Source organism: Numenius arquata, chromosome 8, assembly GCF_964106895.1.
Source record: "Numenius arquata chromosome 8, bNumArq3.hap1.1, whole genome shotgun sequence".
Taxonomy (NCBI): Eukaryota; Metazoa; Chordata; class Aves; order Charadriiformes; family Scolopacidae; genus Numenius; species Numenius arquata.
Window position 1 is genome coordinate 4,810,820 of NC_133583.1, and position 70,592 is coordinate 4,881,411.

General features: G+C 46.9%; 2 protein-coding genes across 3 annotated transcripts; one reads left to right on the forward strand and one right to left on the reverse strand.

Moving 5' to 3' along the window:
* Positions 1-1,437: 1,437 nt before the first annotated feature.
* Positions 1,438-2,806, reverse strand: GPR27 (G protein-coupled receptor 27). The gene is given in 4 exon segments (XM_074152541.1): positions 1,438-2,583; positions 2,585-2,656; positions 2,658-2,752; positions 2,755-2,806. Coding segments are annotated over 4 exon segments (1,365 nt in total).
* Positions 2,807-17,752: 14,946 nt separating this feature from the next.
* Positions 17,753-36,720, forward strand: EIF4E3 (eukaryotic translation initiation factor 4E family member 3). 2 transcript variants are annotated; one of them, XM_074152765.1, is made up of 8 exons: positions 17,780-17,868; positions 24,788-24,860; positions 25,203-25,398; positions 26,173-26,267; positions 28,226-28,286; positions 31,331-31,397; positions 34,108-34,263; positions 34,787-36,499. In XM_074152765.1, exons 4-8 carry the CDS (start codon positions 26,242-26,244, stop codon positions 34,831-34,833), a joined length of 357 nt encoding a protein of 118 aa, XP_074008866.1. In that variant the 5' UTR covers positions 17,780-17,868; positions 24,788-24,860; positions 25,203-25,398; positions 26,173-26,241; the 3' UTR covers positions 34,834-36,499. The 2 variants fall into 2 exon arrangements, with proteins under 2 accessions (XP_074008865.1, XP_074008866.1); XM_074152764.1 differs by lacking the exon at positions 25,203-25,398 and having other exon boundaries at positions 17,753-17,868; positions 34,787-36,720.
* The last annotated feature ends 33,872 nt before the right edge of the window (positions 36,721-70,592 follow it).

Here is a 70,592-nt window from a genome sequence, read left to right on the forward strand (position 1 = left end):
AGAGCACATCAGGGACAGCTTCCTCTGAGATGGCTGAAAAGTTGCGTCAGGATCCTGCCATCAGGCTCCCAGTTAAAATACTTTCAGAAAAGTTTTGGTTTTTTTTTTTTTTGTAGAACAATAAAGCAGGTTAGAATGCCATGCTTAATAAATATAAACTGCCCATTAAGAATATAGTTTACAAATGAATTCAGTATTAACCGAGATACCATGTTAAAAAAAACTGCTTTGCCAACTAAAATTAGCGATCCACAATTACGCGCCCTCTTCTATCATTAACAGCAGAGAAATTAGCTAAAACAGAAATTTGCTTTTGGTAGACACAAAGAATTGTACTATTTAAACCTGTTGCCCATCATGAACTTAAGCCTTCTTAAAAATAGCTTTAGTCACTTTTATTGGTATAAACACCTAAATTGAGATCTGACAGCAAATAAGGATTGTGCTTGTCCATAATAACCTCAGCTGTGAAATCTACTCAGACACAAGACATACAACCTTCCACATACACAAGTTATTTGTCAGCAAAGCAGAATGCTGCCATTCTGAAACAATTACATACAGTAAAGGTTTTCAATATTTTATTAAAGAAAACAGTCAAAATGTACAAGTATTACCCAGGTTTGTAGATAACTTCCTATAAAGGCAGTAAAATATGAATTTCAATCTAGGTTTTAAAAACTGCTATAGTTGATTATTTTTAAAGTTGGTATTTTAAAATCACGTGTCACAAATAGTTCTGAAATATTACCAAATGAATAGTGCAACAAGAAAATTGAAATTAGTTCTACACTGTTTGCATGTCAAGCAAAAGTTATAAGTAACTGCTTCAAATACTCAAACCATTTGAGAATGAATGAACCCAACAGCTCCCACCAAAAACTGACTTCTGACCACATTAGGTACATCCTCTTCTTGTTCTTCACTTAAAATCAAATAATAATAAATCAACACCTCTTGAGGTCATCAAAAATAACTTTAGTATAAAATTGTCTTGGCCCTTATCAAATATTACATGAGTAAAATTGTTAAGCCTTTATCAAAACAGACAGGAATAGGGAAAGAAAAAAAAATGTCATGGCCTTAATCCGTATCTGTTGGAATCATGTCTAGAAACGTTAGAAGCAAGACCAGAAACTCGGAGCCCTGTTTTGTTTTTAAAAACCACACAATCACAAAGAAAAACAGCTTCTTACTGCCTAAGGTTTGGGGGTGTTCTGCTCAAGTACCTGTTCCCATAGACAGCAACCTTTTATGTTCTGAGGAGAGCATAAGCAAAATATAGAAAAATAAATAAAATAGCTTCTTACAGCCTAAGGTTTGGGTGCTGGGTGGTGGTTTAGTATGTCCCCCACAGGTCACACTCTCTTGAGATCATATGCAGAAACATGGAAAAGGATATCCATCTTTCTTTTTCAGAAAGAGAAAGGCTTCCCCCTACATCCCAAAGCTCTTGAGATCGCAAAGGATGGTGCCCTGGGTGCTCTGGATGCTTTGGCAGCATGGGAAGTGGGCTCGGAGACAGACCCTGAGCTCCTTGTTGAAGATGAAGCAGAGGATGGGGTTGACCCCTGCCTGGGCAAACGTCATCCAGACGGAGGTGGTCAGGTAGACCTGGGGGATGGAGCTGGCCTTAATGAAGACCCGCAAGTAGCAGGCTACAATGTAGGGGGACCAAAGGAGCAGGAAGAGCAAGGTGATCATGTAGAACATCTTGCAGAGCCTTTTCTCCATCTTAAACTCCTCCAGCACCAGCAGCCTCTTGATCTGGCTGTGGGTGGCCTGCCTTATGCCCACGAGGGTGGGCGGCGTGGGCCCCCTGCCAAAGCCAGCCGTCCAGTTTGCAGCTGCTTGGCCAGTGGCTCCCGGCCCGTGGAAGGTCCAATTCTGGCTGATGGCCGGTACCAGCTGAGCCGGCTTCATCTTGCGGTGGCCGTGGATGAAGAAGAGCAGCTTGATGTAGACCAGGTGGGTGGCGGCGATGACGGCCGCCAGCATGAGCATGAAGCCCAGCGTGTCGTTGGCCTTGACGTAGCGGTGCTCGAAGATGCACTGCTCCTCCTCCCGGATGAACTTGTAGGTGCCCACGTCGAAGACGGGGGGGAAGGCCATGGCCATGGAGAGGGTCCACACCATGCACACCACAGCCAGGCAGGTCCAGCCCGTCATGCGCTTGGCGTAGAAGCGGTGGTGGGCGATGGCCATGTAGCGCGTGACCCCCACGCAGAAGAGCAGGAAGGCGGCGTGGAAGCAGAAGAGCACGGCCAGGAAGGCCAGCACCTTGCAGCTGAGGGGCCCGTGGGGCCAGGCGGCCCCGCTGCGCACCGACAGCATGACGAAGGGGAAGCAGGCCAGCGAGCGGAGCCCGTCGGCCAGGCAGAGGTCCAGCAGCAGGTAGTAGGGGGCGCGGTGCAGGTGCCGGTCCTTGAGGATGAGCCAGGCGAAGAGCACGTTGCCCGCCAGGCTCACGCAGAGGATCAAGCCCAGGGTGGCCAGCTTCAGCCCGGAGGCGCTCAGCAGGCCGCCGGCGCTGGGCAGGTGCGGGCTGCTGCTGCTCCCCAGCTCGCTGCTGTTCGCCATCGGGTCCTTCCTCCTCCTCCTCCTCCACCACCACCACCACCTCCTCCTCCTCCTCCTCCTCGGCGGCGCCGCGCAGGCGAGGGCCGGGGTCTCAGCGCCGCGGCAGCGCGCCGGGGCCGAGGGCCGCGCCGCCCGCCGCCCCCATGCCCGCCGCCGTCCTCCTCCTCCTCCTCCCGCCGCCGCCCCGGCGCCGCGGGGCGCTGCCGCCGCGCTCCCCGCGGGCCATGCGGCTCCCCCTGCTCCGCGGCCGCGCTAGGGCCGCGCCCGGCGCCGCCGCCGCCCCATCGGGGATGGGGGATGCGCTGCGAGGGGAGGGGAGGGGAGGGGGGGCCGAGGCACGGAGCGGCGCGGAGCCGCCCCCCTCCTCCTCCGCCGCCTCCTCCCCTTACCGCCGCCGAGCTACCGCCGCTCCTCCGCGCCGGGCGAGGGGCCGGCCGAGCCTGCGCACAGCGGCGGCGGCTCTGCCCAGCTCCCGCCGAGGACAATGGGGTAAATCCCCCTTCTTCCCTTCCCTTCCCTCCTCCTCCTCCTTCCCTCCGCCCTGCCTCCGCCCCCCGCGCAGCCCGGCCCCTGCGGAGCGCGGGGCTGAGTCAGGCGCGCAGCGGCGCGGAGCGGCGCGGAGGTCCCGCTGCCGCAGCGGGGCGCGGAGCGGAGCGGGGGGGATGTAGAGGCGGGGGGGGGGTAGGATGGGGGGATGCCGAGGTGGGGCTCGGAGGCATCCGGGGTGAGGGCGGGCATCCCTTGCGGCGGTGGGGTGGGATGGGGCGGGATGAGATGGGGTAGGGTAGAATGGGGTGCAGTGGGGTGGAATGGGCTGCGATGGGGTGGAATGGGGTGCGATGTCCAGGCACCTCTGCCATCCCGCTGCGGTGTGGCCTCGGAGAGCCCCCATGTCGTCTTCTGGAGGTGGAGGGGTGAAGCCGTTTTTAGCTTATGGAGCTGATGTATGTGTGTGCGTGACACAGGTGTGTACATGCCTATATACACACGTATCGATAGCTACCGCATATATGTATCGATCCAGTACATTAGCAATATACTTGTGTCACATTCATCGATGTGCTTTTGCTAGACTGAGCCATAAATAGCCATTTAACTCTCTCTGCACGCAGGGGAGGCAAGTCCGGTAGTGCCTGTTGCAGTGGAGTGTCCAGGCATGTGGTCCCTTGCTGGGCAGGGAGGTTTGCAGAGGAAGGAGGTTTCCAGCAAGCTCGTGTGGCAAATGTTTCGGTGTGAGCATTGAGGAAAAGCTGCCTCTGGAAGTCGGGAGTCTGACATTTGGGATCTGACTGGGGTTCCTAAGAAGGCAGAATCCAGAGATGGCAAAGTGTGCCTATCGCGCATGGATGCTTTCGGTGGGTCTGCGTTGTGCAGGGGGTTTACCCGCTCCCAGGCTCTGTCACACAGGGCTCACAGAGGGCTGGGGCAGGTTTTTGTGAGCTGGGTAAAAACCTTTGGCCTGACTAGCACAGAGCTGCTGCTGGTGCACCCGTACTGTTGGCACGGGTTTATAACGGGCAGTTTAATTAATGTAGGCCCCTGAGACGCAGATCCTTGTCCTCTCTCTCCCACTTTGCCATCCTTGTGTATGTAGGGCAGGGCCTCGCTGTGTGCCTTGTACGGCACGCACCACCGCGTGGCCCTGGGCTCGCTGGAGATGCTAATGCAATTAGCGTACTATTACTGAGTTTCCTTCATGGCCTCTTGTGAAGGACACGTCGTCTGAAATCCTTTTTTTGAGCATTCTATTAAAAGCCCTCAGTAAATTCAGCGTTATTCCAGAAGCGATAGCAATTAAATTGTCTGCATCAGCCCCAAAAGCAGATGTCGGCGGAGCAGCTTCTGGCTGGTTTCAGAAAGTCTCACTGCGTGCGGTGGGGGCCAGGCACCGACCTCGACCGTGTCACCAGGCTTCCAGAGCAGCTCTGCTGAGCTTCTGGCATTTAAACAGTGGTGGAACCCAAACGAGACTTTGGCCCAAAGATATGTTGAGGGCAATCTGTATCACACGCAGGACTTAATTTGCCCATGGATCTGGTTTGTATCTGTTAATTTATTGCTAGTGTTAGGAGAGCAAAGAAATCCTGAGAGGGGAAAAAAAAGAAAAAAGAAGTAGCAGATAATTGAGGCTGCTTTTTTGCTTCCTACCAGTACATCTGAGCTGTTTTCAGTTCTTAGGTTTCTCATTTGCACCGAAGTTCTACTGTGACAGAGAATTGCCCACGGGTTGTTCAGTGCTTTGTGCAATTTTCAAGGCGTTTCTCACTTTCGTGCAGCGACTCCAGCGCCGGGTGCGCGGTGTCCCCTCGGCAGCCCCGGCAGCGACGTCAGGAGCGGTGTCTTTCTGGAGGAGCCGGGGACACCGTGTACCTCCGCTCGCCGCCGGTACGACACGGGACCGCGTTAACAGACTCTCCCAGGTGGGGTGCCAGCAGCCAAAGCGCTTTGCCAAGCACGAGTACGAGCATCGGTTGTCCTTGGGGGCGCGTGGCTTTTTCGGAGGAGACCTTAGGGCCCGTGTTAGCTCTGTGATCTCTGCCATCAAGCGAGCGAAAGGGAACGACACACCTGCTTCCCTCCTCCGTGCCTGCGGGTAGGGTTTCTCCTCTCCCTGAACGCTCGCCAGCACAGCTGAGCTGGCTCGGGAGCTGCCGTAATTCACTGCTATCTTGCCAGGCCAGCAGCAAATTGCTAGCTCATCTTTCTCCCACCTGTAGCTGGGGGGAGGGGGGAGAGCCAGCAGGGAACAGTGTTTCATCCATCTTCCCAGGCCTGCTCCCCTCATGGGGCTGCTATAAGTGGTGTGAGCCAGGAATTTGGGGCCGGTTTCCTTGTGGGGCTGGCTGAGAGGTGCGATGCTAAAGGACCAGCCAAAAGGAAGGGGGAAAATAAGGGGCAGGCAGGGGGGTAGCAGTCTGCATACAAGCAGGCTCCCCACCTCCCAAAGGGACTGGCGTGGGGTTAGACCTGCCAGGATAACTCTGCCTGTTAGTTACACCCCAGCCCTTGTTCTGATCTCCCTGCCAGGGGAAGAGCTCCCCACCCCAGCCGGGTGCCCTATTAGTCAGGGCAATGCGTACACCTCAGGGTGCTTCACCTCTTCTTTGCATCAGGCCCAGCAGGTTGAACCAAGTTCCTCTGCCAGGCTCAGTCTCAGTTTGGACATTAGGACAGTGCCACATTTAACACTATTTGACTAAAAAATGAGAAATTGGGTATTTTTTAACCCCTCTGCTGTTGCAGGGCTGCACGAGGAGCTCTTCCAGCCCACAGGGACTGTGGTGCCTGGGGAGGTGTCCACCGTTAAGACATACCGGGTATATGTTGATTTGGGCATAGCCGGACAAAAGCCAGATCCATCGCAGCCGTCGTGGGGAACAGGTAATTTGCAGAGATTGTAATGAGTGTGTTAAGCTATTTCCCTTTCTCACTTCAGTCACTTTCACGAAATGAGTCTAATGAAGAGCTATTCTGTGCTTACAAAATGGTGCTGCACAAGCTAGATGGATTCCTCTGACCTTTCAATGTGCTTTACTTGAATTGGCTGCCTCTTCATGTTCCCCGCTCACTGCCTCGAACGGGAAAGACAGCTGAAATACCGACTCTTACAGAAAATACTGTGGCATATTGCCTTCTTTCCACCAGTCACTGGTGTTCTTCCCGAAGCCTTAGCTATTTATTATCAGCGGTGTTATTTGTGTTCTTGTGTTTGGGAGCTCTGCATAACATTTCTGGAAAGAGAAGCATCCTGTAGCCTTGGTACTACTCTAGTAGAAATCAGTGTTATCTCTGGTGTGACCTAAGAGAAGAAGTAGGAAATGCCTGGACATGCCTGAAGGACAAACCCAGAGCCCCTCCATGGCTGAGATGTCACAGGGAAGCGGGACGGGTGAGACGACTCAGCCAAAACAATTTTGCTGTCAGAGAAAATTCAGGCGAGGAGGGGTTTTCAGGCTTAGTAATCAAGGAGATGGAAAGGTCAGTCTGGAGCAGGAAGGGATATCAGAGGCTTGGGTCGGATGCTAGCACAAGAAAGATTCGGATCCTCCTTCCCAGTTTCCTGCAATTCCCAGACAGCTCTCCGGATGACAGTCATTATTTGTGTTGTCTTTGCACCTAACGGAGTGAGTCAGGGACCAGGGTGCTACGTAAGCAAAACAAAAAGCCATCCCTTTGCCAAGGGAACCTAAAACCCAACTGTGAGAAGGGAGCCGGAGCCGGTATGAACCCTAGAGAAGGGGGAGGATGAACGAAGAGTGAGGCTGCAGCCTTGGGAATGGCATCGGCGTAACCGCAGCCATCACTCATCCCTGCAAAGGGAGGAGAGAGTGCAAGGAGATAATGAGGGAGGTTTGTGGGTGTTTACAATGATCATGATAATTGTGACAGTGGCAGAACAGAAGATGACACATGAAGGTAACGTTTGTGCACCGGCTAACATGAAGACAGTGTGAGAAGTTTTAAGTCTGCAAAATTTACAGTTCTACCCAAAATAACTGCTTTGCACAGGAGTCGTGCTTGCCCTCTGTAACCGGGGTGCAGCCATGGTATGTGCCAGTGAAATGAAGACGGATTTAAACCAAGGCTGGAAAACCTCACCCTACCTCTCGCTCGCAGGGGGTCCTGGTGTCAGGTCGGGGATGGGGCACTGGGGACTGCTATCAGGCTGGGAAGAGCACGGGCAAGCAGAGGCCGGATCTGCGGGCAGCAAAACACTAATGAAGCATTTTTGGATGTGGTTTTGTTCACAGAAGTATTAGCACGGTCGTGGAAAAGGTGCAAATGAGACCGAAGTGGATGAGAGTGTTAATGTCAGCGTTGAATCCCGGTTTCCTGGATGGCAGCAGAGGATCTGCAGGCGAACAGTCACATAGCTGCAGCTATCTGGCAGAGAGGTATCTGACAGCTAGCTATCACATTTTTCAAGGGCTTGTTCCTAGCTGTTTAATACTTCATATGCTCTCTTGGGGAGGGAGGAGAGAAGAACGGAGGAGTATATTTGGCACAGCAGGGAAGTGGACTCGGGTCTTTTCCATCCCTTAGTGCTGTGCTGTTGCAGAGGGAGAGAAAGCCTCCTTCCACAGCAGTACTAATCCTCCTCCACAGCGAGCTGAACGTTTTGAACTTGAACAACTCCTCTCATTTTTCCCCCATGTGATTGTGAGTCAGGCTGAGCTTCTCTATTCTTCTCCATAATTGAGTAGGAGATTATTTTGACTGGAAATAACCAGACGCAGGTATCATGGCTGTGAATGCCTCCATGCATGCCACTTGCTAAAAGTTCTGTAGCCTTCTGCAAAGGGAGCTGGTCTTTAAAGACTTTGCTCAATGGAGAGGGAAGAAAAGCAGAGGGGAAGAATAGCTCCTTCCTGCTCACTTCTATCACCAGCTCTGCTAAACGTAACCCGCTGAATTGTTGGTGACACGCTGTTCTTCAGAAGCAGCTCTTTTGTGGAAGAGCTCCCCTGTGAGAAGGGGAATAGCCGCAGTGAGACGGGAAATATCCCTGACGTGATGGCTTTCTACAGGAGCTACAGCGATTCCAGTCCCATGCTGAGAAAGTTAGGAAAGGCCATTCCTCTAAAGTCTCCAGGGGAACCTCCCCAGGCACAGATTTCCCTGTTTCTTCCCTCCCTCTCACCACGGCTCTCTCCCATGGGATACAGGCCAGGGAGGGAGCAGGGAGGGAGCGGAGGAGCGCAGGGCAAGGGAGAAATGGATGCCATGCAAGGCTGTGTCAGGGAGCGTGGCTTCCTCTGCCACCGTGGCCAGATGCTGTGCCTTGCTGGTCCTGGCTCTCGATGGGTACCAGGGAGGAGGATGCAGCCCCTCCTCAGGGCTGAGTTCTAGCTACACGCTTATCCTGCTAGCAAAGCTGGACACTAAGGAGCATTTCACAAGATCAGCCTTTCTCCAGTTTATTCGTAAGTGGGATTTCTTCAGGCTATTAAACCAGCGTGCTGCAGACTAGCCAGCCCCAGAAGTTTTATCTGTGCTGTAGCAACCTCAAGCCACTGCTGTTCTGCTTGTGCATCTCGTGTCTCAGCTGCTTACCGAGGAGCTAATGAGCTTTTGGAGATCCATGGGTGCTATAAACTCCTTAGGCCGGAGATAAGTAGCTTATTGCCTTTCAGAGCCCTGCCAGCCCTTGGCTCTGCCGCTGTGGTGCTGCTCAGGCCCCAAGTTCTTCGTTAGCAGGAAGGGTTATAACGTCTTGCAGTAAATAAGTGTCGTCCTGATTACAGGTGTACACGCGTGTGCTGCAGCCATCTCCATGGGCTGAGGGCAAACAGGCAACAACAGGCTTTACACACTGTGCTGTCACTTCTCCCTGCACGACTGATTCCAGCCCTCACAAACTGCCTTCCCCGCACGGGGGCCGTGCCAGGAGGAACCCACCACCCTCCTCACGGCCAAATGGCCTTTGGCACCCAACAGCAAATTCACCGCGGGCAGCTTCAGAACAAATGGTGGCCATTTGGATTATGAAACAACTTGTGTCCACTGCTGGAGTCCTTTCTCTGCTTTCAGATAGACCTACACCTGCCTAGAAAATTCACTAGGTAAAAGGGGAAAAAGAAAAAGTAATGCACAACCAAAAGTTCATTTTCAAAGTCACTGTGAAAGCTGGTTTTTACTTCCTTAGTATGAATTCAGCCCTTGCTGTTCTCCATCAAGACACAGCCCTTAGCCCTTGCGGTGTCTGCCATCAAAAGCAATCCTGCTGTAACTGGTCAACAGGCTGCAGTTGCTACTCTTAACTAAATGCTAAAGAGAGCCTTCAAATAAAATCTGCATCAAAGCATCTTCATCTTTATTGTGTATTTTAATTTCCTCCCCTCTTTTACATATTACCCAGGAATAATTTGGCCAGCAGCACTCTTTCAAGGTTTAAGTAGGAACATAACTTGGTATACGACTCTCAAATTTTTGTTTAGTTGCTCTCTTTGGAACAGTTTTGGAATTAATCTAATCATCAAGGAGAGTTATTTGAGGTGCCAGAAGTACCTTCTGGTACCATCTTTTGAGTAAATAAAATCTGAAAACTGGTTTCTTTGCTGATCTATTGTCCTTATATGTTACCTTTCCTGTAGGTTTGTACCTGTGCACAGCTTAGACTGAAGCCAGAACGACTCTCTTCTTTTGGCGCTCTGCAAATGGATATCCCCTCCTTGCCTACGAGCCCACAGCTGGTTGAAATGAAAGGATGAGCAAAGCAAAAACCTTCAACGTGCCTAAAACTGTGGGATTTAACAACATCAGAGAGCCCGTGAATATCAGTTGTATGCTAAATTCTTAGTCAAATGGGTGTTGGAGCTGGATGATAACCCAGCAGCGTATCCCCGTGACCGAGAGCAATGGTTTGGAGGTCACTCAAGGCTCTCCAGCACCGCTGCCGAAGCAGTTCAGCCCCACGTCTGGAATTCAAATCAAGCCATCACCAGATTCGTGTTTAAGGGCTGAAAGCCACTAACTAACCCGTCTGTATTTAAATTACTTCTTCAACAAAGGCATTCTCTCTGCATTTAATTTTGAACTATAGAAATAGCACCTAAAAAGGTTTTGCAGTTTAGAAGTGTCTGTGGGTCTCAACCAACTTTGTAGGCTAAGTAAAGCGTGAGAAACATTTTTTTTACTGTACTATCCTATCAACTGAGCTTTTAAGGCAGGCTGATGAAAAGGAATCTATTATTTTAATAGCACTTTCTCTCTGGTAAAAGGTCTTACTAACTTACTCAAGCAGAGCTTGAAATAACAGATAAAAACTGTCAGAAAAGCTGTGGTGTAGTTTGGAGTTAAGTGAAAATTGTGACCAAAATCTGAGCCTACCCAAACCCCGAGTTAAATGCCAAAATGCCCCAGGATTCCTCTGATCGTCGTGCAAGCTGTTAAGGATAACAAATAGCTTATTTGTTTGGGGTTGGGTTGGGTTTTGTCTTGGTTGTTCCTCTTGTGTGAAGGGTTTTTCTTTGGGTCAAATGGGTTGTTTAATTTTTTATTTATTTGGCCTTTTGCTCTTGCATGTTATCTCATAGAGTTCACTTCAATGATGCAGATCTGGTGAGGGAAAACCTCCCTGACCTGTGTTAAACCTGAAGTCTTCACACCTGAGAGGAGGAGGGTATGGTCTTTGGGGAAGATCCAAGAGGATTTCACTTTTTTTTTTTTTTATGGTCTTGAAGAACATTGTTGGGGTTAAATAGAAACAAAGCTTAGGGGGAAAAAAAGAAATTGGTTATGTGCATAGTACAAAAGCCTTGTAGAAAGCCTCTCTGTATCATTTAAATTACCTTTTCAATAAGGACATGATGACTGGGAGGACTGTGGAGAGGTGTATGAATTTCATCCATGCAATGCGTGAGCCCAGCCTGGGAAACAAACCTCATCTGCCAAGTTCTGTAAGGCCATTTCCAGCTTTTCATCTCAAAGGAGGGACCCAGCTCTGCTACCAATAAATAAAGTGGGAATTCTGACGTTGATTTCAAAGGGAGCTAAACTGAGCTCCACGAGAAGGGAGCAATGCTGTTTTTCTTTTTTTTTCATATTAATGTGACTAATTAAATGTTTGTATTTTTTAAGCACTAACTGGGTTTTGATGGTCGTTTAGAGACTTTGAGAAAGTCAATAATTTTGATGAAATAAGACTGTAGACTCCAGAACAAAGTCCACATGGAATCCGTGATGTTGCTAGGATACAGCTATTAGTATTTTCAGTGGCTGGGGTATTTTTTTTGGTGTGTTTTTTTTTTAATAGAGTCGGCCTAACCTCTCTTACAAACCGTAGAAGAATACGTGACTGCCTGATCCCATTTACATGACGCTCCCTCAATTTACGGTAACGAAGCCAAACTTGACCCATTAGTTTCAGCCACTTTGATTTATGAAGAAGAAACACAAAGAGTAATTTTGACCTGAGCTATAGGGAGTATATTTTATCTGAATCTTGATTTCATTAAATGATGTGCAGGATTTTCCTCCCTGTGGGTGATACGTTGCTGAAGTCAGTCTCCCTCTAGTGGTTTATTTCCAGAGGGGCCCTTGGCTTTGCTGGCTTGGACGGGTACCAAATTTGATAGTGTGATGCAGAAAGTTGAATGACCCCTATGAGCTGAACTGCAGAGCAGCATTGAGCTCATAATTTTTAAGAGATGTGCATAAAACCTATAAAAGTATTATTTTCTATGTTTTTTTATATTTTAGAATTTATTTCTTTCTTTTTTACGACATCAGTAATAGATAAGGCTTTCCATCCCAGGCTTTCTCTGCCATACAGGGTAACATGGTTTGCTCAGAGGGTAGGATGTGGCTCTTGCACATTGTTTCCAGGCTGTAAAAAAAAAAAAAAAAAAAAAAAAAATCAGTATTTAAGCTCATGTTCCACATCAAAGCCAATGCCAGATGTGGTGCCAATAACATTCTTTTTGATTTAATGTAACACAGAATAGCATTGTGGATGATGCTATTTTGGGATGCCCACGTTCAGGGAAGCAATATCTAAGTGAAGCACTCTGCAGATATTTTACTGGGCTATAAGGAAAAGAAAGCTGTTTGGAGTTTGTTCCTGACATATAACTGAAATTTGAGGTCTGTCAGGTTCCTTGCATTTATACCCCTGACCTCACCTTTGCTGGGCACCTCTTTCTTTAGCACCTAAGATAATTCCAGGCATGGGGAATAGGAATAGGGGGATGAAAGCAGAAGTCCAGTATCCAAAGCCAAGTAAGAAATTCAAGTCTTTTAATACCTGATGCATGGATTGGATGCCGAGTCAAGCCAGTTCAGCTCTCTGAAAATGGTTAGGTAAAGAGGAAAGGTCTAATCTAAAGCATATTGAAGTCAATACATGCCTTTACTTAACTGTAAAAGACTCTGGATGAGGTTTCGCAAGCGATGGTAACCAGAGAGAGCTGTGATTCTGCAGTGCATCAAGGAGCCTGGAAAGACTGATGTCTTTCCAGCGAGCACACTGATCTGAGGTGGGTAGAGGGCTGGTACTGCCTTCTTTATCTCCACATCTGGGAGAAGTCTGTTCTGTGGTATCCCAGAGGAGCTATTTGGCCTTGGTTTTTCCTTTATAAACTGTAATAGGGAGAAAGCTTGGAGAAATTTAGGATTCCCTGCCCCAGAAGCGAGCAAGCCCCCATTCCGTTTTCACAGACACCTGACAGAGGCTGTGGGATGCCGTCGCCTTCCCGTGACACATTTTACGGTGTCTTCAGTTATGGAACAACTTTAAGGGTAAGGTTTTACTTTTGTTTGACTTAATGCTCAGCTTCTATTGGGCAATCAGGAATCACGATCCCTCGGGAGACTGCTTAAAACACTTCCCTTCGGATGCTGCTCCATAAAAGCTGCACAGCGGTTCCAGTGAAAGCGATTTTGGAGCCAATTTTGTCTTTCATTTTTGTTTTCACTTTTCAGGCTGAAGTTTCCACACAGTGTCCTGGCCAAAGGTGATTTGATTTAGGTTGATAACTTGAGCAAGAACTATTTCATTAGTTTTGCTTATATAAAGAATATGTATTTACTCCTAGAATGTGGAACAAAAAAAGAATATGTATTTATTCCTAGAATGTGGAACAAAATTCTTGTACTTTTTAACAGCTCCAAAGCTAAAAGAGCAGAGGTATAAATTCAGTATGCACTTTGTCCTCTCTGAGATTTATTCTAGCATCACTTAGAGATGGTAAATTAATCAGAGTCCTATGTTTACAAGGAGGTCATGGACACTCAGGAGGTGCCCATGGACGGATGTAATTGTATAGATTTTTTGTTCAGACTTGCACAATGCATATGTAGGAACCTTTTTAGTAAAGAAGGAAGGGATCTAGTTGAACTGCACTCCTTTGTTGGACCACTGAGTGGTTATGTCAATTGTACAAGTTAAGGAAAGGTTCCTCTGCTTTGAGAAGCTCCAAAGACTGACCCAAAAATGGCTCATCACCAGCAGATACCTCACGGTCTCCTCCCAGAGCACGCTATTCCAGCTAACCAAGTGGGTCCCACCGGAGTAAACTTCTACCTCCTGGCTCTCCCTGGCCTTGCATACCTTGGTTGACTTTGATAGGTTCATGCATTTGAAGGAAGACCTCAATGAACGGGAGCCTGCAGCAACCAGCAGTGCTCAGACCTGTGCATGAAACTTTGCATCCCAGACGGGACTGGACACCAGCCTGTGAGAAAAATAGGGGCAGCGAGCCAGTTTGTTTTTAACAAAACAGAGTTATGCAATATCATTTAGTCCTGACATGTTCCCAGTGTGCAGCAAATGAAGAACTCACTAAATACAGTATATCTCTGGCCATATCATTTGAATATAACTTGTTGCCATGACAACCTCTGCTTAACAGCTTGGCTGATATGAAATCATTCCTAGATGAGGGAGCTTTTGCCAAAAGCATTGGGATTCAACACTTCAATATCATGTTTTAGATTTTTAAAAAGCATTTATTTAAGCCTCTGGAAGCAAATATCAAATAAAATCCCTTCATCCTCACCTCTGCTTTGGCTCTCGCTTGATCAGTTTATCTTCCTGGGAACCTCTTCAGGGGCAGCTCTTGTGTTACTTAATATGCTTCTGAAGTCCCAGGCAGTGTTTCAAGAGCAAGTGATCGTGACACCAGCGTTTGGTAGAGAAATTACATTTCATGGCTGTTGGCTCAGCCTGCGAGGCAGCAGGGCAGCGGCAGCAGCTGGGCACAGCAGCCAAGGCTTGTGCTCCAGCCATCCCTCACGTCCCTGAAGATTTAGGCTCCAACCGTCTCCGCCTCAGAGTGAAAAAGAGGAGCTTTGGCTAGAGAGAGGTCTAGCCCAACGTTTCACACAGTTCATTTTGTATCAGGAACACCGAACAAATGAAAACAGGTTATCTATTAGATGTTTCCTAAGGTGTCGTACCTGTCGCCTCAGAAATAGCTGTGGAACGCTTCCAGGGTGGAAACGCAATAGGACTGCGCATATGGTGTTTGTTCCCTTCCTCCCTTCCAGCTGCTACGTGGCATTAGGATACAGCTAAAACAAGCCTGATGTTTTCCTAATATTTCCTAATTTGCAGTTGCCACAGTGATGGTACACAAGTGTCGGTGGGAGAAAGGATGGTCCTGACGGTTTTAAGAGGCAGTCTGCCCCTGCGAACCACCACAGCTTTATATCACGGGGATTCCCCGTGGGGGCTGTGGGAAAAGCCACTGGAACAGGCAAATAACATTTCAAGCACATGTAACATACCCATTGCTGCCAAGATTTTGGGGATCAGCGAGGATTATAAGAGCAGGGATTTAAATCTCAAGTAAAGCCACGGAAAGAGTTATGAAGTATTCGTTGTTTCTTCTGGCTATCATGTGCCTTCTTCAGCTCTAATTAGCCCCAGCGTGGAGCGACTTGGGCCTTTGCTATGGCAAAGAGGTTCAGGTGCCTGAAACTGGGTGCAGGCAAGCAGTGCTAGGAGCACACAGAATGGGGCAGAACAGTAGTTTCCACTCCACTTTGGTTTTTTTTTTTTACCTCTCTCCCAGTTGATACCTGGGAAAACTTCAGCTGTTACCCATCTGAAATCACCTCAGCCAATCTACCGGCTGACTCCTGCTCTTGGCCTGCTTTATAAGGCCTTAGCTGAAAATTATGTGTTTTCCTGGAGAACTCTGCACGTGAAAGGAGGATGTGGCTGGGAGAAGGCGTGAGGAACGGAGCCAGAAGCCCCTTTGCGGTGGTGAGCTTTATGCAACTCATCTCACCTTCGCACCATCTTGTAGCACAGGGCTGTGCCGTAACACAGTTTGTTTATGGTAAATCTGCTTGAGAAGGCACAAAAGCACGGGAGAAGACATCACCAGGGTTTCTTTAAAAAGAGACCTTCCAGATACATGGAAAATATATGTTCTTAATTAAAGAACAAATTCAATATGTTCTTAATTAAAGCCCTACAAATATCTCTCTAAAAGTGGAATTTTTTTGACCTCTGAACTGAGTTTATTCAAGGTGTGCTGGCAGCGCGAGGTAGCTGAGCAGAATCAGGATGCTGTTCTCACCATCATTTTTCCTTGTGAGATCCATCTCGGGAGACTTGTTTTTGCTTCTGTGTCACGACTTCTTAGAAATCTCTGTAGGCAAAGGATGCGCTAATTCAATGCATCCTGTGATTGCCCTTCCTCCACAACCGGATTAATTTACTGTTAGTTGAGATTCCCGCAACGTACCTTGTGCCACTGTGAAGCCTGGTATTTACTGATGTAAACAAGAAATAAACGGAGGCTTTACACGTCTCATTTGGAATAATGATACAGGCTCTGCTGTCTGGTACTCGCTCTGCACCTCAGAGGTGTGGGGGTTGTGCTTCTGTATGGTTCCTTACAGCTCAGATTGTTTGTAACAGAATAATTTGTTTTCAACCTGAGCTATAATGTTTTAAGTGATGAGCAGCTCTCTGATAATGGAATCTGGAGGTTTTCGCTGAAGCGTGTGGTTCCCGTCAGAGGCAGGTGCTGGATTCAAAGTTAGTTAGTTTTGGTAATACACTCTAGTGGGTTTAGCCTTATTTCCAGAGTGCTGCTGCTGCATGTCCAAAAATTAATACTGTGTTGGCAGCCTCAGCAGAGGACACCAGAAATGTGTTAGGCACGGAGGCTGTCAACAGCAGCCACAGAGGCAAGTTGTGGCCCTTCAGGGCTGTAAGAAATTAGCACTCTCCTCCTCTCCTCCTGTCTTCTCCAGCTCTTCTGAGGAAATCTGTGCCTAGATACAGCCATTTATTGTGGTGGGGTTTTTTTTCAGGATTAACATTTTTGGTGGGCTCACCATTAAAATAGAGAGAGAATGCTCGGAGTGGGCATACCAATGAATTTTTAGATTCCAAGCTCTCCCAAATGGTCATTATCTTGCCTTCTATTTAAAGAGGAGTAAATTAAATTGCAAGAGATGGTGCAACTCGTTTTCCAGATCTTATTTAATTTGGCTTAGCAGTTAGCATTTTCCATCTGCACAACATAATCATTAACTTTTTTTGTTTCTTCATTGTCACTGTACAGATTGCTTTTTATGGGTGATCTCTGCCCTTTCCTACTGTTAGATTTTTATTTCTTTAAAGCAATGTGTCTTTTTATTGATTTTTCTTTTAGGATGAAGTATATATAAAATTATTCATCCTACTAAATGTGCTTGCAAGGAAACCTCTGTGATTCATGGTCTTTGATCCTGCTATCACTTATGTGGGTGTTTAACTTTACTACTGTGCACAGTCCCACTGGGGAGAATCTTAATTTAAAAAATACTATTATATAAATAACGTGAGGGTTTTAGCACATGTCCATGCCGGATTATAAGGAACATCTCCCTGTAAAACCAAGCATGCAAATTAAATAGGCTGTAGAGAAGATGACAGATAAATTATCTGCCCCCAAGACGGGAAAGGTTCTTTGTTGCATTATTGTCTCCATCCATGGTCAGTTCGCATGGTACTCATCCCTCCAAGTTTGTGAATGTGCAAGGATTTTGTGTCCTAAAACTTGGATTTTAAGAGAGATTTTGTTTTCTGGTCAGCATTACCAAGCCAAACTGAGCACCAAGGTTATTTTCTTCAGCAAGGCAGCCCTGGAGACTCATCAGTGTGACCTGCATGTGTGCAGAGAAGCGGTTGCCAGCAGCACGCTCGCTGCAGGACAGTGGCATCAGGTACCACCAGGTACCCTGTCCACCCAAAGGCCTTATGGCCGTGGATCCTCATAAAGGTCTAACGAAGCAGATCCAATGCTTCCTCCCAACGCAGAGATGCAGATGGAAGTGAATGCATGTGCTGGGCCTGGGTCGAGGCCCCTTTCTGGAGTGACCCATGCCCATCGCTGTCACCATCAGTGTGGCTACTTCCTACCCCTCCCTTTGTCTGTCCCCCTTGTCTGTCCCCCTTGTCTGTCCCCCTTGTCTGTCCCCCTTGTCTGTCCCCCTTGTCTGTCCCCCTTGTCTGTCTCCCCCACCACCTTCTTGTCCCAGTGGTTCCCTTGTCCCTGAGCATGCATCTGTCCCTCCCCTGTCCCTTGTCCCCTTGCCCGAGTCTCGCTCGCCCCGCTCCATCGCTCTCCGGCGTCCCTCCCTTCGCCCGGCTCCCCGTCCTCCCCCGCCCCCTGCAGCGTCCCCTGTCCCCTCCCCGCCTCCCGGCCCGCCCCTCGCCCCCCCCGCCCCGGCCAGGGAGATGGCGCTGAGCCCCCCCGAGCGCCGCGGTGGCGAGCGGCGGGGCGGGCGGGCGGTCGAGCCGGCGGGGCTACCGCTTCACTCGCCATGGACCTTCTGGCTGGACAAGTGAGTGGGGGCCGGGGGCGGGGGCGGGCAACAACCCCTGCGGGACCCACAGAGCCGGGCGGGGGGGGGGGTGGGGGGTGGGACGGGACACAAAAATCCGTCTGTGGAAAGCATCTCTGCTCTTTATCTCTTTTTGCCCGTGGAACAGATTGGAGAAGGGGAGATTTACCTCGGGAAAAGGGGCGATGCGAGGGAGCGGGGGACGCAGAGCCGGCCGGTGGCCCTCCCCTTCGGGGGCCGGTGGCGTTTGCTGGGAGTTAGTTCGTGAAACGGGTTTGGGAAACGCTTTCGGTTTTGTAATTCGGGCATCGCCGGTGGCGTTTTAAACTCTAAATTTAGCCCTGGCGCTGGGCACCCCCGGGAGGGGAAGGCGAAAGGTTGGGTTTTGCTGCTGCGGGGGCTCGGACGTCGCGGGGATGTCCCCAAACCGACCCGTTCCCACCCTGACCTGTCGGATTGTATAACTCGTGTTAATAGCCAGGTTTGTCTCCGGTGGATAATTAGTTCTTCAAATCCGAGGTGATTTATTTTGAAGGATGAGCTCAGATTTATTAACCGACTGCAGCGTTCATCTAGTGTTGCGCTCCGTGGGCTTGAAGTTGTGGTCTCTCGGGGTCGTGGAGAGCTGCTGGGAAGGGAGGTCACCCGGTGGTGCAGACAGCTGGGGACAGGGGAAAGCACCAGAGTCAAAACTGAGACAGAAAGTTTAAAACCAAAGTTTGATGCTGGGTTTCTAGTGCGTCTTCTCTGGCATCTTGTTTTTAATCTTCTGCATCTGCCTTTTCCCGATTTTCTGTTGTGTTTCTCCTCTCCCCCGGCTCCAGAAGGAAAGTTATTTCCTTTATAAGCCTTTCTACTGCTGAACATGCTGCCTTTTTCAACTCGTGACAGAGAAATAGCAAAAAGCTGTTGGAAGCACACAAATATCCTCAGGTCCTGCAAATCAAACCTTATAAATAAACCCACAAACTATTTCTGGTTAATCCTTTTGAACTCAGGATGGTAGTTATGGTCGGGTTCAGGATCCGAGTTTTGTTTTCTGTTTGTTTATAAAAAGCAGCATTTGGACTGCTCTTGAAGCAAGCTACTGTTCAGATCTGTTTGTTTACACAGACCATGTGGAGATAAGCATGGCTGTCGTTTATAATCAACATCGGAAGTTAAAATCCATTTCAAGTTCCTGAGTTGCATCACGGTTATTTTTTTTCCCCTGTGTCTTGGTTCCACTGTAATTTAGACTCTTAAAATTTGGTTAGTCTATTTTTTTTTTCTTCTTTCTGATCGCATCTAAGTGCATTTAGTTAGATAGCATTGTTGTTCCTTAACTTACAAAACCAAGAGCGTATGTATAAGAAAAAAAAAAAAAGTGGGACGTTATATACACAAAACTGTTTTGTTTACCAGCAACAGTGATAGAATAATGGCAGGGAACAGGAATGACAGCAGCCAAGACATGCTTCATACGCTTAAAAACTATTTAAGGCATTAAAAAGCACCCAAGAGGTGCACCCATGAACTTCATTTACTGCAGGGTGTGGAGGTTCCTGTTGCTCTACAGAGTCCCACAGAAGTGGCTGTGACATTTAGTGGTGCACCCATGCGGATTTGATGGGGGGGATCATTTCTTGGGCTTGTACAGAGTGGACTTTCCATACAAGATAACTGTGGGTGCTTTTTTAACTGACTTTAGCAACGCCTGGTGTGGAGCAGTGGTGTTTCCTCATGAGATGGTATTGATTTTTGACTGCCGCTAAATTTTACCCTGTGCTTGGACTGAAAAGCAACAAGTGATGCTTAAGGATAAGCAGATGTTGAGATGGATACGTAGTTATCTTTTTCTGTTAAATTACTGTGAGAGGGGTCCATGACATACATTTTTAACGTCTCCAAAATCTATCTCTTCGTTGTCACACTGTTAAAATAAATATCCATCAGCGAAGCTGTACTTTATACAGCAGCTGGTGATACGCTACCAACTGATTCCCTTGGGGTTCACGACCTTGCTTTTATCATAGCAGAACTCGCTACATCATCTGCTTTAGCAGTAAATGCCTTTGTTTTATCTACATCAGCACTTGTTTCTGTGAATGCCTTGGCACAGGCTTCACATCTGGAGGCTGGGATCCTGTGACCAGGTTCTGGTCCATTGCCATGATCTCTCACGTGTCACAGGGGCATCTGCATTTCCCGTAAGCGCTAAGCCTTTCTTGGTATGTGTGTCTAAAATAGTAACCATCTGATATCGCTCTCTTGTATCTCACCCCGTATATGCTTTAGGAAAGTGAGCATGATGAAAGCATTCGGGAGAGTATTATTCATCAGTTTGACAAATAAGATCCCATCTATGATCTTCAAATGCTCGCAGGTCAGCAGTTTTGGAGGAGCTGTCAGGTCTTTTTCTTTTAAGAGGAAGGAGATTTCCTTTTTAACTGTTAAAATGTTTTAAGGTCATGCGCTGAAAGTTTTGAAACCAGGGCTTTAGACCTGCTGTTTGTTATGGTTTGAAGAACCCACAGTAACTTATTGTCATTTAGACAATTATTTCATCACCCAATGGCCCCTCCCCACCCAGGAAGGTGAATGGGGGAAAAACAAGAAAACACGAGGGTTGAAATGCAAACATATTTAATAGAATAAGACTAAATAATTAACAGTAACACTAGAGAACTAGTACTGATCCTAATACCAATATAAAATAGACAAGGACTATACTCAGCCCATTCCACCAGCAGGGAGCTGTGCACTCCCATCAGGGACAGCAAATGTGAGACACTGCGAGCGCTGCGGCTTCAGGAGGAAGGGAAGGACTCAGGGCTCCAGCACCGGAGCAAGAAGTTCTCAGGATAGTAGCCATCATAGAAGGGAGAGAGAAAACTCCTCAGCAAACTTTCTAATTTGTTGAATGTGACGTTCATGGTATGAAATAATCCAGTTGGCAGCTTGGGTCAAGTGCCTGGGTCTCACTTCTCCTCATCCCTGCACCTGGAGAGCTTGAAAACACCGAGACCTTGAATCCCATGTAGCACAGCTGGCTATAAAGTAAATATTTTCACAAATTTGGACACTAGAGTCTTCTAAAAGTGCATTTTTCCCAAGCATTAGAAGAGACCCTACGGAGAAGTAAAATTACCAAAAGATAAATTAATCTTGTGTCGCTCAAACCAGGGCGTTGTTTTATCTGTCCATTCTACAGGTTTCCAAGCTTATACCTACATTTCTCATTCATAGGACTTTTGCAAGCAGTGACGGTATGGCCCATGGGGAATTTCAGCGAGTCTTTTGGTGAAATTTGCCTTTGGTGTCACCTCGGGAAGCAGATCCATGCTGGTGGCTCGGCACATTTGTGCTTGTCTCAGTAAGACTCTGGATTGGTGCCGGGTCCTGCTTATAATGGTCTCTGGCTTTGAAATGAAAGGGTGCCTTTCTGGTTTTTGCTACACTGTGCAGTCTTTCATGTTTGGGGTTGGTTTTTGTTGTTTTTTGGTTTTTTTTTTTACAACAAAGTGTCAATATGCATCACTGAAAATAGCAAATTAAAACCAAAGATTGCCCATCTGGTCACTGTATTCATGTTGTATAGTGCATTCAAGATGGGGGATTGTACAAAAGGAGAAGTCAAGTGAAATGACCCTCGAAAGCTGGGGTGTCCTGGGTGGGAGCTTGGAACCGTCCCTTTATGGGATTTGGGGTTGTGGATCTGGGCGTGATCTTTGTGTAAATACAAAGCTGGGAAGCCGATTGTGCTTTTTTTTTTGGAAGTACATGTGGACATGGTACAAATATCCCACTGTGCAAACCTTGCAAATCATGACTGTCGTTTTGCCTGGGTGCTGTATGCCTCGTGTTTAATGCTACGCCAAGTAAGCCTTTCCCTACCAAAAGAACAGAGAGAACATACTAGTAGTGGTCTGATTTTTCAGCCTCGCGATGAGAAGCCTGAGGTTCTGCCAGCGGTAACAATTTTCAGTCCAATGTGTGCGTGCACACGCAATAATGAAGATGTTGCACGTCCTTGCAGAAATACCTCTTTTGAAGACCTAACAGCATCTGAGCTGCCGGCGTTGCTGACAGTCCACTTTCAGTCAGCAGCGAGGAAAATCCCAATGCCCTTCTATGCAAATCTGTGCTATCAGAAACTGAGCACAGATCACACAAAAGCCTGGCGCAGAAGTCTCATTTCTAGATAAACTTCGTCAAAGACGTGCTTGCTTCCATGGAAGTCTGAGTGGGCAGCGTTGTAGGATCGCGGTCTGCCCGTCTGGTCTTCTTGCTTGACTTCTAACTGTGCTTTTTAAGTAATTCTGTTTCTATTGCAAGAATATTTTAACTCTTCTGTATCTTTTTGAGGGGAAGAATCTGCTTATAAACATTATCAAATATAATGCAATGTTACCAGTCTGTTCCAGGGAAGTGAAAATATTCTTGCAAGAACTTATTATTCTTATGTGCTGATTTTTCTTTCTCCATTTTATAATATCACAGAATGGTTTGGGTTGGAAGGGACCTTAAAGATCATCGAGTTCCAACCCCCCTGCCCTGGGCAGGGACACCTCCCACCAGACCAGGTTGCTCAAAGCCCCGTCCAACCTGGCCTTGAACCCCTCCAGGGATGGGGCAGCCACAGCTTCTCTGGGCAACCTGTTCCAGTGTCTCACCACCCTCACAGCAAAGAATTTCTTTCTAGTATCTAATCTAAATTTTCCTTCTTTTAATTTAAAACCTATCGTCCTATCACCGCACTCCCTGATAAAGAGTCCCTATGTTATGCTGATGAGTTCTATATAAATAAAGTTTGGTTTATATGGAACAATTTTAATAATATTGTGAATCTTCATAAATGAGCACATCAGATATCTGAAACTAAGCTTAATGATTTCTCTTCTTCCCCTGTAGCAAAATCTTATTTATCTAGAATCATCTATTTCGTCTATTAAAGCTTGTGAGTAGGTGGCTTACAATGAAAAATGATGGTTAATATTTTAAGAACGTTCAACCCGGTAAATGCATTTTGACAGGCTTTGATGGCTTGAAATCAGTGTTTGTATTCAGAATGGATTACCAGATTTATTTAGTTGCCACAGCATGTTTTTCAGTTTATGCTTTGTAAGTAAATATTTTGCTTATTTATACCAGAAGCAGTTGTGGCTAAGTACTTACAGGGGTGTCTTCAAAAGTGCTCGGCAGCTTTTAAAGCTCCCGCTAAAGCTGCGATTAGATTCCCTCTGGGAGACACAGGCCAGCGTGAGCACATATGAAAAAAACTTCTATCCTTAATTCTTTGCAGGGAAACAGAAGAGCTACAGTTCAGCATCAGGCATTAACATAAGCACAACCACCTGGAGGTTTATTCATGGATAAAACAATGGGATTTATCTTTGTATCCTTTGTTCTTTATTTGTGCTGGAATAAAGAAGGAGCAGTGAAGCAAGCTGGCGTTAGGATTCAGTTCACGTAGGTCATTCCTGTTTCTGTGTCCCACATTTAACTGATGCCCATGTGGTTTGCCATGAGATGCTGTGCGGTGGGTCTGGCCTGATTAGGTGACTCAATTATTCCTCATACTGGGCTAAAATTTTTCCCTTAAAGATTCTGAAGCTGCAGAAAAGTGGCATCACGGGGCACAAAACAGGCAGAGCAGGAGAACTGTTGGGTATTTTATGCACAGACTCTCCATGGGGAACCCAGATGTGGGTCTGCAGGTGGTGTGGCACTGGACCAACTCTCTTCATCCTCACAAGAGCTGTTGGTGCCTGGCTTGTGGTGGGACCCAGCTGGGAGGACCTATCCCCTCCTGTAGGGACTTGTGGAGCCTGTTGAGTGACTTGGAAATTAATTGCTCACCGTGGCAATAATTGACAGCTCAGTATGGCACATCGGATTAATTTTATTGTTGATGGCAGCAAAATTATCCAAAAGGGAGGAATCCTGTAATAGCTTCATTTCAAGGGCCGGTATTTGCAGGATTCCTGGTTCGTGGTAGTGTAGGTACACTAGTGTAGTGTTGTACTACATAAGGTAGTACAACTCGCTTACAGTGAAAACACCGAGACCTTGAACCCCACGTAGCATAGCTGGCTATAAAGTAAATATTTTCACGAATTCAGACACTTCTAAAAGCACAGCTTTCCCAAGCATTAGAAGAGAAATTAGTCCTGTGTCACTCAAAGCAGGACGGGTGCCTGAAGGGAGCAGCCCTGGATGGGAGTTGGGAACAGTCAGGATGGAGCTGGAGAAGCTAAACGCTGCCTGGTGAACATCAGTGTAACCCTGAGGTCTGGCCATGAAACCAACCCAAGGACCTGCTGGCTTTATGGGAGGTGCTGGTAGTAGATATGGCTTGAAGAAACAAGTGCTGGTGACGGAGGAGCCGGCTGAAATCTTGGAGGTTTCGTTGGGTGATGTGGCTCACTGCCCGCCGGCGGCTGTGTGCCCCTGCCACCTAGCGGTGTGTCCTCTGCAAATAGTCCTTAATTCATTCTATAAACTACGTGGATGACTTCTTTTAAAAAGTTTGGAATGCTGAGAGTACGTTAAAACACTCAAAGGGCGTTCGAGGTTGTGTTAAATGCAATTAACTGGTGGTCCCTCGCTGATAGCCTTCGTGTTGGAACTGCAGAGCTTTTTTCTGGTGCCAAACACAAGAAGGGCGTGGGGTGGTCAATAGAAGGAATGCTGTTACTGGTTTAAAACTCCTAATTCAATTAAAAATATTGTATGAAATACCTGGTGAATCTTAATTTTTTCAAAAGTGTAAAAGCGCTTGACTCTTTAAACGATTCATGGTAGTCGGAGTTTATTATGCAACTTTGATGTGAATATTTCAGCTTCACACTCAGATGATTCACTTTCCCCATCCGTCTCCCTTCTGCCCCCTTGATAAAATAAATATTTTTTTATTAATCTCCACTTCGTTTTCAAGGTCACTTCCTGGGACGACAGCAGCTGAATGTGCATCGAATTTGAAGAAGATTTATACGGTACAAACAGTACAGGTAAGGTGTGCAGCTTTGCTGTGGGAGTTACCACACGTTATTAATGTAACTTCACGCCTTAAGTTTCACTTTTTCCTCATAGGGGTGAGTCACGCTTGTGGCTTTGCTTACCTGTGGCATGAAACCTGGGTGTTATTGGCTGTGTGTGGTGTTTCTTAGTCATTGTTTGAATTTCGTTTGGCTTTCTAGACCAGGAAAGGAGGAAGCATATCGGATTGATCAGGCAAGCCCGCTCCTCTTAAACTTTCCTCAATTGCCACTTTTGCCTCCATTGAATTGTTATACTTGATGTATTTTAAATGTTTTTCCTGCCTTTTCTCAGGTTTGTTTTTTTTATTACAGCAAATTGTTACACGAAGACTAAAAATTACAGCTTGTGGGGTTTTGTTCTTCTTTCTCTTCTTGAGCGTGCATTTCAAGAAAGAATTTCCAGCAAATTGATTTGAATTAAAGTACTTTTAAATCATGCGGTGTTTGCAGCAATGGGAAATTCTGCGTGTCTGTGTCATCTGCCAGTGCTAAGTAGTGGCCACCTCTTGCAAGTAAAATTACATTTCTGTTTTAACACCAGTTAGAATGAAGTGTAGCAAATCGGTATGTCTCAGCTTAATTCTAAGCTGACTCTAGTGCCTTTTATCCACCCCAGACATGTAGGACAGCTTCTGCTCTTACCAGCAGCGATGCTGGGAAGTAATGTGATGGTTTCCGGTAACTTGGGTCTTCTAATTTCTCCCCCGTTCCCGTATTAATATGTTCATCCCAAATTCTTTGCACCTGGTTGATACTTTTCACTGTGATGCAGGCAAAGCAGGTGGATTGCTAGTTAGGCATTTAGTTCAACAGAATTACTGTTTGTGGTGGTTTTGTGACTCAAGATAATCATAATGAAGTTTTAGACTAGGCTTAAGTGAAGCAAGGTGGAGAGTTGATATAAGCATTCATTTTCGATATGCTAAGGAAGTTTTATGTACTGGTTTGTTCTGACATACTTAGCAAAACTCTGATTTTGATGATTTTTTTTTTTTTTTTTTTCTCTATTCCTATGGACTGGACTTTGATTCTAAAGTAACCCACAGTTGAACTACTTCCCTTCCTTCTACCTCCAGCTTATGCAAAAATGACATCTAAAAAAAAAAAAAAAAAAGTAGTGAAATTGCAACGAGTTCTTTTCAGAGTATTTTATTATAATGTAGAAGGTGCCGGTTCTCTAGGAGCAGGATATGTAATCGTTTTGAAGAAAATGAAGAAAGAAGTAATTCTGTATTAAACTGAGTCTCTTCTGTTAATGCAACTAGTATTTTTTCTTTTTAAGGATTTCTGGAGTGTCTACAACAACATTCCTCCTGTGACAAATTTGCCTCTGAGATGTAGTTACCATTTAATGCGGGGAGAAAGACGGCCGCTTTGGTACGTACGTTGTCATCAGGCATTTCTGGGAACGGGCGGTGACAAAACCCAAAGTGGTGACAGGAGACAGGCGCGGGACAGGGGTGTCTTGTTTCTATTGCCTGCAAACGCCTGAACTCAAGAGACCCACAAAAGAAATATCCTAAGGATCTTGTTAAGCTTAGAAGTGACTTGTACTAAAGAGTCTTTATTAAAAGCACAGACTGTAATTTAATTGTCCACCTCTGAACGTAAATGTAAGAAAGAAATTAAATTATGAAATAGAAGTTAAGAAATTAAAATATTATTCTGAATTTCAATTCAAGAATACACAGAATACGTGGATTTGTATTTGAATTATTTTTATCTTGCATATTTTTTGCTTTCCACTGAAGGTAGTGTAATAGAGATGCAAATGGCTGACGGTCCTTAACTGTTCTTCATCACCTGTGCAAAAGTGTACTTCATACACATATATACCTTGGATTAAAACTAACTTGAAGGCGTTATGAAGGGATCCATTGCAGCAAATTTCTACTTGATTGTACAGTAATGGAATAAAGTATAAATCATTGAGGTTTCCCTTTCAGAAACTGATTTTTGCGTACATTCTTCCCGGTGCAGCTCTGTCACAAAGGGCCTAAGCACTTTCTGAAGAGTTTTTGAGCTTTTGGGCATCGTTTGTATAGATTGTGACTGGATTAGAGTTCTTTAACTTGATTGTAGTACGTCTGACTGGGTGGTGACTTACTGCAGGAGATCTCTGTCCTAATCGACTGAACGAGTAAATATTTTTCTCAGGTGAGATGTGTCTGAAGGTCTACATTACTTTTCTGAAAATACTGTGGCTGGTCAGGTTGGCTAAACTGGGTTTGAAAAAATGTTGGTGTCCGTATAAGTCAACTGGGCCATTGTGTGCAGGTCTTCATATCTTTGTAAGGATGAGCGAGAACATTTTAGGGTTTGTTTTTGTTTGTTTTTTCTATTTTTAGTTTTGATTTGGTAACTGACTATAAAAAATGATACCTCTATTTTCAGACTGTCAAAGGAATTTTGTATTTTAGGAAAGGGATTGCAAGAGATCGATCTCATCAGTAACCCGCTCACTTTTCAGTAATTACTGCCAAGATGCTTCTCTCCAGATTACAGTTACTGGCTAATTGCAGCATTGCTTTTTAGGTAGAAAAACAAATTCTGAAGTAAGAATTGAGAACTGCAGATTTTTAAAGATGTTCTCCCCAAGCTTCTTCAGTGCTTGTCTGCATTGGTGGGAGACCATTGATCCTGGGGAATCTCTATAGATCTCATACTGGGTTTACATATTCCAAAGATTAGGTTATTCCTTAAACTTTGCTATTACAGAGTTTTAACAGGAAGCTAGAGCCCTAATTTAAAATCTTATAAAAAGAATTGTGATAGAATAAACTTGAAGCTCACAGGTTTGTGCATTGTGTCTTTGTCATTATGAGGCAGTTTAATGGTTATGTCTGTGCCCTGACCCTGGGCAGCTTCAGCCTTTCTTTTAATAAGGGCAATTAATTTCTAGCTGTCACAAAACTGAAATGAAGTGCTCTCGTGTTCTTTTATTAAACAGGATAAACTTGAGAGTAATAAGCTGGTTCTGTGAAAATATGCCAGAGTTTTTCCAAAATAAAAGGTTACCATAGTAAAACATAAAATTGCTTTGTGGCTTATTCCCATATAATGTGCAGCCACTTCTAAGATGGTCTGTAGTCAGGAAAAATGTAAGTATTTTCCAACACACAAAACTTAGGAAAGGGATTAGGTGTTGAGAGATATGCTTCATCTGAACAATGAAAGAATTATCTCTGATGTCAGAAGTCATAGCTTGAGTCATGCTACCTGCAGTTAGTAATTGCATTTCAAATGGATTTTTCTGGGAAAATTAAACCCCAAACATAAGTTTATCTAGATGTGGATATGAGTGCTTATCTTACTGATCTATTTTCCATAACCAGGGAAGAGGAAAGCAATGCCAAAGGAGGTATATGGAAAATGAAGGTCCCTAAAGAGAGTACGGTATGTAATACTGACTTTTTACTTAGCCATTGTTTAGTAAGGGGGGTTCTTTAAACTCCATCTGATAAAGCTGTTAGAAAGCTTTTTAGTTCTGACATCACCCAACATAACAACCAAACACTATTTTAACAGCTATAACCTTTTATTTTAAGACAATGAGGAAAAGTTTCTTTTCAGGTAATTCCATCTCTCTTGCTTTTGATCACACTTGTGGGTGTATTATCAAGCAAATGAAAGCTGCAGTGTTACACTCCATTTCCATTTGGAAACACAGTATTTTATGATCACCTTCGTTCTCAAGAATGTTTGCTTACAGGCATGCAAAAAGCAAATATAAAAATCTTTTCCTGATAATACTATAGGCTAAATTATAGCCAGAACCACAGCAATGCTCTTCAAAAGTCGACACACACGATCCAGCACAACTTCCAGAGTTTCACTGAAGTGCCAAATGCTCCTAAAGTCTCTGTCGGACTCAGCAGGACTATTTCTGCTCGACATTGCGTGTCTGCACCTGTGTGTGGCTGTGAGTAGCGCTGTGACTTTCTGTCCCCAAGCATGGACCAAGGCATTGTTTCCTCCGATAGCTAATCCCATGGCTTGCTCTGGAAAGGGGAAGCTCTTGTTCATTCTCTCCTGATCCCTCTTGCACTGGTGCTCACTGTTTTGTGAGCCAGCTTAATGCACTCTGATGTCAGGAAAAAGTTCTCCTATTTATTTTATTTTTAATTTGAGTGTACAGCCAGGAGAGTTTTTTTGATGGGCGTAGGGTATAAAGGAGAGAAGGCAAGTAGGATCCATCCCCTTTGGCGACAGTGAGTTGTCACATCACCTTGTGTGCATCTTATGAAACTGTAGTGTTACTCAGGGTTTTTTGCCTTTTTTTTTTTTATTTTATTTTAAAATGAGAAAGATAAAATCCGTTCAGGCATGTCATAGTTCTAGCCCTGCTGAAACTACTGGGTTTTGCCTCTAATCAAGTGCACATGAGCCGCATGCATCTCCTGTGAACTGTCACGGTGAGGAGATTTGACCTCTTCACATGTGGTGTTTATGTGTGTGTGTTTGTTCTGGATCAGGCCTCTAAACACGAAGAGTGAAGTGTCAGAAAAATGTGACAGCCTTGCAGAAGACATTAAATGCTGAAAGATGCTACTTCAAATTTCAGCCAAAAGTTAATTGATTTTTGCCCGTGGGCTTTTTCCCCGCATGTCAGTTGCAGCTTTCTTCCCTGCAGTCCCAAGGGATCGCAAAAGACTGAAATTTTCTCTTTCCCCTTATAATCCAAGGTGTGAAGGTTGTCAGAAGTGACAAGTGGTTTGGGGAGCCTGCATTACTGGGCGGTGAATTTAGGGACCTCAGAGGCCCTGCTTTTCAGAGGCTGAATGGTAGCCCCTCTTTGAAATGAAGGTACTTTTTGATCCCTCAAACTACGTACCACACATCCCAGGTCACTTCTGAAATGTTTAGTTAAAGGCAAACTTCAGTCAGCTTTTAGTGCCTCTGTAAATAACATAAATAATACCTTTATGCCTCTTTCTCATTTTTTGGCTTCATTCATCATCATATGTGCACACAGCATCTCCTTGACTAAGATGAATCATCTCGTGCAGACCTAACTCAAAAAGACAATATGCTATAGCAGGTCTTGGTGAGGGTGTGGAGGGAAGAAAATGCAGGTTTTTCTAAAGATAAAGTCTTTCAAGTGGTATGAAAAACTGACTGACAAAATACTGACACTTGAATGTTGTTGCATGTGTACAGTGACCCTTTCTGTATGCTGATTTTTTAATACAAAAACTAATACTTTTTAGATCTTCATAAGCCTGATCCTGCAACTGCTTACTACTGGATGAAGTGCTTCCTACCCTTGAGACCATTAGGACAACTCACAGTAGTGAGCACTGCGCCTGGTAATGAGAGTGTGCGTGGTCAGTCCCATCGTCAGTCTCTGAGCTGGTCCACTGGCAGGCAAAAGGCCACCACGTCAGGGGCTGTCACGCTGATGTCTTCACCCTGCCTCGGGAGCATCAGATGGTCCTTCCCATAGCACAGCTTTATGTGATGCATTGGATTAGACGATGATGAGTCACAGAAATCCTTTGTGTCCTAGAAGCTGGCTTAGGAGTGCTCAGAAACTGCCATTAAAGCAGTTTATTAGTTTGTCATCTTCGTGGCTGCTCACTTCTTGTTTTAACCTGGTGCACTTGATATGTTGGGTTTTTTTAATAGTACTAAAACTCAAGTTAACTTCATATAGCAGAAAATATATTCCTTAAAAGTATCATAGACTCATAGAATAGTTTGGGCTGAAAGGGACCTTTAAAGGCCATCTAGTCCAACCTCCCTGCCATGAGCAGGGACAGCTTCAACTAGATCAGGTTGCTCAGAGCCCCGTCCAACCTGACCTTGAATGTTTCCAGGGATTGGGGCATCCACCACTTCTCTGGGCAACCTGGGAGTGTTTCATCACCATCACTGTAAAAAAATTTCTTCCTTATATCTAGTCTAAATCTCCCCTCTTTCAGTTGAAAACCATTACCCCTCATCCTATCGCTCCACTCCCTGATAAAGATGGTGTTTAAATATAAATCAATTTAATTTACTGGTAGGGTTTTCAGGCACTTTAAGAAAAGTGGTTAGTAATTCTTTTCTGTAGAAACAAATGATCTCCAGTGGAGCCTTATGGTCTTTTATCATGGGAAATACTTGGGAGAAATCTACCTTCATGCTTTACTCTAACTAGTGCATTTGAGATGAGTCATGGACACAGATACAGCGAAGGTAAACTTATTGTTAAACATTTAAAATATTTATTAGAACAAGTCTGTGTAGCGCTATGTATTTGCAGGGTCTAAATTGTTGCTCCAAATGTATTGAAGAAATTAATTGTATAACACAGAGTGTACTTACATTAAATGTTCTTTTTGTCTAGACAACCTCAGAAAGAGAATGCACTCAAAACTGAGCTAGGAAACCTAATGTTGAAATTAAAAAAATAATAATGCAAATGTAACTTCTTGTTTTTCCCCCCCCTTCCTTAGGCTGCAGTTTGGAAAGAGCTGCTGTTAGCAACTATTGGAGAGCAGTTTACAGACTGTTGTGCAGCAGGTAACTTTTCCAATTGATTGGGGCTAGCATGGCAAACACCAGGTTTGAATGCGGAACATGAAGGTGCTGCTAAAAATGGGGTACAGGGCTGAAATCATACTCACACCCCATTGTCATTAAGAGGCAGAGAAGGTATTCTGACTGTCTTAGCACAGGAGTCAAGCTCAGCAGCTTGCACCCTTGGGAAGCCAGGTTTTCTACTTATTACATAATTATATAATATATATTGTTTATCCTTACTTTAGGGCAACAAAGGTGGTCAGGGGTCTGGAGAATAAGTCCTATGAGGAGCAGCTGAGGGAGCTGGGGTTGTTCAGCCTGGAGAAAAGGAGGCTGAGGGGAGACCACCTCGCTCTGTCCAACTCCCTGGAAGGGGGTGGTAGAGAGGTGGGGGTCGGTCTCTTCTCCCAAGTCACAGGTGATAGGACAAGAGGAAATGGCCTCAAGTTGCACCAGGGGAGGTTCAGATTGGATATTAGGAAGAATTTTGACACTGAAAGGGTTATTAAGCATTGGAATGGGCTGCCCAGGGAAGTGGTTGAGGCACCATCCCTGGAGGTATTCAAAAGACGGGTTGACATAGTGCTTAGAGATGTGGTTTAGTGATGTGTTTATCAGTTAGGTTGATGGTTGGACTAGATAATCTTAAAGATCCCTTCCAACCTAGACAGTTCTATGACTCTATGAATATCTGTCTGTTAGCTGGCACTTAAATTATTAATATTAATTCTACAATGCCAGGATTCTGGAATCCCAAATTACACTTCCATACTAGATTGATTGTACCGTCACTGTTGGAAGCAACTAAATTAGATGGACCCCCCTGTTAGCCCTCCGGGTCTCTTTTGGTTCTCCTGACAGGGTTAGGAGTTGTCAGGGGAAGCACACCTGCAGACCTGAAGCAGAGGGAAGCTGGGTGGTTTGCCTCTGGTGACGTTAAAATCCCACAGCAGGGCCATAAGACAAACCTGGCTCTCCTGAGTCCTAGGTTAGCTCTCTCCACAGAAGCAATATTTCATTATTGCTTAAAAATACTGCTTAGCTCAAGGTAATCTTTAATGTAATTGAATTTACATAAATATTCTTAAAACACTTTGCTGGTTTACTGGAAAACAGGCATTAATCATCCAGAAGCTCATGTGTGATTTTGGTCAGAGGTAATAATTTAACGAAGTCACTTTCGGAATAAATATCTTCTCTGGGCTTGCACGTTTGATTTGGAAATGGACGTGGGGAAGGGACTGTGAACGCTAGCTGGCTTTAGATCATCAAATGCTGCTTCTTAATCATGAAAAGCGAGTACGAGTCCGTGGCCATTTAATCCGTTAAGGTTCGGTTACAGAACGGTTTCTTGCTTCTGAGGGAAGGGAATGATGAACCTGCTGATGCACTGGCCTAAAGGGAAGGGGTTCTGGAAACTGGTTACTAATCTTAATTTTTCAGTTTAACATGACATTTGTCCATCACTTCTTTTGACCATATTTACTTCTTTCCTACGTGTGAATATCTGATTAAACTGGCTGTTGCAGTGATATATCCTAGGGTGTATATATATCCCCTTAGGGAGTGTTCCTTCACTGCTTTATCATTCCAGAGAAAAGAACTGAGTTTCTTGGGTTTGCAGAGCAGTTCAGCAAAACCCTTTCAAACAGTGTCTCTCGCAGCAAGGTGATAGGGTAGAGCAGGCGTATTGCAATATGCAATGCTGGTATATTCACCTTGGTGGCTTTTTTTTTTTTCCACAAAAGTTTTGTTGAATGAGTTTCCCAAATAGTGCATTTCTCTCATTGGCTTCCCAACTTTCAGAATTGGAAGATAGAGAATACGAGCCTCAAATCCTTGAGAGACATTTCTAATAGCTGCTTTTCAAAAACCTTAATGTGCATGATTGAGTTGGTGTCAAGAAGGGGATGTTCCTGCCCATTATACTGATAGGGTGGTCTCGGGGTCAGCTTAAGCAAGTACACGACCTTCTGCTGTCCACGGAGGTAATTTTTCCCCTTGGCTGTGTGCTGTTGACACCACCTTTGCATTATCATCACTGACCCCTTCCTTAGGATGGACCAGGGAGGTCATTGCTGGAGGCAGCCACCGCTTCCAGCCACAGCATGGCCTTAGGCTGAGCTCCCCATCCTGAGACTGTCACACCAACAAGGGCTTCTTCAGCAAAGCATGGAGTTACCAGCACTGGCAGGAGCGGCCTGCCTGGGGCTTTATTCTACTTTTTTAAAATTCTTTTTCTTTTTTCCTGTTGTTTGACAAAATGAAAAAGAGAGCAAAGTCTGGAAAAGCTGGGGTCTGATGCCCTCCAGGTACTATTCCTGGGGTTTTTGTTGTTTCACCCTCACCCACCCATTTTTGCTTATAGGCATTACTGTAAGTATATATTACTAACCTTGCTGGAGGGAGTCTTGTGATTCCCTTTTAATCAAGGATCGGAGTGCTAATAGAAAAGATGAATAATCTTGTGGCTCTTTATTAAAACCACTATGAGGTAATATTTCCAATAGCTTCTATAAATACAGTGTTTGTTTCTTGCTGGTAACTATTTTGTCTGGTTTGAACATTGGTATCCTCCTCACTGGGGATTGCTCTTTTTTATTTCTTCAGTTTGTTCAGCTTTTGGGCACTGTTTCATAATACATAAGTATCAAATTAGACATGTCTCACTTTTAAAGTATTCCTTAATGATCCTTCCTCTTCTGTGCAGATGATGAAGTAATAGGGGTTAGCGTCAGCGTTCGTGACCGTGAAGATGTTGTGCAAGTCTGGAACGTGAACGCCTCTCTAGCAAGCGAAGCAAAAGTTTTAGAAAAGATACATAAACTTCTGCCGCACACATCTTTTAAAGCAGTGTTTTATAAATGTAAGTATTTTGTACTATTAATTTACACCTGCATTAGGGAAACAAGATTCTATGGGAATATCCTGCCTGATTCATCATTAACCATCTGGAAACGTAGCATCTCTCATTGCATTCAAATTATTACTTCAAAAATATACATGTTTTTTTTCCCTTCAACATAAAAGTTAGCTACCGTTCAAAATAGAAGATATTTTTAGTTTAATTGTAGAATATGTTTGGTCTCATGTTTAAGATGCCTGATTCGTAAAATGAGCGAGACAAATCTCTTGATAACTCTGAAGACTACATGCTGTTCGAATTAAGTATTCATTTAGAGGAACCATTTAAAATTGGGGTTTTAAGGGATCTCTAATTTTAGGCTCCGTATAAATATATTATCAGAATATTGTATTCCCAAAGATCGCTTGTTGGGACACTGTGTCTTCCTTGACTGCTCTCACATTGTCTTCTCTTTCCATTTTTTCAGCTCCTCAGCAAAGTTTACATGTTCTTTTATTCTTGTTCTTCCTTCTCTCTTCCTTAGCACACAGAGAGCATCATGCTTTTGAAGGCCGACGGGGAAAACATTAAGTGCCAAGCTCATTTGTTATTTGGTGTTTTGAGGTGGTCGGGACAAGGAGAAGGATGGCGGAAGTCCTGCAGAAGCACTACACACAGTGGCCCTTTTGAGTTTCTGGCATTTCAAACTGGGAAAATGAGGAAAACCGGTTGCCTTGAGCACTAAACGCGCACCTAATTACTTTGTGTTTGGTTGGTTTTTAAAAGTCTTCACTGATTCTTTAAAAAGATATTTTGGCCACTTTTTTTTTTTTTTTTTTTTAAAAAAGTCAGATGATACTTGTTCCTATTGCATTGAGATAGCAGGCTTTCATTTCTTCTGTACTGTACTTAGTTAAATGCAAACGTGCACAAAGATGGAATGCTGCTTTCCCTAGATGTGCTGTACGTGGAGGAATACTGGCTTACAGCAATGTGCTTTCAATTTTCAATTTGAAACATTCCTATCGTGTTAAGATTTACTCACTGGTTGTGTCCCAAGAGAGAAAGAAATTGTACTGCATTTATTCTGATATTCAGCGTAATCTGGTCTTGCACTGACAACAGCACACATACCGTAAAAGTAAGTGGTAAAGTGTTTGCTAAATGAGTGACTAAAGAGAACACATTGATATTGGGACTAAACCTGTGCGGGATGATGTTTTAATTGCAGTGATTTCAGAAGAGCCCCTATTCAGATGTGAAGGAGAAATCTTTCAGTAGGAAACCGTGCAAACTCCACATCTGTCTTATTTAAGAGGGGATGGGTTTTTTTTAATTTTTTTTTATTGTATGCTTTCTTGGGATATTTTTCTGTAAATTCATGATAAAGTGTCATGAATCCTTTCTAATGCATTAGACTAACTGGATCCATCCCTCACGCTTCTGTGAGTGCTTGAGGCCCATGCCGGCACCCAGGAAGGTCAGTATCAGACCTGCCATTGACTTCAATGCAAAGGAAGAGATGCCATCGTATGTAGTTTCAAGCCATCATGACTTCCTAAGTGACCTTTTAGAGAAAAAAAAAATACAGAAAAGAAATGGATTTTGTGTTGCAATGTGAATATGAATACAAAATGTGTTAATCTTTAATTATTTATCTATATTAATTATTTGAGGTGTTGGTTTGTTTTATCATACTACCAAAGATTGCTGTAAGTGCCTTTTACGAGAAGAAGGTGCAAGGTGAGGATGAACGTCCGCTCTGCTGAGCATTACTTCATCATTAAGAGGTTTTTGTTTGGCAACTGTTCAAGTTGCACTGATTTCCACATCTTTAGTACATTAAGAGGCAGACATTAAAATAAAATAAATTTAAAAATAAGAATCGCACATTTGTGACCTTTTTTTTACAACTTCATCTGTATTTATGAATTAAAACTGTGCAGTTGATGAGCATTATTAATTAAGCAAATTTTCTAAAATCCAAATGTCTTGCTTCTGTAATTGCTTTCTGAGATTAAATGTTACCAGACTTGCTTTTTTTAAACCTGTGTATTTTTTAAAACTTATTTTCTCAGGAGCTATCTACGTTTTGTTCATAGATTAAAAATATTGTAAAGTGTATTTTTTTGTTGTTGTTAAATCAGAAAGGAGACATAAAATTTATTAGTAGTATCTCTTGTATGTATTCAGTTAATATTCAAGGTATGTTTGAGTTGCAGTTAAATTGAGGTTTCAAAGTAAAAAGCAGAGACTATTACCAGTGTAATCATACGACGTTTTTCAATTCATGCTATTGCAGTGACAATGGGTAAATATCCCAGCTACCCTTACTTAGCGTAATTTTTGCCACCGTGACTTTCCAAGATGCATCTAATGCTGCAAGGATTTCTTTTTATAATATTACTGCCTTTGAATTACCTCCAAATTGTCTGAGATCTGTTTAAAAAATAATTAAAAAATACTATCTTTAATTACAAACAGGGTCGAATCACAGAATGGTGGGGGTTGGAAGGGACCTCTGGAGATCATCTAGTCCAACCCTCGTGCCAGAGCAGGCTGGACAGGATCACATCCGGGTGAGTTTTGAATGTCTCCAGAGAAGGAGACTCCACACCCTCTTTGAGCAGCCTGTTCCAGGGCTCTACCACCCTCAAAGTAAAATTTTTCCTTATGTTGAAACTCAGCATGGTTTCTCTTGTGGATACATCATCACCCAGCGACTCCCATGTGGAGATACCCAACCTCCTTGAGAAATAAGGGGATGTAGAAACGTGCTTTCCCTGGAAGGCGAAATGAACTCGTTGCTTGTCCCTCACTTTTATCTGCAATGAGTGAGGGTCTCCCTTTTTCCAGGGAAGGGGTAGAGGGAACCCTCAGGACAGCAGCTACCCATGAAGTACCAGTGGAGAGCTGTAGAAGTGATGGGTACAGACAGCCACCAGGCCTGCATGATGGAGTCCAAAAGTGACTTCGGAGAAGTGAGGGGTAGAAACCTTTGAGAAAAACATTTTCAACAGCTTGATGAGCAAGATTTCTCACTTGAAATACTTTCCCATCTTTGGGGGAAATGTGACTGGAATACTAATGGGGAATTAATTACATACCTCACCCTTCGCTTACTTTTACTTTTGGAAACGAGCCAGAGCTGCTCACCTCTCCTCCAGGTTCTTTTTGGGCATGGATGTTGACTTCAGCAGAGTTGTGTCTGCTGGCAGAAGTGGCCAATCTGGTGATGGCACTGGAATTTGCGAATTTTAAGATATTCATCGTATTGAAGGAAATTATTATGTTTTTATGCTTGAACATTGGATAGTGATTGAGAGAGACTTCATCCTAATCATAGGACAGAGTAGCTGCACGTTGACTACCAAAGCCCACCTTATGAACTGTTGTCAGTTCTTTATTGTTCTAAATCCCTAGTCTATAAAATTTGGGATCTTTTTCTATATGGCTTAATTCTGATCATAATTGTTATTATTACTTAGAATCTGGGTTGATGGGTATCTTCTGACTAAAATTCAAGTTATCATATGCCACAATCCAAAATTGGGCTTGAATCAAAATGGGTAATGCAAGTTTGCAGGAACATGACAAATTGCATATTAGAATTTTGCAACCATTAAAGACTTTGTAGAATTTTTGAACTGTCCTTTCATCCCTACTGATCTCCATAGCATAGATGTATTTATGCCAAATGATGTTGAACAGTTAATTTTTTTTAGTCCTTTAAATATTTATTCTTTTCACCTGGAAATCTGCTTTATTGAACTTGATTAGATGAACACCCCCACTACTTCAAAAATCATCTAAATTGTTTAAATGGATCTCAAAGAAGAGCCTACAACTTCCTATCAAAATGAATTTCTGCCAGCATTTCAACATAAAATTAAAACATTTAACTCTCATGGTGACAGACAACAAAGAAACTCCGGATTGCTGCATTAGCTGAATTAAAGAAATCTGCTTCCCTCTTGGGGTGGTAACGAGCCCTGGCTGATACCTGCTCATGCTGGGACAGTGCCCTTGGGCTTATCTGGTGTCTGCTGATATGGCAGGTCACACTGAAGCCTTTCACTTGGCTGGGGTGCTTGTCTCCTTTATCCAGGCTGTTTTTAAGAATTTTGTAGGAACTTGGTATCTTTGATATACCTGTCCTGCCACCCAGGTCTGCTGGGTGTGGAGTTACTGTCGTGTGGGGATTGTCCTCTGTCCTGGGAAGCCAGGTGAGATGTGACATAGCAGGGAGATCTCTGGTTGGCTTTAGGAATGTCTGTAGCACCTTCAAAAAGGTGCTCACAGCATCTTCCTGGGAAAAGCTTTGATGCTGTGTGGTGTTTGTTAAGTGGAAGAAGAGTTGCTGGCCATGGCCACAAGCACGGACTGTGTGGATGGAGGGAGGGAGGAAGGGATGGATGGATGGGTGCAGCACAGGGATGCAATGGGAGCACCAGCCCTAGGGGAAGAGGGGATGCTGGCTGGGCTGTGGCTGAAGCCATCAAGGCAAATGGAGCCAGGAGGGACAGCTGAGAAATGGTAAGAGGAATTAATAGCTTTTTATTTCTGAGTATTTCACTTCTTGTGCTGGTTCGCACCTCCCCGGGGCTGGAGACAGCTGCTGGCAGCAGGGGCTGAGCTCTGATTCTTCCCCCAGCTTCAGGGGCATCTCTAATAGCTCTCTTGTGGCTCCCCAGGCTGCGACACAACTGCTGCTGGAGGGATTAGTTGGGAATTTCACTTAACAGGGATGAAGGGCTGTCTTCTGGGGCTGGCTAATTAACAGGATTCTACTCTGGTAATTAAATAGCAGTTTGTTGAACACAACTTAGTTGATGAAATCTTTGGAAAACATAACAATTAGCAGGCAAGGAATGGCAACTTTGCCTCCAAAACCTATCCCTAACCACTTGCTGGTATGATTTTAACCTTTCATTCTCCAGGAAAGATGGTATTAACTCTTAATTTATTTGGTTTTGCTGCTGTCTTTGGACAGTTGGTTCTCTCTGTGCTGTTGCAGCAAGCGGTTCCTCTAGGTGTTCTTCTCAGCTGTGGGGGCTTGAGATGTCCCGCTTCACCTCTTGCTTTTTTAGAAGACTTTTGGTGTATGGCTTACTTGCACCATGGAGATGCTTGTGGAATTTTGTTTTGGAGAGAAGCGGCGAAAAAGAGCATGGGGGGAGCAAGAGAAGGTGATTTTTACATCGTGTGATGTGCCTTAGCAAAGCTGCTCGATTGCTGCAGAGGGGCGCATCAAAGTGCATTTGATTTAAAGCCATTTCATGCTATGGGCTTTTCTCGATCTTCTGGGTGCTTTTATTTTAGTGTGGCAGGTTCAGGACAGGTTGGCACACTCGCCTCAGTAATAATTAACTAACTTAATACTTCAGAGCAAGGAACACAAAAGCTCTGTGGGTCAGAAGAGGCTCAGCCAATGCCCTGCCTTTGCCAGTTGATGGGAGTATAAAAGAAGTCACTTTTTATATTCTTCCTATGGCAGGATTGACCAGAGGGGATGAAGCTTAAGAGTTGTCTTAAAACACAAACCTGACTGTGAGAGAGGAACATTACTGGTCCCGAGCAGTTTATATAAACCCTCTCGTCGGCACCCACACGCGGACGGGAGGTGCTTTCGGCCGGGAACCGTTCATGGCTTCATCTCTCTACATCTCCCTCTCCTGTAATGATTCTCTCAGGACAACGACGAGGAGGAAATTAGATTAGACAAACAGTGGGAGATCCCACATCTTGCTATAAAAGCCACCTCCAATCTTTGCTACACTTTGACAGCTCTCAATTTCCTAATTTGACAAGTTAATGAAGACTGGATTATTTCCGAAGCCATGCGTACCATGCTGCCGGGGAATGGGAGGGGGGAGAGGGAGGGGGGCTGCGCTCTGCACCGGGGCTGCCCACCCCAGCACCTTCCTCCCACCCCAGCACCTTCCTCCCACCCCGTCTGAAAAAGTCCTCATCTCTGGGAGGGAGGCAGCGTGTGCCTGGGGCCAGGAGACAAGCGAACTTTCCTCGGGTGCATGTGTCACCTCCGAGAAGCCGTGCTGCAGCGTTTGGCTTGGCTGGCCAGGATGTTGTTTCCTTCCGCTCTCCCTGGGGCTGTGTGGAGCCAGCGGAATGGGCTGACCAAGCCAGCCAAGCTAAATACGGCAGGAGACATCCCACTCGCACCTCCCGGGCACAGCATCCCCGAAGCAGGCGGGTGGGCATCCCTGCACCCGTATGGTCCTGCATCCAGCCCCACACTCCGCTCCGAGACGTGGGGCAGGAGAATGGGCTTTAAATGGGGTAAGAAATGACCGGCTGTTGGGAAGTGGGAAGTGCGGCAGTGCCAGAGGCAGGGGTCCTGGGTTGTCTTTGCACAGCGGCGAGGGCAGGAAGGGAGTTTTCAGGCCTTACTGCTCCCTCTCCAAACTGCCCGTCACAAGCCCAGTGCCCACTGTGCTCTGTCTCCCGGAGAAACTGGGAGAGGAGGGTTTCCGTCAGCGCGGTGAGGCTCCATAAATAAGCAAATGGGAGCAGGCTGGAAGCGAAGAGCGAAGTAGGTATCATTCATCATGCAAGAAGGCCTGGAGTATGTTCCAGCTCATAATGCGTAAGGGAGAGCAGTGTTATGAATAGGCATGGGATGAATCCCCTTCTTTTTGGATCGTGATTCTGTGTAATAAACATGCAAGACAATTTGTATAAAATAGTGAGGATTCTTTCCTAGAGAAGTCATTTAAAGCTATATTTGCACATCAGGGAACAGTTCGTAGGAACGGTTTGTGGCTAAATTTCCATACAAGTGTGCAAAGAGAAAACAAGGCCGTCGGCAAGTGATGGATGGTGCGTGTAAACCTGTGCGACGCTGTGCTCCCCCCGGGCTGGGAATGGGATTGCATGGCCCCCATCGTGCCGGGGAAGCATCCAACCTGTCACCCTGTATCCCTGCCTCCTGCTGCAGCCACCAGAGGCTTGGGGTACACTATTATTACCTAATAAATGCAATCTAAGATAGATGAGATTTTTTTTCCTGAGTGTCTTTTGGTCACGAAACAGTCATTTTGGAGTAGGAAAGTCCTGACCCAAGTGCATTAGCGCTGCTGGCTCTTAGCAACCTTTAAAAATAATATTTGCCTGTAAAAGGAGAGGGTGATCTGCCAGGTAGAATACGAAGGGATCCCGTAATGTGCAACGCAGGCACCGTCTGCACAGAAAGTTTGCTGGCTTTCTCTTTTTTTTTTTTTTACTTTGGGATAATTTGGGGGGGACTTTTTTTTGGTTTGTTTGCTTTCAGTATTTCCCAAATAGCTTGTGAGTCACTCCCTACACCCTGCAGCAGCAGCTGCCCCAATCTTCCGGCTTCATGTCTCGGATCCCCCCCCTCGCTGCGGCTGTGTGCAGGGGGTTACCAGTTGGCTCTCCCAGAGTTTCTCCCATGGGGACACCCAACCAGAGGAGCACAGGGAAGCCCCCTCTCTGTGTTTTTGGAGGCAATTAAGGTGATGTTTCTCCCTCTGGAGCTAAGCCAACATCACAAAAGGAGATGTGATCATCCCCGTTGCCCTCATCTCCATCCTTTTTGCTCCTTTTTCACCGTTTCCAGCTGGTCGCGGCCCTCATCCCCCTGACCAACCCTCTCTCCCTCCTTCCCACAGCTCGAGGTCTGTGGGGAGCATGGCCACCACTGCTCCTCCCCTGCCTCTTGCAGCATCTTCTTCATATAAAACAAGGGAGCCACAAACCCTCTGCTGATGACCATGCTGCCCTGCTGCGCTTCCAGGAAACCTCTCAGCTTTTTTTGGAGATCCAAATTCTACTGGATCCACAGTTTTGAGAGGGTCAGACCCAAACTGGGGATATGGATGCAGCCCTGATGGCCAAGTCCTTACTCTGCAGTGTGGAAAATACCTGGCTGGGAACCACGAGGGCAGGGCAGGGTGCTGCACCGTGGTTATTTTCCCTGATTGTTTTTATCAGGCATAGAGCCTGGGTTTTTCCAAGGAGGGAAAACTGTTGCCTTGGCTCTAGCAGGGGGGCAGCAGACCCTCCGTGATGCTGACATCCCATCTCCATTTGCAAATGGGGTCCTCAGCTGGTTGGAAAAAACATCTGACTTTCCTGGGTTTTGCTTGCTCAGGCAGAAACTCCCTCCAAGCTGGTGCTGTGAGTGTTGCTGCTCCACGGAGGAGAAAGTTTCCCTCCACCGCTCACACCCAGACCTTAATCTTTGGGATTAGGCCTCCCTCTGACCCTCCCGCGAGCACAGGATGAGCCGATGCCTTGAAGAAAAGGTCTTTTGAAAGCATGGCTTTCCTGGCACACCTAATTGGCTTGCCAGCCCGCCACAAGACAGGGGTCAGTGTGTCATTTTGGTCTCTGCTTGTTCTGCTTCTCTTCTGCAAAGAGAGCTGTCATCCCCAGCTGTCCAGGTGGAGGTGCTCCCGCTGCACACCCAAGGGTGCTGGATGGAGAAAGGGTTGCTCTTCGTGTTTGGTACCCCCCAGGCTCCTACTGCTGGAAACAACTCAAAGCCATGAGGAGGTGGGAGGAGACGTTCAACATTTGCAATAGTTTTACTGTTGGAAGCCTGCAATGGCTTCCAGATTTAAGTACAGTTTTTATTTTCTTTTTTCCTCTCTACTAAAATAAAGGAGCCATTAGAGATGGTCTGTAATATGGGAGACACATGTTTGTATAGTGTTACCATTTATATAGCAGCAGTCTGGACTGGAAAGATGATCATCTTCTAGGGAAATAAATTATCTCTTTGCTTCTTGTGCTCTGTCCTGGAGCTTCCTTTGAAGGCTCTTAGTTTTTTTGACGTAGAGCTTTTGGTAATTAAAAACTTATTTAATCTTTGGAATTTTTTTTTTTTTTTTTTTTTTTTTTTTAGGGGATTTATAAATCTAAAACCCTTAACAGCTCAGCAAGAAAATACCTGCAAAGAGCTGAAAGAAAATGGGTCTCCTGTGAAGGGCTGGCAGCAGAGCTGCCGTAAGATGGCACTGCAACACCGGGCATGGAGCGGGTCTGTCGGGCTGCTGACACCCCACCGGGGGTGCGCGGGGAAGCACCCTTCCTGCTGGGAAAAAAACCCACAAAATTCCAAGGAAGAGAAAAGGACTTATGTAAGGATAATTCTGCTGTTAGTCAGGGGGAGCTGTCATGGAGCCGTGTCTGGACTGGACTTTTCCTGCTTAAACAAAGCACATAATGCTGTAGGAATTCATGTATAAACAGTGCAAATGAGAGGAGGGGGGGGTCTATCTAAATTACGAACAGCAGTAAGAAAATGTTTTTCTTTAACTGTTGCTGGCAAATTCAGAAAGCGTTTGATTTCTGGGGGGGTTCTGAGCATAACTGCGCGTTAAAAATAGTCGTGGTATAACTTTCTTCTAGACTTGTGTGCTTCTCCCTTTTTTTGAGCACACACAAAGCTTAAAACAAGGTGTAGGGACAGAGGAGAAGCTGTGGTGGCTGGGCAAGTTCACAGTGGAGCTAGGGACTGGCTGTGCCATCCAGGCACAGCTCCTTGGGGATGGGATGGGGCACCTTGCCTAGGGTCTGCACTCCTGGTAGCTCGTGGGAAAAGCACTTTGTGTCCACACAGGGGCACAGCAGCCTCTTTGTCATAAAATGCCACGTTAACGCATCGCTGGGAAAGCTCCATTGCGTTGGTGACATCTCTGACACCATAAATGAAACACTTCTGAAAAAAAACCTTTTGCCAACCGTTTCGCTCAGACAGAAAGCATGGGGTGGAGCATGCTACAATTTCTAATTAATTATAATTAGAAATGCTAAATCATGGAGGGGGGCCTCTGCGAGTGGCTTCTTCCCTCTCTTGAGCTGAACTGAGTATCTGCCTTTTCCTCTCTTCTCCCCACCTAGAAATAAGCTTTTTTGGTGTTCAGACAGGGCCTTTGCTGGGTCTAACTCTTGGAAAGTAAACAACAGCACATCAACTGCCTTTCTGCAGTCAGAGAGTAAGTGGGCTGCATCTCCATGGCTTCCCTACAGCACTAACAAGGCCAGGAGCAACTCTGGAAGAAAACAGCAAAACCCATACAGGGGAGAGGGCTGGGGGTGGCGATGCCCTTTTCCTGCCCCACAGCACGAGGAGGGTCTGGTGACTGGGGACAGCAGTGGGGTTTTTCCCTGCTGATGTGTTAAACTGCCATCATTAGCTGGTGGTGTTAATAACCTGCTGTGCTACCTGGGTGTTTGCCCAGTACGGATGCCCCCGGCAGCGATGGTGCCAGGGCATGGGCAGTGCTGGGGGGCAGCTGGACGTGTTTCATGAGTGTTTTTTAGTGTGGTTACAAATTCAGCATCCCCCTGGCTGCTGCCTGCTCCACTGTGCCAGGCACACCCCTCCACCTCACAGCGTGGCAATGCGCACCCCGAAATACCCACCAAGGGGTACTCACACAGACCATCCCAGGGACCTGCATTTTCCTGTGTCCCATTAGGAAAAGTGATTTGGTAGGGGGTAGGCTGGTACTGGGGCCAGCCTGTCAGCGGAGACGCTATTTCGTGGCTGTAACAGGTTGCAGAAATCCACCTGAGCTCAGAGACTTCGTTGCTGCCACTGCTCATTGGGGTCTGCTTTTCCCATGTTATCCCTGCCCGTTATGTAAAATACAACAAATAAAAGCAGCCTCTTGTACTTGACCCACATTTTTTCCAAGGGCCCTTTTCCTTCCCTTCTTTTACTCCCTAATATCTGTGTTTCAGTCCAGAGAAGGAGCAGAGAAAGGACATTTCTCCTTCCTGCGCCGCTCCGAGCCCAGCCCGGCAGCCAGCACTGCCCTGGACCCTCCAGGCACTACTCTGATGTGTGGCCAACTACTGCATCGGCAGGAGCGTTGGGCTGGTGGGTTTGTTTTTTCCTCCAAAGGCACAAAACTTACTTTTTAAGGGTGTTTTTTTAAATGGGACTTTGGGGAATAATTACCCTTTATGCTACTTCAAAGAAGTCCCCAGCACGCTTAGCGCTACCCTCCGAGGACCGTGCCTGTTAGGAAAATACGCTGGCTTAAGCATCCTGTAAGTAATACGAACTTTGACTGATGGTACTTAGTGCAAATGGGCCAACAGTCACATGGCTCAGCCTCCTAAGGCCATTCAGGATATTTTTGCACCAATTGCAGCCTATTCATCAAAATAAAATGCCAATAAGTAAAGCATTACAATGCTTTCAGAGGGGAGCGCGCAAAGGAAAGTAGGTGAATTCTGCCCCCAAATGGATATTCAATCTTATAACAAGTATTGTGTATTAAAAAAAAAAAAAGGGAGCGCCTTGGCTCCTCGCCATGCTGCAATCCTAGGGCTAATGCTTTATCTCCATTATCTTTGAACTGTTCTCCTGCCTCCGCTGCATGCGGACACTGAAATGAAGTAACTCACGGCCAGCTAATCAGGATCTGTTTCATTAAGCGGGCCTCTAAAATTGGTAGCCTGTGTCCAGCGCCCTGATAAGAGGAGGGCAGGATGCTGCAAGAACGGGAGCTGGGGCTGAGGGAACACCCTGGGGCGTCTGAATTTCCCTGGGAGGTTGCTTGTCTTGGATATTTTCATTTAGGGATTGTAAGGAGAAGCCGAAGGTGCATCAGGAGCACCTCCTACTTGCACAGCTGTGAGCAGCATCACCCAGCCCAGTCCTCCCCATGACGTGCTGGAGCTGTACCATGCTCAGCCCCTCTGCTGAATGGATTAACTGAATATTTCTCTCCTCTTTTCCATGCAAGCAGCCAGCCATGGTCCTGGCCTGATCTCGTGGTGTTTGCCTGTGCAGTGCATCCTGAGATGTCTGGGGGGGGCTTCCTGATGCTGTGGGGGGCTGAGGGTGAGGAGACCCACAGCTCAGTCCTATTACAGCCCAGGCCCAATAGTAAATTGTTTTTAAGACAGTGGGTTTTTTGCTGTCTACATCTTGAGCTTCTGAGTTCATGTTTTCCAGCTTTTTCTCCACAACCCCAAGGATGCAGCAGGTACCTGTCCTATTTCTACCACTTTTCCCCAACTCTTCTTAAGGGGAAGCCAAGATCCTTGGCTGTATGACCCCAGGACATGGTGCTTTAAAGAAGCCAGTTACCTGCAGCGAAGCCCGCAGAAGCTGGCAGCACCGTGGTGGCAAGTTGTGGGGTTGGGATTCACCTGCAGGGAGCAATTGCTCCATGTGACAGACCTTTGGCTTTGGTACCTGGCAGCAGTGCTCCAGAAGTCGGCACGGGGATTTCTGGCTGCTGTGGTCATCCCATGCAGGACCTTATGCCACTCTACAAGGGACAGGTGTTGAAGGGCAACCAAGAAGATAGATCTGGCATGGGGGGGGGGAGCAGGCACCCATGGGTGCCAAGGGCTGGGAGATGTCTTGCAGCCTGTGGTTGCAGGGCTGCATGGGGGACACCAAAATCGAAGCCCTCAAGGCTTTTGGATGGAAGGGCAGGAGGGCAAAGAAGCTCTCCCCTGCTCCAGACTGTTTCCACCCCAGTCAGTCCTGTCCCTGCTGCTGCGCCACAGCGGGGCCCTGGCTCATCACACCCATATCGGTGTGTATGTTTTTTTGTTTAAACCATTACAAATGTAAATGATCTTTCTCAATTACAAAAGCCTGTGTGAACTGGCATCTTTAAAGGAAACTCTGAAAGAGCTCCTGGCACGGTGCTTCTTCAAATATTTGGAAGCTTTGCTAAGTCTCCTGAAACAAAGGCAGGCGCAACCTTCTGCTCCTCCAGCACCCTCCCTCCTTCAAAGCACACCAAGAGGCTGTCACTGCTGAACAGGATGACACAAGGGGTGGTAAGGGACAGAGAAGCCACCTTCCTGGGACAACAGCAAGGGCTGGGACAGCCCCACTGCAGCCTATCTCCTGGCTGCCCTCCTCACACAGCAGTGCTGCAGAGCAGCACCTTATGAAACATCTTCCTTGCTCCAGCGCCTGTGTTTCCCTCCTGAATTTCATGCTTTTGCCCTGCTGCAGTGGCCTAAACTCTTTTTTTTTCCCTTATCTTCCAACACAGCCTCTCTCAGGTATGTAATTCTGCACTAAAGATGCCCCGGGACAGTGAGATGCAGTGGTGGTTCCCTCTGCTCGTGCTGAAAGGATGCACACAAGCCATTTGGACAGCACGTTGCCCGGCCAGATCGGACCAGATGGAAGTGAAATGAATGGTTAAATAAATGCGGTGGCCACCTGTACACAACGTGATAGTCCTTCCAAACAATGAAACATGTTATTTTGGATTTGGTATCTGCTCTCAATTGAGATTGAAGGTATCGATCCGAGCTGATTGCCGGGGACAATCAGAAAGTGGAAGGGTAAGTGACTGTCATGTCCCTCATTGATCAGGCACCACCGTTCACAGCAGCCAACATTATTTTCAAGTACCTTGCATCATGTCCTCTAATAAAGAAATACAGACTCTAAGTAATAAAGTGACTTATATGTGCTGCCGTTTAACGGGGGGGGTGAGGCCGTTCTGAGCCAACACGTCATTGCCTTAACCAAACTGAAAGGTGGTGTCGACAGGAGAGTGCCAGGAAAGCAGAGATTTGTATTTGCATGGCATTACTGTGAGCCACCACGGTGCTGTAGGACCATCTCACTCCTTGCTGCTCAGCTGCTGCAGGTATTAAAGGAGGGCCTCCGAGACAACACGCCAGGAGAGTGTGACCTCCCCTCTCTAGGTTGTTTGAAATGTTAAAGCAACAAATATTTTATACCATGTGTTCCACCAGGGCTCACTAACAGCTGATCCAGAAAAACTGTCCTGGGAGAGGAGCAAATTGGGAAACATCCCAAGTTGCTGCAATCAAATCCACAAAAAGCTCGTATAAAATTTTTACATATAATCAGAAGGATGGAAAAATTACCTTATTCCCTGCTGTACACTTCAGACTAATATAGCCAAACATTATTCAATCTTAATACTTATGGTGACCATGAAACATCTTCCTGTACTTACTAGGAACAGGCAGATAAAATGGCTTTTCTCCTACAGGACATTTGCTGTTGATTTTTAGTAATCTGCTGTATGAGCCGTTGGTTTTTAATAATCCATACTACCTGGCATTCCTGCTCCTCACCTGCAAGCTCTTTTGGGTAGGGAGTGCTGCCTATGAACAGAGGTCCACTGAAATCAATGGGATTTAGTTGTTCAGTGAGATTCTTGTGCCTAATTACCTTAGTGAACCTGACCATGGAGTGGGTTCAGGGACAATAGTCCTAATTTTGACTCCACGAAGCCCCAAAGCTTGGGGCACCTCATCTTCTCCAGCTGTGGTACAGAGGGATGTCTCAGGCGCTGCTTGTCATGGAGGTGCTCTGCAGCCTCTTCAGGGATGCTCTCTGAGAGTTACCATACACGTAGGTTTTCCCAAACAGCCAGACATTTTCCACCTGAACATTGTGTACAGACAGATTTAGAGGCTTTTGTGTGTTTGTCTCAGATTTCCCAATGTCTGGCAGCCTGTTGGGAGCTGCCAGATGTCCAGAGACGCTGACCTCGCCTATGAAGCATGCACGAGCTCTTCCATGGCAGGCTCAAAGCAAGACCAGTGCCTCCAGCATCACAGGGCTAGCCGTGCACGTGCTGTCTAGTCCTTTTAAGAGAGTGTAGGAAGCCCAAGAGATGCCAAGGCTTCTGCTTCCACACACAGTACAGCCACCTTCGGTCAGTGTGAAGCATCCTGAAGTCATAGAATCATGGAATCATCTAGATTGGAAGGGACAAGTCCTTGTCCTGGTGTGCAGCACTATTTGTTCAAGTCACTTTAGCAGTGTTTCAGGAGCAATATATTGGTGGAAAAACATATGCAGGAAGAAACCAATGGATTTTGTGCACATGCATGAAGCATTGCTTCCAAGAGATCTATGTCAGTGCGTATCCTCTGCTCCTTGAGTGCTTGCGCTAAGCCCCAACGTTGGCTTCTTGCTTATAAAGAGGACTTAACGAGCTGCCCTTGACTGTACCCAGATTTCCGATTTCCTTCCCGGCTTTCAGATGGTCAAACTCCATTTCAGTGAGGTTTTGGCACTTCTCACCCACTGCAGTAGCTAAGCTGAACCGAGCTGCGTTCCTCGCCTTGGGTTTCAGTCTGTCAAACAGCTCAGCCCAGCCTGCTTTGGATTTGCTTCGTCTTGACTTTTTGGCGCTGCTGGTGAACCGAAACGCCCATCACTTGCTCAGTGGCATCTCAGGGTGCTGTCAGGGCTGCCTGGGGGAAGGCGGCCAAGCCACCGAACTTTCAGAGAGACGGGCGGCAGCCCTGTGGGCATCGCTCATGAGTCAGGGCAGCGAGGGCGCCGGAGGAGGTTTCTCATCCCACCCGAGTTTCCTTTCCTGGGAAGTGAGGTGGCTGCGCTGGGGTGCGTGGGCTGGGCGAGCTCCCGGGGAGTCAAACCCAAACTGAGCTGACGGAATAGCTGTAGTCTCAGGCACCCAGGGCAAAAACCTCCTGTGCTGGAGGCTTAAAATGCTGATTAAACAGCACCTCGGCACCAGGTCACAGCCGAGGTGAGGGCTCAGTCCATGGTTAAATGCGCAAGGGAAACAGAAAAAGTGCTATGCTTGCTCAGGTCAATGGATCAGTCACTTGAGAGAGAGATGAAGCCTACAAACATCCCCCACGTGCTGCTTAACCTACCTCAAATTTTGCTGCTGCTCCCAACAGTCCCATACTGGTGGGTTTATGGAAGTGTAAGACTGGGATCCCCTCCGACCCTTCTTAAAACAACTTATATGAGGGCTCCATACACGTTTCTGAGTGAAGAGCAACCGCATTCTTCCCATTACATCTGCTGGAGAGAAGATGATGAGATGGAGGAAGAGGAACATTGGCTGAAGCAGCAGTCGGCACTTAAAAAAAAATAAAAATAAAAAATAGAATGTTGCAGCATGAACTTACACAAAGAAAGAAGCATTTCTCCTTAGTGGGTGGATATATTGCAGGAGTATCTTGGAGTAGACGCAGGGAAAACACATGCCACAGCTTAGTGAAACAAGAGTTAAACAACATCAAATCATTCCCCGTGATGGATCATTAAGAATGTGGAGTCTAAATGTGCGGTAAGATTACAGCATCGTGCAGATGTTCCTATACCGGCAGCTTATTTTGCATATTGCCAAGCATATAGATAATTCCTAGTAGCAAACGCACGCAAAGACTGGCCCGTCCTACGGTGAATGCACACTTGGATTGTTCTACAAGGTGAATTTTGTGGGGTGGAAAGGACTGGTCTCGGTTGCTACCTGGGGTTAGAGCTGCCTTTAGGCGGCAGTGGGACGGGTCTGACCTCCCCACCTTTGCCCAGGTGGGGTTTACAGGAGGGATGGATGAACAGGGAGTGAGCTGGGTTAAGTAAACAAGAGAGGGGGACTAAGTAAATGCGGAGGATTTCTATTTCTTTTTTTGGTTTTTTTTTTTTTTACATGTATATATTGTAACAAAATTTAAGGCAACATTCCTCCTGCTAATTAGTGTTTCCACGGCACTGCAAAAACTACAGCTGTAGGAAGAATTCAGGAAAAGTAATCAGCAGCACAATTAAGCAATCTGCCATAATGACAGAACACAACATTAGGGTAGAATAATCAGAAACATATATATTTTTCCTTCTTGATTTCCATTTCCCACCCAATGATTTGCTTTTGCAGGGTGTATATAAAGCGATGCCTGATAGAAATGCCCGTATTTATCTGCTGCAGCTTGCAGGTCTTGTTCCAGTGAGGATGGCCATGTTCATTCTTGCCAATCACTGGCATCTAATGTTATTTTTACTATATTTTTTGAAAACACAGTGTTTGACCTGCTTTAATCTTGATTTTGGCACCCTGTCTGTCTCATGTAAACTCCTTTAACTTAAAGGGTCCAACTCCTTGAACTGGAAGGTGTCAGTCCAGACGAGAAAGCCTGGAGCTGAGATCCCTGTGTTTCTGGCAGCCATCCCACCCTGGGAAGGAGAGCAGGAAGATGGTTCACTCAGTGTTTCTGCAGCCTCCAGCTCCTGTTCAGGAGAGGAAAACGCCTACACCTGTGAGCAGACAACACGGGGAATGGGCCTGACCTGCTTCATCTGCAGAAGCTGTTTTCCCAGAGCTCCCCAAGGCTTTAAGAGCCCACAAGGAAGGTAAGTTCTCCTTCCAAACCACCCCCTTGGAAGGGGAAAGGGAAATACAGCCCCTGAGAAGGGGGTCCCACACATTCCAGTTTTCTGCCAATTTTGCATCAAGGCTGGTTGGACTGAAGCCAAGGGCAAGAGGGAAGCTCCAGTGTTGCTGTTGGGAGGTAGGTCTTCTCCTTGGGCTCTCCTCAGGGGCGCTTACTGGCTGCTGGGAGGTGGCTGCCATGAAAAATCGGGAGAGAAGCACTTTTGGTAGAGCCAGGAGTGTGTCTTAGGAGGTTTCGGGGGTTAGTTGTGGGACTTAATGAGTGTTGTGGTGCTACTCCTGGAGAAGACCATCAGCCTTTCTTGGGGAGGTGGGAGCACTGTGGTGGTGTTGCAGGGCCCTGGAGATCTGCTCCATGAGCATGAAGGGCTTGCGGCTAGGAGAGGGAGCCTGTCCTTCCAGGATGGTGAAGGATGTAGAATTGCTGCTGAAGGTGTCTGGAGGGAGTGCTCAGCATGTGCTTTGTTCAGCAGGGTTGTGCTGATGCCCCATTATCCTCCCACAGTTGTGTTTCCTCCCTCCCATTCCCAGCTGGAGCTTTTGCTTAGTAGTGCCTTAGAGTATATTGGGCCTAGATGTTCTTGGGAGAAGCGGCTCAAGTTTGTAACCTCCGGTGCAAGGAGGGGGGGCTTAGGTGTTTGAATTTACACATGACTGCTAAAAACTTAGCTTCCATCAGAAATAAGCTAGCAGAAGTAAGTACATTCCACTGATGAATCTTTATAAAGGTGATGCTCCATTTTGCATTCTACATAAGGGAATGAAACGACAGCTATATAAAGTTATGGATTTTGAGAATTAAAACCTCATGATAATGGGACAAGAGCAGTTGGGAGCACAGTACCTTTATAACCTCAAGCACTTTTTTGCCTTAAGGAAAGAGCTTGGGATAAAAACTGAGGAGCCCAAGAGCGCCTGATGTGCGGAAAGATGTGGGTTCCAGCTCCTTCAGCCACTACTGAAAAAATCTTAAATCGGTTTCTGATATTTGTTTTTTCCATGGCCATCGGGTGTCTTGGTGGCCAGATTCTGCTGTCGCTCAAGCTGATGATAAGCCACAATACCACTACCCCTTCCAGAAGAGCTCTTGTGACTTCAGAGCTGCTATTATTCTGCATGTTCCTTTTTCATCTGCTGATCATTTTTTTTCATCAGACGGTCTTACCAACATGCACGCGCGCACACACACGCACAGAGCTGTTCTTCCTTTCCCCATGTGCCCATGGAAGTGGAAATCATCAAAAGCACCAGGTCCAGGGAGCAGAGATGTGTCTGCAAAACTTGCTCACGAAATCCCAGACCATGGAGGAATGCTGGGTTAATTTTTCATCTGAGTATCAGCTGAGAGTAATGTATACCCCAAATTAATGCAGACAATGCCTAGTCTGGTCTGCAGGCCCTCTGTATTTTTGAATTCTTTTCTACTAAAACTCAATAAAAACATGGGGGTGGAAGGTGCTGCTGGGAATTTGCTTTTTTGTTCTGCTTAAGTGCTGTATTTCTCAGCAGTCTTCAAGTTTCTCAGCGTGAAGATATTGTTACATCAGAACTACCGTGGGTTTAACACAATTCTCAATTTGCAGGCAAATGGATGTATTGTGTTGGGGCTTATCCACAGAGGACTGTGAAACTACAAATTACGACGCAGCTGCATTCTCTTATCTGGATTTTATTTTTTTTCCCCCCGTGTGCCTGAGTCCTCCCCTGCTCACAAGCAGAAGGTGCAAAGAGAAACATGAGTGAGAAAGAGACACAGGTCCAAAGTCAAAAGGGACCCTGACAGTGTAGAAGATCCTGCCCATGCCTGTGGGTGCTGCGTTTGGATGGGATGGAGCGGCCGGTGCCTTTCCAAAGCTGGATGGAGCTACAGTGTTTTCCATTAGCAGGGGATGTGATGCCTCTGGATTTAGTGGTTTTGTGATTGCCTGGGGACTTTGTTTCTGTGACTCTCCCTAGAAAATCAAGGCAGCTGGGGTAATAGTCAACACATCCACTGAAGGCTTCTCCACCAAGGAGGAAGAAGGGGGCTCCCCTTTCTCTCAGATTACTAAATATGGTAGTAAAACAGGGTATCCACCCATTTAGCTCTCTCAGCTGTTCTTCATCCTCATTCCTCCTCCTTGAAAGGAATGATAGACCACCAAGAGCTCCCTATGGGAGAGGCAGGAGGCACTTGCACTCTACAGCAGCTCGAGGCAAGACTTTACCACCTCTTGCTGGCCCCGGAGAGGTCTTGCCTACCTTGTCACAGTTACCCAGGCCAGGTTATGTACCAGAGCCCTTTGGCTGCAAACTGGGACACCTGGCTTGGGGACAGCACTGGGACAAACCAAGTCTCTCTGGACAGAGATGAGCTCTTGGCCTCCATTCTTCAAAGCAAAGGGCCCTATTACCTGATTTCAGTGACACTCTGGATACCTGCTAGCCAGTAATAGAGTGAAAACTCAATGACCCCACGATAACGTCATTATGTTTATTTGCTTCCTTTCAAATGGTCGTGGATATGCAGGTTGCTGACAAATGGGACCTGAACTCATGCATTTAGTTGACCAGGAAATAAATATATCAGAGAGATGGTACTTCTTTGGACTCTTTTGATACTTGGAAGGTGCTGGCCATTCTGTTTGCTGGCTCAGTTTAAGCAGCAGAAATGTCCATGTGTTCTGTCAAAGCACTTTACTTGTGACAGGCAAAGTGCTGCCCTGAACTGGAAAACCATTCAGAGCAAATAAATGCATTAGTTCAATGCAGAGTATCTTATATTTGATACACACCACTTCCTAATCACTTTATGGAACATCTGGATTGCCTTGAAATGAAACCAGTGCTGGCGTCATCTTCAATTTGGACATGGGATCCATTTCTGAAGCCTTTTTCCAGGAGAGAGCCTCATGGATCTCAGTATCATTTAGGTTGGGTCCTACAGGTCTAATCTAGAGTAAATAAAATTAAGGGTTGCTTCAGTACCGAAGGAGGACAGAAAGTAGTACACAGGAGCCAGCTGAGCCTTTTAGTACTCACAGTCCAAATTGTAGAATCATATTTAAAAGTGCAGATGTTGCTAAGGAGAGGGGATTTTTCATATGTCTTTGAGAGAGGGTCTGTGCCTCCTTCTCTTAGGGAAGTACCCAGTACAGGTGTGTTCTTGCAGGAAAAAAAAATGAGAATAATTAACTGCGATTGTTAACGTGGAGTACAAGGGATTGAAATTAAAGCCATTGTGTTGGTAAAAGATGTGGAAGAACACACAGCGTGCAAAGGCACTGGCTGCTCTGTGCGAGCGAGCGAAACGCGAGAGCGAAGGGATGACATAATGAAGGAGAGATGCATTCTCATCGCTGCGAGTTGGGTTCGGCTGAACAACAGCAAGAACTGTTTGCAACATCTTTTTGTCAACATCTGTTTGAGTTCATGAAAGTGGAACAAATCTCATTAATTCTTTTTTTTTTTTTTTTCTTGTGTTGAAATTTTGCACGATTGTTTCTGTTATTTTGGCAGCCCAAATGATGCTGGAATGTTTCACCTTCTTTTTCCAAGTTTTTGAGCTGAGTTGTTCTGTTGAGGTTTGTCACATAAATCATGAGGTTTTACTTCTGCCGCTAGCCAAATCATAAGCCTTATATCATAAGCCTTTTGTTGTTTATTGGGTGTTTTTTTTTTCCCTTAAAGCTCCAGCTTCTGGGATCATGAGAATGCATGAAAATCTCTACTTCTGCTTTCTGTCATGTGTTTGTTTTTCCTTGAGTTTTTAGCACTGGGAGCTGTAAAGAAACTTTTGGGTGTCATCTGAAAGATGAAAAAAAGGAATTCATTAAATTTCTTTTCTTTTTTTTTCTTTTTTTTTTTTTTTTATAATACCAGTTAGATAATTTTTGGAAACTATGACTCATGATTTCGAATGTTTAGATTTGGCAAGGCTGTAGCTCTCCGTGCCGCTCCCCCGTGACCAGGAGCGTTGGAAGAAGCCGTGCGGGGCTTGTCTCCGTGGACAAGTCGCAGCACAGAGAGAGCCGGGGTGTGAATCTGCAGTGCCCTAGTTACGTTGCACAGATTCCCCACGTGGATGCGAAGTGTGCAGTACCTGCCCTTTGAAAGCGTTCTCAGGGCATACCTCTATGTGAGTAACATATGGCGTGCGGGCCGGAGGCATTGGAGCTGACAGCAACGTGCTCCAGCTCCTGGACCGGAGGTGGCACCACCGTCTTCATGCTTTAAACCTCATTAATTAGCATGGGCGCAGCCAGGAGGTGATGCTGCCGTGCGGATATTGAGCATCTCCTGGCTGTGCTCTACCATGCTGTTGTGGTGGGTGGGATGCCTTCTGGGTGCTCTGAGCAATGCTGAGCCTCCTTGGGTGCCAAGGGCTGGCTTCTCCTTGAAGCACCTATCCCCTGTATCTCAAGGGGGAGCTGGATGGCTGGTCCGTTCTCTGAGCCCGTTGGAGGGGAAGAGGGTGAGGATCTGTTGCTCTGGAGCTGGCCTTTCTGCTCAGGGGAGAGCCAGGGGTGCTTGGCAGTACCCAAGGGCCACATAGGGAAAGCAATGACACCTGTGTGACCTCTGAAGGACTTCCTGAGGCTTGGGTGACTTGGTTTAACATTGAACCTTGCCTGTGGGTTCCCCATCTCCAGTGGCTGATTGCCACGAGCATGTCTTAGCTTCTTGGAGCTACAGGGCAGGCATCAGTGGGATGGGGAAAGTCTTGGATGCTCAGTGGGGAACACACTGGATGAGCTTAGGACAACTTTGAGGGAGCAGTTTCAAGTCCCTTCTGGCTGTCCATCACAACTGTAGGGAGAAAAGGGGAAATGAGCCATTGGGGTAGACCTGGTAAGCGGGACAAGGGGAAAAAAGCCGCTTAGGAATAGTTCAGCCCATGATCAAGGAAGAGCCGTGCTAGCTGTGGGGTACCTGCTGTATCCAAGGTCGAGTATCTAGCACATGGCCAGGAGGAGCAGCTGCTGGGGTGACACCCACGAGACCGAGCTGGTACTGCTGGAGCTGCTCCTCTGGCCAGGCCAGGTGGGAGGGAGGGACCTGCTGAGGCATGGGGCATCGAGCCCCCTGGAAAGGGTGCTCTGCCATGGGGACACCAGGATGCCACAGGGTCCACTGGGGTGGAGGGCGGCCGGGAGCGGGCTGAGGACTCTGCCCCTCAGGAAGCTGTAAGGGATTTGTGTGTTTTCCAAGGCAGCAGAGACAGGATGCTGAGGGGTGGGAGAGAGACAGATTTCCTTCTGCTGTGAATAGACTGGGGGTGGGGGATGGCGGCTCCAGTTTAACCCTTGCCTGTTCCTCTCATCTCCAAAATGAAATGGTGTCTTAGGAAACCATTCCAAGAAACTGCAGAAATTGGAGGCACAAAAAGTACAGGGTTGTTGGCACCAGGGTGATGCTGTGAGTTTTATTATCCTGATTCTCTCACCCCCAGGCGTGTCTCCCTGGCTCTGGCATTGCTTTTTACTTTGAAGTTTGTTTGTTCAGTGGCATTGCTAGGACCAAAATGAACACTGGGGATGCCAAGGGAGAGGTTTACAGGACATTTCCTTGTGTCAGATAGAAGCAGCTCGTGGGAGACAGCTGCAGGTTTGGGTGCTGTAACAAATTTCCCCCAGAAGTCTGAAAAAGATGGGATTTCATTTGTCTCTTACATCAAGGGGGGGGGGAATCTTAGGAGTAGCTCCTGAAATGGGTCATGCTCTTACTCAACAGTGAAGGCTCTCCTGCAGCTATTGCAAAGTTATTGAAACAGGACAACCCAGAGGAAGTGGAGGAAAATCCAACTACCCTCAACTCCCACCACCAAACCCGAGCCCTTGGAAATGCTGTGGAAACAGGACCGGCGTGAAGACCCTTAGGGCGCGAGTACGTAAGAATGTTTGGGAGAGGTACCGGGTACAAGGGGAGCCAGGGAAAACTACTTTGTTTACTGCACCGGAGTCTCCCAGAGCGGTGGAGAGTCCACAGGGCTGAAAGTTGGCAGCCGGGCTGCAGGTGTGGTGAAAGAGCCGTGTTTTCTAAACACGCTAAATACTTATTGTTCCGGCCTTTTGTAGATAAAGATCAGCTTTGACTTTAAAAGAAATTATAGCAAAAGCGCTTGTATCTGGGAGGATGAATACCTGCTTCCAGGTTGGGCTTTGTAGAATTGAACTTCATAAACAAATTATTTGATGTGATTAACCAAGGCAGAGGGTTGATGGAAATGTGCCTCCGACTCTCACAGTATCGGGGTGGAAGCTGTAATGTGTTAGCCAGAGAATTACCCTCTGTAGGAATAAACAGCCAGAAGGTTCTTGGGTGTGAGGTTTCCCATTTAAATAATTTATTCTCTCTGAAAAACCCGCAGCAGAAATAATAGCCCTCCTGAAAGTCTGAAATTTTGCTGAGATTCAAAACAGTGTCTTTACTCCGCAGACGTTTGATGTGCAAAGATGGCAGAGAGCAGTTGTGAACCACCGAGAGCCAAAGAATTTGTAGCAAAACATCTGGTCTCTAGGCCGACCAGATAAAGAAAGCTTTCGGTAGTTCTGATAAAGCTTCTGCCCTACGGTTGTGCTAATTTTCACTGGGAAAAACAGTCCCTCTACTGACCTCATTCATTTTTACAAAGTTTGAAGGTTGGAATAGTGAGATACCAGCCTAATTGTCCCTGTGGTAAATGTGACTTTAAAAAAAAAACGGCTTAAAAATAAAACAAAAAGCCTGAATGTGTTATCATGTAGGAAAAAAAATAATTAAAAAAAAAAAACCACTAAAAAATGGAAAACATTTAAATTCTGAAATGGAGTGGATGGCAAGGTGAGCTGACCTTCTTGGAGCCTGCTCCCAGAGATGAAAACATTTCCTTGTGCCAAGCGTGCTCTCCATGTGAACTGAGTTCGCTCGGTCTCAAGCCAATGGCAGTAGTTTTTGTTCCTTTTGGCAAAACAAATAGTGCAAAGGGGAAGATGATTCTCTATTAGGATAAATTAATTTTCTCTTTTTGTTCCCAAATGGGATATTAGGTCCCTGCCTGGTATCAGAGTTCATCACAAACTGGGCAAGGCTGGACAAGCCGTGTCACCTAGGATGAAAGTCCTACCACAGCTGGGGTGCGCAAGGGTTGAATGAAATATTGTGTTTTGCTGTTTGGAGATTGTTTGCTGGGATACAATTGTATGTTTAGGGGGAGATTAGGCCCCTGTAGGTGGGATTAGCTATGCTTTGGTGCTCCCAGCAGTTGACAAGGAGGCAACGATGGGAGAAGATGAAATATGATGCTGTTGCCTGAAAACAGAAGAAGGGTAGGTGAGAGCCTTGCCGGAAGATTTCTGCCTGCGGTTCTCTTGGTTTTGTCTGAGTGGTCTATGGCAGGCAAACCTGGGCTTGCTCTGCGTGTCCTCCAGGTGAGGAGCTCTCAGAAGCTGGCTAATGTCACTGCGTGGTCCCTGTGAGCTGACAGCACGACAGAGGCAATGCTGCGGAGGTGGATTTGGGGGAGATGGAGGATGGGAGAGATGTGGTTGGGGACACCCCTTTGGTACAGGTCATGGGCTGTGCAGAGAGTGCACCAGGTGTGTGGGACCATGTGTCCAGGTGACATCCCTCCCTCCAATGAGCACTGCCCATCCCATCCACCCCTGCCTTCGCTCCCAGGCTTGAGCCAGAATTCCTACCCTATCCAATTGCTCCAATTAGTGCAGTGGTTTGTTTTTCTTTATTAAGAAGGTTGCTTGAGACCTGCCTGTTTTTGAGACCGGCTCCCTTTCATCTGTCCCTACCATCATTCAGGTTAACTGAGTTTCTTGCCCAGCAACTCCTTTGGCAGGTTAGAGAGAACCAGAGAGACACTGCCAATCAGCTTTACACCATATAGATTTTGTCCAGCAGAGTCCAGATAAACTGGGTCATGCTGCCATATGTAATCCATGCACTTGAGGTCTGACCTAGCTCCTGTGAAAACTAGTGGGCAGGGACGCGTGTGGAAGCTGGACTGGAGCTACGGCTGAGGCAGCTGAATTTGGAAAGAGCTGGGGTGGAGCTGTGCCCTTCATTTTTGTGGACCAGTGTCATCTGTACAGGAAGAAGACTGATGTCTTCCCGCGGGAGCTTTTGTCTGTGCTGGAGTGTGTCTCGAGCAACGTTGCCAAGCCACCTTGGGGCTGGGCTAGGTAATTATTTTGCGATTAGGTGCTGGAACCAAATAAGTTAATCATTTTACAAGTTCAGAAGAAAATCCATTTATTTCATCTGAAACCTCTGCTCGACGGCTATGCATAATTCTGTCATCTTCTGCATGGCATTGGCCTAGGGCCTGACAATTTCCCACCAAATGACTCTCTTGCTTCCCGTGGCCCGGGTGCTGCCAAGTCACCTGCTTAGGAGGAGGCAGGATTATTCTGCTGAGCTCTTTTGGGCAGTCGGACGTCAACCCTGCGAGTGATGGTGATGGGCCAACGTGGCTACTGCCATATCACAATTCATACTCGCTGCACAGAAAAGATTAGTGTGTTAACAGGGGAGACTCCTCTTTTGAAAAGAGGCTTTAAATGATGTCAAGAACCACCACAATGATATGGTTTTTACATAAATAATAATTAATTACATGTAAATCAGACTTTTCCCCACCCCTTCCATTAGCATCGTCTTTGCTAAGCTCTCTGTCTTGTTTCTGTCCGCTCACTTTGACTAGTTGAATGGCAGCAGACATCATTTGCAATGCTAACGTCAGATACGGGTCAAAATGGACAAGGAAAACACAACCCGGGGTTTTATCAATGCAATAACAACCAATTCTGTCTAGAGATGGCAGCGTACCGGGGTTTAACCTCTTCCCTGCCACATAGCAAGAAACACCAGGAATTTACTTCTCTGGTCTCCTCTTCTGCTATTTCTAACTTGTTTTCGCCCTTTCCTTCTCCTGGCCACGCTCTTTTTTTCCCCTCTCTCCTTTCTGGTGTTTACTAGAGCATCTGGTAGTGTTTATCTCCCAAGACACAGGAGACTGCTGTTTTCATAGATATGTAACTAGAGCAAAAGCTTTAATCTTTGTTGATGTTGGACTTTTGGATTAAAAAAAAGAGTCATAATAGTGGAAAAGTTAAGATGAAATAATATTTCAGCATAGTACATTTTGGAGACAACATCAACAGAAAATCCTTCATGGGGGAAAAAGCTGCAATTACTGCATGTCCTTTGCAGAGTAGCTCTGGGGAAGGATTGCTTAGTTTGTGGGGAGAGCGGAGCAGAGTGTGAGGGAGACCATCCCGTTGAGATGGGACCGGTTGTCCCACTGGAAGCTGAAAGCCTGGCATGTCCCCACAGGGATTTCTGCCTGTGTTCCACAGCAGGAGTTTGAGCAGGTCCAAAAGTGCCAGCAAGTTGCAAGAAACCTGTTTCCATCTCTGCTTGCTTCCAATAGAGCCTTCCAACAAGGGTAGGGAAGGAGATGCTCTGACCTTCAGCAAAGCCAGATTACTTAGGACCGGGTTTTGAAGCCCCTGTGGAGTAATGGCTCTCCTAGAAGTCAGAGGAGGAGATGGTGTTTGGAATTGGATCTCTTGCTCTAGGGAAGCCACGTTGGTTTTCTACAGAAGCTTCAAAGACGCTGAGACTGGGTTAATTAGAAGTTGTCAAGATGCAGCAAGAAGCGGTGCTGTCATCGGAGAGATGAAGAAAGCGTTACAGAAATCTGGTAGCAAAAGGCAGGTAGGTGTCTGTTATCTGCAGAAGGGAACGCAGGGAGTATGGCGCTCACAGCAAAGACCTGATTTGTTGCCTTCCCTGGGGACCAGGCACTGTCCCAAACCTGCAGCAGAGTCATCTATGCTGGACCCAGAGATGTGAAATCTGGACGGCTGCTGCCTTCATAGCAAGGATACATTCAGTTGCTAATACTGTAAATGTTTTGTGGTAAATTTTTATTGTATTTTATGTAACTCAGAGATCTTAAACTAAATGCCGTATTTTTGGTGCTATATACTCCTGACTTCCAGCCCTGCCCTTCCTCTAGGTAAGGCATAAACCTGACAGAGAGGTCTCCAAACTTCTCGGGAGAAAAGAGTTTTTTGAAAACCCTCTCTTTGGGAAGGCAGGGAGGCGACGAAAGGGAGTTTAGCCTGCGACTTTCCTAAGGCTGTAATGAACCAGGCTAATAAATTACCTAATGTCACCTTAGAGCCGGTCTGTGGCAGGCTGTCACACGGCAGCGCCTCAAGCTGGGGACGCGCAGTCGGTCTTCCCTAACCTTTGTACCCCCCCCTCTGCCAACCAGGGAACTAGTTCTGGAAAAGCCCGGGCCTGCGAAGTCCCGCGAACCCAAGGGTAAAATATTAATAAGCCAAAGAGGAGCTGACAGGTGCCCGTGAGGCTCCATTGGAGCGAGCGCTGCTGGCCCCCGCACAAAGGGAACGGCAAACGGGGCTTCTGCGCAGAAAATTTCACCCGACCGTTTATTTTTTTTAATTTTTTTTTTTTTTTGCATGCAAAAATGCAGATTCAGCAGCACCAAAACGGTTTGTGCACACATGCCAAACTTGTCATTTATAAAAACTCAAAAAAGCTCTGACAAATGCTGAAGCTGTTAGTTTTGACACTTCTGACATGAAACACTTTGATTTTTCATTTTGAAACTACTTTGTGTTCAAAATGTCCTTTAATTTTATTTTCAAGCAAGGGGGCGTGTGTCTCTTTTTTCTTATTCCCCCCAAAATATCAAAATTGAAATGAAATCTTCGGATTGACTCAAAATGAAATTGTTCTCGGATTTTTGGTTTCACCAGGGTTGGGTGTTTTGTTTTTTTTCTAGATGTTTATGTTTGGCTTTGAGTCATACTTTTTTCTTATTTTTTTTTTTTTTCTCCCCAAAATTTGCCAGTTGGTTTATCGAGAGCCGCAGCGAACGTCAGCCCCTCGAAAGGGGCACAGCCAGCACAATAGAGTATTTTTTTTTTTTTTGTGGCTGTCGGTTGCAAAAAAAAAAAAACCCAACAAACCCAACCTAAAAAAGCACCTTGCTTTTGCTTTTCAGGAGATTGAGTTCATTTTCTATCTGACTGGGATAAATAATAAACAGTATTTTTTTGTTGTTGTTTTCTGTGAAGGATTTTGTTACGTTATCTGTTTAAACATTCCGTTATGTCTTAGTAATGTGAATAATGATTATTCCTGTGCTGCTGAGCTCTCCCTCTTGGCTTGGGCGCCGGAGGTTGAGGAGACACCTGGCATTGTTGACAGAGCGTTGAACTTGAACGCCTCTCGCTGTGACAGGGCAAGCCCAAATATTTTGGGAAGAGTCCTTGTTATGTTACGACAGGGGTTGGTAGCACTGATGCTGGGGACGGGTTTTGCTTCAAGACTGAGCCGATTGCTGCTGGATTATTGGAGGAACAGCGTGAACTTTGGCAGGCGGGCTGCTGGGAGGAAGGAGGATGGGACTTGAGCATTTCTTATTTGTAGGATGCGCTGAAGGTCTTCCAAAAGATGCTGGGTCTCAAAAGAGGCCAGGAACAGGAGGCCTTGAGAGATGTTTTTCTATGGGTGAGAAAGGGAAAAATGAAAGCTCTTTTGCAAGAGAAAATAAATGTTTAGCGCAGTCCCTATCTGCAGACAAATACCTGGGGAAGAGTTTGTATTAAAGTACCTTTTTAATCATATTTTCCATCCCTAAAGGCATTGTTTGCTTCCCACACTGTACATCTTTCCATGAGCTTCCTCTCCAGCCCATCTCCTCTCCTGAAGTCAAGCTGTATCTTGGTAGCACCTCGTGCATCTTCAGCACTGCACGAGTGTCCAGCTTGTGGTGTTTCAAATTAATTGGTCATAGACTTTCAACAAGATTGGATGTCTTGTGGCGTTTGCCAATTCACGTACTGCACGTAATTATATTCAGGAAGCGATAGGAATTAAATGACATTAATTCCCATGAATATTCATTTAAGAATCTCTACCAAATTCAGGCAGATTAATAGTCCAGTGCAAATACAATGGCTATTCATTGCTCCCACAGGAAAAGGAAATATGTATTGGCTGGCAGCTCAGGACAAATGGAAATGGGCTATAGAAGAGTTATCTCTGGGTGGCTTCCGATACAGGGACACCTCGAGGAGTTCAGAGGATTAGTGTGGGTATGGATTTGGGTGCCTTTCCCATCCACCAAGGAGTCTGGGGTGAATCTGAAACTCATGTCTCCGCACTGACAATGCAAATCCAAAGCAGCTGTGACTGCAGTGGTGCTTCTCTGGACTTGCAGGAGAGTAAAACGCAGTTTATTTTGTGCCTGACTCGTGCAATTTGTCTTCCTTGTGAGCCACAGTAAGAACTCGGTGCTGCTCTTTGCCACAGCCAGCCCGGCACCGGCCCTCGGGCTGGCTACAGGGCAACCTGGCACTGCCAGGCACTGTGTGCGCCCCCCCAGCACACGGAGGGGGTCCGTTCTGCTCCAGCTCATCTTCTCAGCGCAGGCCGGGACACGGCTTTCACCGTGACCAGGGAAATCAGGAAAGTCTAATGACAAGAGCAGCCAAGGGGTGCGAAAGCGTTTGCAAAGCAGGCATCAGAGTCTGGGGTGCCAGTCTGCGTTGACTAGAAACTTTAATTTTAAAAATTATCTAGGTCTGGTTATAGTCCTCATTTGGGAGGACTTGTTTATACACTTCCTTTTGTCAGATAAGCCAACTTGAGACCTTAGGTGTGTCACCTTATTCTTAATCTTTCCGGGGGTTTTCCCCAGCTGGAGAATGGGGAAAAACTTCCACTAAAGTTGGTGCAGGTGTTGCCGATAGCACTGGGCTCAGCCCCTGAGCTGGATGTCTATGCCTTTTAAAATTGCCCCCTCATCAGCAAGTCAGCCCTTCCCATCCTTAAAGTGATCCGGGCAAAAGAAATACCTGGCGTTATTCACCTCGCACGGGTACCGTGTGGTGGGCAGAGGTCATCTTCTGCCTTTTTGGAGGGCTCTGTTGCCAGGCTGATCTGACTCGCCCCATCTCTTCACGCAAAGCCCGGGAACGTGGAGAGCAGAGGCTGCTAACTTCCCCAGAAGGGGGTTTGCTGTGGGCTGCAGTCTGAGGGTACTCACAGGTTCTCTTCTTCTACTGAGCACCATGAGAACATCGGACTGACTTGAAACAAAGTCAGAAAATCATAAAACCTGACTGAACCAACGTACTTTGGGGGGGACGGGACACAGTATATACATCCTGACTTGTCACACCTGATGTAAAAGGCAGGATAATAGCTGAGTACCCACAGGGGCTTTCCTCCTACGCGGGAACCAGCCGTGCAGCCTGGTGATGTGTTCTACAAAGCCTCATAAACCAGTGACTAAAGAGGAAAGGACTCCAAGGCCTGGCTCCTGGGACATTGGAGGTGTGGCATTACAGTAGCTTGGAAAACATTCTGACTTTAAAACAAGTAACACCTATAATTATGGAGGCGTCATCACCTTCATAAATTTTTATTTTTATTTATTTTTTTTTTTTTTAAGCTACAAGCTGGAGTTGTAGCCCGCGTACACCCTTGCCAAAATCTGCCGAGCGTTTGCTCTTGGGATGGTTCTGCTGGTGGTGGGAATATCAAGCATCTTTCTCCAGGCACTTGTAAAACAATACAGCAGTAAACAATTCAAGTACAATTAGCGGCTCCATCGGCGGAGGGGGAGGGAGAAGTCCCACCGCTGGTATTGTCTGTGGGATTAATCATGTTTCACAGCGTTGATGCGCTGGTTTAGATTTGCGAAGGCAAAACCAGGAGACAAAGAAGTTTCCCATAAACAACGTTTAATCCAGGCTGGAACGTAAAACAAATATTTTTTTTTTTTTTTTTTTTAGAACAAGTAAGGGTAGGGAGCGTTTAAAAAAAAAAAAATAATAAAATGCTCTTTTAATAAGTTCATCTCCTTTTTCTTCCTACTGAAGAAACACATGAATCAAAAAAAAATAATAATAATCTAAACGCCAGAAGCTCAAGCTGACGGTAAGGATTTGGTTTTAAAGCCCGCGGTCCCTCTCGGGGACACGAATCCCGGGGTTTTCTGCGGCACCGGGGCTGGGAGGGACCGGTTTGCAAAAGCGACCGGTTCTTAGGGCTTTTTTCGCCTTTCCAGCTGCGCGACGGTGCGAGCGGAGCGCTGCGCTCGGGGGCTGCCAAAGCCACCGCTGAAAGTACGGCGCAAACTTCATCTTGGCAAATATTTATTTGCAGCGATTTTCCCCCTCTTAATTATTTAAAATATAATGAATTAGGCATAAGTACCTTGCCATTACTGTAATTTAAGGTGTTAATTGCTGCCGGAGCGGCTCCCCGCGCCGATGGAGCGCTTCTGCCGGGAGGTGTCGCCGCGCTCCCGGCCCTGCGCGCCGGAGCCGCCGGGGGACGGGCCCGCTTGCGCGGCCGCGGGGCTCCGCTGAGGCGCGGTTCTCCCCGCGGCAGCGGTTCTCTGCCCGTTTATCACTTCTGGCGGTGTTTCAAGCCAGCTCCGGCCCGGGAGCTTTGCGTCAGTCCTGCGGGACGCCAAACGCCATCACCGAAAAATAAAATAAAATAAAATAAAATATAAAATAATAAAAAAAAAACAAAGGAGGGGAAAAAAATTGGGTTTTCGCTGGTCCCCGCAGTCGGAAGAAAAAAGAGTTTTTCCCCGAACAAAGTCGATCGCTCGGTAACTCCCCGGCCTGCAGCGCCGGGAGGGCGGGCTCCATCCATCCCCGCGGGGATGGACCGGTCCCGGTCCCGGCTCCTCTCGCCTCCGCGGTCCCGGGGGAGCGCAGGATGCTGCCCGGCCGGCCCCGCTCCCGCCCGCGGCCGCGCAGCCTCCGCGCTTGTCCGGCCGCCTCCGAGCGAGCCCCCGCGGCCGCCGGTTGCTCCTTATCGGGCTGGAGGCCGCCGGTGATGCCAAACTTCCCGGTTCCCGAGCGCCGGAGCCGCGGGGCTGGGGGGAGCCGGCCCCGCTCGACCTCTCCCCGCCGGCGCCGCCACCGGCCCCTCCGCGGGAGCCACGACGGCGCGGCCGCTCCGCGCACCCACCGGGATGAAGACCCGCGCTCAGCCCGGCCCTCGGGTCGGTCGCTCCCGCTCAGCGGCCGGTGCGCGCCGCTGCGCACCCGCGCAAGTGTTTCTTAAGTACTGTTTGCGCCAACAGCGACGTGCGCTGCGAGGGGCAGCGCAGGCAGCCGCCCGCCTCGCCGCTCCGCGCAGGTAAGGCGGGCTCCGCGGGCATCCGCGGAAGGCCCCACGAGGTTTCTCGCGCCCCCCAGCTACGCGGGCCCGACGCTCCCCGGCGCGCCGTGGAAAAGTTGGTCGGGGGGCGCGGCGCTGCCCTCCGCCGAGAGGGCGACCCCGGCCCGCCCGCCCCCGCGCTGAACTCTGCGCAGGGGCGCGCAGCGCTGCGCGCCGCGCTCCGCCGCCACTTTCACTTCCCCGCGGGGCCGCCCCGCCCCCCCCCCCCCGCCGTCCTCCGCGGAGCTCCGCGCCGGCGGAGCTTCCACCCCTCACCTCCCCCCTTCGCGTCTCCCCCCCACCCCCGCCGCTTTTATTATTTTATTTTTTTTTTATTATTATTATTTTTCCCTTGCACCGAGCCTTGTTTACCCAGCAGGTGGATGTGACGTCAGAGACTGACAACAGCAAAAAATAACAACATCTCCCTCCGCGGGGGTGTCGCGGGGGCCGCCCCCCCGGCCCGCCCGGGCGGGCGGCGGCGCGGGGCTTGCGCGGGGCGGGGAGGGGGCCGCGGGGCGGCGCGGGGCGGGGGCGCGGCGGGGCGGCGTGCGGGGCCCCGCGGGCGCGGCGCCGAGCGGAGGGCTCTATTGTTATTTACCGAGCGGCGGAGCACGCCGCCGCCGCCGCCGCGCCGCCCGGGCTCGGCGTGCCGGAGGGACGGGAGGGGAGGGACGGGACGGAGAGGCAGCTCCGCGCCGCTCCGCGCTGCCGCCCGCCCGCCCCGCGCCGGGGCCGCGCCGTGCTGGGCAGCGGCAGGCCGAGTCCTGCGGGTGAGTCCGGCCCCCCCCGACACTTTCCCCGCTCCTCCGGGGCTGTTGCACTTTCCGCCCCCCCCCCCCCCCCCCCCACCTCCTCCTCCTCCTCCTCCGCCGGCCCCACGTGTCCGCTTCCCCCCCCCCCATCTCCGGAGGGGACCGGTGGTGCGCGGGTGCGGAGCCCCCTACCCGGGCTGCGGAGCTGCCCGCACCCCCTATCCGCCCACTTTGGAAACTTCCCCCCGCCCCGCTCTCCGCACACCCTCCGCGGAGAGTGGGATGCGGCGCCTCTTGCCCCCCCCCTCCCTCCTTTTCACCCCCCTCCGCGCTTTCCTCGTGTTTTCCGCCGGGTCCCCCCGCGCCACCGCGCAAGGGGCGCGCACGCCCCAACTTCAGCACTCGGGGCAAGAAGTTGCGGCGGGGCCGCGCCCCCCCCCCACCCACCCCCCCGCACCCTCCGCGCTCCCCCTGCGCCGGGTCTGGCCGCCCCCTTCCCTCGGCACCTGTTGCGGCTTTCCCCCCGCGCAGTCCCTTCCGCTGGCGCGGAGCTCCGCGCCGCGTATCCTCCCCCTTCTTGGGGCCCGCTGCGCCCATCCCCCCCCTTTTTTTTGGGGGGGGGAGGGGGGAAGAGCGAAGTGTTTCAATAAACATCCGCGCCTCCCCAGCCCGGCGCAACTTCTCGCTGCGCGGGCGCGGACCGCGCATCCCTCACGTCCCCGTCCATCCCCGTCCCCCCGCGCAAACCCGTGGTGCGGAGCCTCGGTACGGAGCGGCGGCTCGCTGCGCGCCGCGGAGCCGGGGGCGGCCGCCGGCGCCCTGGTAAGTAGGGCCGCGCTGCGCCCCGCGCACCTGCCGCCCCGCGCAGCTCCGCGCATCCCGCCGAGGGTGCGCGCTGCAGGCGGCGTCCGAGCAGCGTGTCCGCGCCTCTCTCCTCCCCCCGCCCCGCGGTTGTTTTTTTTTTTCTTCTTTCCTGGAAAAAAAAAAAAAAAAAAGAAAAAAAAAAAAAAAAAAGAGCTGAAGCCCGGCTGCGCGGGCAGGGCTGCGCGGGGCGCAGCGGCGGCCCCCTCCCCACCGCCCCGCAACTATTAATTATCCGGCGGCCCCGGCGCGGAGAGCATCGCCGGGCTGGCTGCGGAGCGCCGCGATTTTAGCGAGTCTTCCTTCTGCCACTTCGCTGTAATGATTTTAATTGCGTGTTTTTTTGCTTTGAGTGAACTGAGCCGAGTGAGATTACTTCTTCTTCTTTTTTTTTTTTAATTTTTTTTTTTTTTTTTTTTTCTCCTTCTCCTTTTTCCCCCCCGATTTCCCTCAAAGGCTGGCAGCAGCAGCGCTCAGACCTCCCGTACCCACCCCAGGTATCTGCCGCCTGCGAGCGCTCTCAGAGCCGCTTCTCTAGAGAAGCTGGAGCCCAACTTCTGTGCTCAGAAGTTTTAAGGTTTCATTTTTAGTCACTGTTCTTGGAGTGAGTAATGTATGTATACTGCTTGTAGCGTGTCGTCTCCACAACGTAGCCTGTTGATTTCTAGGGTGCTGGATGGTTATAAATATTAAAACAATTCTCTAAACTGTGTTTCCTTTCCGTATTAGTTTTTCTAAACTTGCGTTTTACCTGCTTTGACCAAATGTTGATGGCACTAATGACAGCTTCTTAATTAGAACAAAGTTTCAAGAATGTCGTCAAAGAAACTTGCTTCTTGTGCTGTTAATCCACGGTTTACTTTAATGTTTCAGCGGAGGGAAAATAGGCATTCCACTCGATTTAGTATTATTTTTACAGTTTTTGTTACTGCTGAGAAGCTCCTACTTTTTCTAAGTTTGAGAGAGCCTGAAATAATTCAAGTTCTCAGGAAAGCAAGCATAGGCAAGGAGGTAACGTGCATCTTTGCAACTAGATTTGGGGGCAAGAAGGGGAAATCAGGGCTACTGGTTTCAATTTCTCTCCTCTGAATCTTTTCCCCTGCACATTTTATTTGAACTGTCTCGCAACCATATTGAATGGACCAGGGCACTGGGGGAGGAAGCTCTTCACTAGTTACCATTCAAAAGGTGTCGGCTAAAATCTCATTGCAAAAAGGTATTGTAGCTTTAACATCTTGCATTGGCAGCATTCTTCCCCCTTAGTCTTTGGATTAGTCATTGTATGAGAGACAGAAAAAAAAAAAAAAATCACTTTTTTTTTTTTTTTTTTCTGGAAAAAGTAAAGTAAACAGCCTCCAACAAGTGAACCTTGACAACCCAGATTAAGGAAGGCAGGAGAGATCAAACAAAGCTGCTGCTGGGCTGTTGTCAGGAGCTGCCTCACTGAAAGCTCTGGACTATTCGATCAGGCAGCAAGGCTATATGTTCACTTATGCAGAAATGGACCATTACAAATGCTGATCTTTGTTGTGAAACCAAAGGATAACTTTGAGAAAAATAACTACTATTTCAAACAAGGCTTTCTGTTGCTTGCGATTTTGATTGCAAAGTTAGTTTTTTGTGCATGGGCTGGGTTTTGGGTTTGTTTTTTTTTTTTTCTCTTTTTTTTTCTTTTTTTTTTTTTTTTTGAGTGATAGTGGTTTGGAACGCGTTGCGTACACTTTCAGAGAGACTTAGGATTTGATTTTATTTCTGCTGTCTAGAGCTTTTCAGTAGTGTAATGTTGAAAACCGTAAAAGCTCAGTGGAATTCAGCTTTTATTTCTGGATCTCGGAATTGTAAGGAAACATGGGTTTTCATTTTTTTTTTTCTCTGTGCGTAAGTGCTGTGCTGATGTATAATAGAGGAGTTTGGTTGTGATTAAGCGTTGCATGTTGTGTGAGTGTGTTCCTAGAGTTTAGAAAACTTGTGATGTCTTTCCTTCAAACGTATTACCAACCAGTCAGGATGGCACCTTATTTTTGATACGCCAAGATTTTTGCAAAGCTGTGTGTAACTTGTCTTCATGGCTACATTAGAGAGATTCTGTTACTATGTAGCTTTTTAGTGGAAATAGTAGCAAAGGGTATTGACCGACACTTGATTTTACTTCAATAAACAATTAGTATTTAAGTATTACTCAAACTCAACCAGTGGGAGTTAGGTTGTTTTTGTTGCTTGACACTTTCATGTTTGTATTCAAACACTTCACTGCAAACTTTACAAATATTCACCCTCGTTCATTTCTTTCAAGTGTTCCCAAACAATGGAAATACCTATTAAAAAAAATATCTGAGGAGAAGGCTGTTACCCTAATGTATATTAA

Excerpts from the sequence above, each read along its gene's own strand:
- EIF4E3 (XM_074152764.1), top strand. The coding sequence starts at position 17,762 with ATGGCGCTGAGCCCCCCCGAGCGCCGCGGTGGCGAGCGGCGGGGCGGG. Across the intron at positions 26,268-28,225 it reads GGAGAAAGACGGCCGCTTTG|GGAAGAGGAAAGCAATGCCA; the intron begins GTACGTACGTTG and ends TTCCATAACCAG. Across the intron at positions 34,264-34,786 it reads TAAAGCAGTGTTTTATAAAT|CACACAGAGAGCATCATGCT; the intron begins GTAAGTATTTTG and ends TCTCTTCCTTAG.